The 71,172-nt window shown below is 43.9% G+C and overlaps 4 protein-coding genes across 5 annotated transcripts; 3 read left to right on the top strand and 1 right to left on the bottom strand.

Annotated features, from left to right (window-relative positions):
* Nucleotides 1-24,362: 24,362 nt before the first annotated feature.
* LOC100196527 (SH2 domain-containing adapter protein D) lies at nt 24,363-52,139 on the bottom strand. 2 transcript variants are annotated; one of them, XM_014216411.2, is made up of 7 exons: nt 51,917-52,139; nt 50,621-51,002; nt 47,719-47,869; nt 45,414-45,644; nt 33,084-33,255; nt 28,299-28,418; nt 24,363-25,362 (listed from the first exon to the last, which is right to left on the bottom strand). In XM_014216411.2, the coding sequence occupies exons 2-7, from the start codon at nt 50,954-50,956 to the stop codon at nt 25,176-25,178; spliced, it is 1,197 nt and encodes a 398-aa protein (XP_014071886.1). In that variant the 5' UTR covers nt 50,957-51,002; nt 51,917-52,139; the 3' UTR covers nt 24,363-25,175. The 2 variants fall into 2 exon arrangements, with proteins under 2 accessions (XP_014071886.1, XP_045543474.1); XM_045687518.1 differs by lacking the exon at nt 28,299-28,418.
* A 2,300-nt stretch (nt 52,140-54,439) lies between these two features.
* Nucleotides 54,440-62,233, top strand: LOC106613472 (ankyrin repeat domain-containing protein 24). Its single transcript, XM_045687517.1, has 10 exons — nt 54,440-54,830; nt 55,179-55,250; nt 57,750-57,880; nt 59,653-59,741; nt 59,914-59,978; nt 60,082-60,139; nt 60,266-60,336; nt 60,491-60,597; nt 60,785-60,954; nt 61,833-62,233. Exons 2-10 carry the CDS (start codon nt 55,215-55,217, stop codon nt 61,916-61,918), a joined length of 813 nt encoding a protein of 270 aa, XP_045543473.1. The 5' UTR covers nt 54,440-54,830; nt 55,179-55,214; the 3' UTR covers nt 61,919-62,233.
* A 151-nt stretch (nt 62,234-62,384) lies between these two features.
* LOC123724529 (ankyrin repeat domain-containing protein 24) lies at nt 62,385-65,195 on the top strand. The gene is made up of 5 exons (XM_045688606.1): nt 62,385-62,516; nt 63,389-63,508; nt 63,626-63,758; nt 63,969-64,147; nt 64,678-65,195. Exons 1-5 carry the CDS (start codon nt 62,385-62,387, stop codon nt 64,846-64,848), a joined length of 735 nt encoding a protein of 244 aa, XP_045544562.1. The 3' UTR covers nt 64,849-65,195.
* A 62-nt stretch (nt 65,196-65,257) lies between these two features.
* Nucleotides 65,258-70,641, top strand: LOC123724390 (ankyrin repeat domain-containing protein 24-like). Its single transcript, XM_045687516.1, has 7 exons — nt 65,258-66,088; nt 66,403-66,713; nt 67,805-68,038; nt 68,470-68,646; nt 69,245-69,427; nt 70,019-70,084; nt 70,197-70,641. The coding sequence occupies exons 1-7, from the start codon at nt 65,314-65,316 to the stop codon at nt 70,269-70,271; spliced, it is 1,821 nt and encodes a 606-aa protein (XP_045543472.1). The 5' UTR covers nt 65,258-65,313; the 3' UTR covers nt 70,272-70,641.
* The last annotated feature ends 531 nt before the right edge of the window (nt 70,642-71,172 follow it).

Raw genomic sequence — 71,172 nt, 5'->3', positions numbered from 1 at the left:
TATGTCCAAATACCTCCTTGTTGTTTGCGTGTTCAGTAAGCTACTCCAAATGTAGGAAGCGGACGAAAATTTCACGACGAAAAGTCAAAGAAAGTTCTATTGTGTTCATAGAAACATGTCAAACGTTGCATAGCATCAATCTTTAGGGCCTTTTTTAACATAAAACTTCAATAATATTCCAACCGGACGATTCCAATGTCTTGAAAAATGTTATGGAACACAGCTACCTCATCACGTGAATACCTGCCACTGAACTCATGTCATTTTCTGAGTCACCAACTTCAAGGCCTTCTTGTTCGCTCTCTGTTCACTGCAAAAGCCTGAAACAAGGTTCTAAAGACTGTTACATCTAGTGGAAGCCTTAGAAAGTGCAAAATGAACCCTAAGTCACTGTGTGTTAGATAGGCAATGACTTGAAAAGACTACAAGCATCAGATTTCCCACTTCCTGGTTGGATTTTTCTCAGGTTTTTGCCTGCCATATGAGTTCTGTTATACTCACAGACATCATTCAAACAGTTTTAGAAACTTCAGAGTGTTTTCTATCCAAATCTACTAATAATATGCAAATATTTGACTCTGGGCCCGAGTATTAGGCAGTTTACTCTGGGCATGCTTTTCATCTGAAAAGGAAAATACTGGCCCCTATACCTTAAAAAGTTAAACTGGTTAGGCTTCCCAGTTAACTGGCAAGTACGGCAAAGTCTGATAAATGCCGAGATCTCTCTTTTCAGCCGAGGCCAAAAGAAATGACACATAATTTCGTCATAGGTCTTCCGAACACCCAAATGACCAGCAATATCCCCATGAGAGGACTGCAAAACCAAATCACGGAAGGTATATGGTACTAAAATTTGAATGACAGGGTCACCCAAAAAATGGTCACCATGAGGCAGCCATTTCCTCACCAACAATTGATCCTGTAAGTAGTATCCCTGTACTACACTTGAAACATCAGCCGGGAGGACCTGCTCAAACAACCCTTTCAGAGTAGGGTCAGACTGCTGTTCTGCTACCAGGTCACTACGGGAAGCAGACAAAGGAAGGTTAGGCACACAAGTTACAGAATAGTCCGCCACCTCGCTGGTCCTTACACGCAACTCATCACACGAGTCACGGCACAAGCAGTAAACACTTTTGGGAAACTGAGTACTTTCATCCGACACCTCTGAGATGGGCCGAAGGCATGGAAACCACGGGAGGTGGTGATACATCTCACCGGACCCGCCCACCGGCAAGGTCGTTTCCTAGAATCACCGCCACTCCTTCGACAGGCAATGAGGGACGCATTCCTATGATGACCTTGTAACAGATCTGTTGAGAGCACAAGTTTGTGTAAAGGGACAGACAATATGCAAACCTATCCTTCGGACCAAGACACTGTCCTGTATCCGACTCTGGAGGAAAAGTGAGCACTGACTGCAGAATGAAAGACTGAAGCACCAGTGTCTCGCAGGACTTTAACTGGGACCCTCTCTTGGTTATCTATCAGGGATACATAACCCCCCGTAATGAACGGTGAATAGATGGATGCACTGTCAACCATATCCAATGGTTCTTTTAACTGGTCCTGAGGAGGAACAATTTAATTCCTTAACTTAAAAGCAGGTGCGCTAATGCCGTAGGCTTTACGGGCACATTAACCCTAGAAGGCCCAGCTTTAACTCTGAGGACAAGGTATTCATTTTTCCAATGACCTTTACCACAGCAGTAATTACACATTTTGCCATAATCCGATTTCACATGGGAACCACAGTCAATCCTTGAGACAAGATCAGGCCCAGTAGGAAAGAATTTAGTCCCAAAGCATGCCGTGCGACCATCACTGCGAAGACGGGGTTCCCCAAAGTGACCTTCATGCGTCAGCACATATTCATCAGGCAACACAGCAGCCTCCGAGGCGGTCTGGACCTTATGCTCATTTATGTATGTGGCAAGGTGGTCAGAGAGAATCTTTGAACTGCTCCAGCACAACTAAACAGCACAACTGCTCATAGGTTGTAACATCCAACGAAGTGCACCATCGGTTAAACTGGGTGTGCAAATCCCGTACAAACTCAACACAAGTCTGTCAGCTTTTTTCCAGGTTCTAAACCGCTGGCGATACGCTTCAGGAACTAATTCAAAGGCGTGCAACACAGCAGCTTTAACTTTTTGGCTTTTGGCTGTCAGCAAAGTTAAGAGTCGAGTAGACTTCTTGTGCTTTCCCAGTTAGCACACATTGCAACATCAACATACGGTCGGTGTCAGGCCAATACCTGGAATCTGCTACCCTTTCAAACAGTGAAAAACAAAATCTCAGGTTCCTTTCCACTGAATTTCAGCAGGAGCCTCAAGTTTCAAGCTACTTCGAAGGAAAGCTGAGCACGACCTCTGGAGAAATCACCGTAACTGTCATTAAGAGACATGTCAGAGAGCTTACCATCGCTGACCAAATCTAAAACGGACTTGTTGCAGCATCAGTTTCTTGTTTAAGCCTTTCTACCTCCATCACCTTTTCCAAGGCTTGTAGCTGTTTCAGTCTATCATGATCTAGTTGTAGCAACAGCTCATTTTGCTGTTCAAAAGATAAGACAGGAATAGGGGCGTTTGTAGTGGACCGAAATGTAGCCGAACTAGGAGAAAACGACTCCATTAGAATGTCGGATTTGATCAAGTTGGCCTTTAGTATGGACTTAACCGTATCTTTCAGACGTTTATCATCAACCTCAATGTTATAACATGTCACAATTCGTAACAATTGGTCTTTACTATAGCAATCTAGAAGATCCTCCCTCGGGACTTGGAAGAATTCCTCCATGTTAACCATAGTCAACTAACTATGGACGAACATCCTGCTCTCGCCCCAATTGAATACACCAAACCAGGCAAAACAAAAGCAGTGTCAACCACAAGAGAATAAAAAAATGGAGCTTCCCTAAGACCTATTACTAGCTCATTCCCAAGTCTTCATGCAGTTACTGACGGTGAGCATGTATGCGCTTTAGCCCGCTGTCACAGAAAAAGCTCCCAGCAAGCTGGTTACCCCTCTGAGCCACGAATGTGCTCCCGAGACAACTGCTCCAGCCACGGTCACCACACAAAAATAACAAAGAGCTAACACTGCCCAACATGTGTCGTAAGGGACACACATCGCTAAACCTACCAGGGGAGAAGACAAGAGTTCAGGTAGCCAATCGACACTACCCCAACAATCTCTCACTGCTAACACCGCACAAACACTAACCTGATGTCCCAACAATGAGCCAAGCAGGATCTCCAACCGGAACATGGGATGGAGATAAACTGTGAGTCTCTCTCTCCACTGCAGCACAAACCAACACTACTTCCACACCAACACCAACCACAGGCATGCAACCAAAGAAAGTAGTAACATGCAGTATCCAAATGTCACAAATACTTTGGGAGTTACATACTGAGGTACATGTACAATCAAAGTAGTGCCCACAACATAACCCCATTGACAGAAGGGTTAGCCAAACAATAATCACAAAGCACTTTACTTTGAAATACCACTTTAACCATTTAGTAAATGCTACCAAACAAACGCAATTCCAGGGAGTAACTCCACAGAGATTCCAGATGAGCCCCCACTTGTTACAACCTGGCTAAACATTGTAACAATGGGAAACCACACACTGAGTAAAGGAAAAACAAAATTAATTTATTCCATAAATAAAGTAAACACTCACAACAATAATTAGATGAGGCATGAAGGACAGTAAATTAGGTGTCAACTGCCAAAGCCACAACAAAACAACCAAAGGTATGCATGGAGAGAGGAATCTCTTGCTGAATGGTGAAACAGTGGCTTTATGCCACAGCTGAGCTTTCACAGGTGTACCCCAACAGCAGTCACGACCCCCCCCCCAGCTCTGACAACCTCTCCTACTACGCCCACCTATCTCCTGCAGGAAGTAAGCAAAGCAAAACCCAGTAGACAGAGCAGGGAGGGGCCATCACAGACCCATATTAAGGATTACCTCAGTAGTTGGATGAGCAAAAATGTCCCTTCTGCTCCTTGACTGAATGCATTCAAAATGTATAGTCTGTTGTTGCTATCCCTGTGAGGCAATCCAGGTGTGCATTGGTCAGTCTGTTTCTCTGTTTTTGTTTCACAATGTTCATTGTTGAAAATATTGCTTCACATGAATGTGCTGACAAAAAATGTCACCTTTTGCACACACTGCTTCAGAAGTGGATACTCTGTCTGACACAAGGCTCCATAAATGGGTAACACCTGATCATTTTTCACCTTGCAATGTGTAATTTGCCTGAAGCTCCACTATCTCACTCTCTATTCCAGCACGGTCAGGACAGAGCGCTGGGATGACTGGGGTCAGAGATGACACTAGTACATGAAAGGGGTTCTCAATGAAGTTGAAAAACTCCTTGTACTCCATGATAATCTTGACTCCAACTTCAACTCTTCCAACACACGCACAAATGCATCATGGCTAAAATGTTACAGTATGTCTGGGTTGGATGTGATGACTGCTCTGAGTTTTGTGAAATGAACAAATTGTCTGTCAGGTATGGACAGTGTGGTGATTTATTTTGAAATGACGTGACCACACGCAGCATTTTGCCTGGAGTTTTAGCTTTCCCTTGGAGCTGGAGATTCACCGTGTTCAGGTGGCAGGTGATGTCAGTTAAAACAGCCAGCTTTAATATCCACTGTGGATCATCCAGCTCTGGCTCCTCTCTCCATCTTGCTTGTGAAAAAAACACATCTTTCCAGCCATCATCTCACCTCATTGTGCAATATCAAGTCGCCGTATTCTGTCTGGTATTCCTCCAGAAACTCGCAGAATTGTCAGTGATTCAGTACCCTCGCAATAATGATGTTCTCCACGCGCATGACTTGCTGCATCACATTCTGTAAGTCACAGTCTGAGTTTAGCCACAAGTGCTTCCTGATGAATGATACAATGAAACGTAACAAATTCGGGAATATCCCCTCTTTCTCATCAGGCCTATGAGTCCCTTCTCCTTCCCTCGCATGTTTGGGGCGCCGTCAGTGCACACAGATGTCAGATTTGACCAGTCAATATTATTATAAGCAAAAATTGTAACAAGGGCTTTCAGAATATTCTCTCCTCGTGTCTGTCCCTGAAGGGGCAGTGAACATAAAAGTTCCTCTCTGAACGACTCGTTTTGAGGGAAGCGGACCCAAACACATAATTGGGCAATGTCACTTACATCAGTGCTTTCGTCAAGCGCAATACTAAAACACGGCGGCACGGATATGTCAGTAATCAGTTGCTTACTGATGTCCTCGCCATTGTCTTCTATGCGTCTTGTTATGGTTGAGTCAGAGTTGCAGTCGCCTAATGTTCTTTAAAATAGCTTCCTTTATTGTGAAATCAGCATACAATATTTCGGCTGAGGCCAAAAAACATTCTTTGACAATCTCCGCGTCTGTGAAGGCCTTCTTGTTTCTCGGGTGTATTCAAGCAATCTCATATGTTGCCTCTGTTTTTTTCTCTACAACAGTGCTAGATCTATCCATCATTTGTTGTTGTCCTTTGAGCTGTCCTTTGAGTTGCGCTATTTTGTTGTTTCTGAGGTTACTTTGTGGCGGATATGTTTTGTCAAAGTGCGTGGTGTGACTGGAAATGTTGCTCTAAATTTGCTTGTTTAAAACGATTGACTGCCTTCTGGCAAATAAAACAAAGTGAGCTAGTCCCATCATGCAGTACAAAAAAATACTTGTCTGTCCATTTCTCTTGGAACTTTCTGTGTTCTTTTTGAATCGACTGTATCCTTCTCTTAGCCACCAGAGCCGCGTTAGACACATTAGCTAACTGCATTTCCCTGCCGCCATCTTCCTGATTTTCCTGGTTCTCCGGTGGTTGTTCATTCATAGCTGTCACGCTATATAGCTTTTATTTACACATAGTATGCTATTATAGGCAATAAGATAGACAATACTGTTTTTATTCCATTATTTACCCTAATACATTATACTCACCCCCTTAGCCCAAATAACCTACACACCTTTCTTTGTAATTAACCTGTGTGGTTCCAATAGGTCAGGGGTATGGAACCCTGGTCATGGAGTGCCATAGTCACTTTGTGTTTTTGATTTAACCAACCTGAAGACCACACAGTAAAAATGACAGTGAATTGAACTCTATTTAGAGAAATCTTTACTCTGCCAAAGATAACATTTGGTCCCAGTCCAAAAAATAGTTATTTTTTCAGGGTTGTATTTGTTCAATGTAGTTTTGAAATTGAACTGTGTCATTGCATTTCACTCTGTACAGTATTCATTTAAAATAACTGTCACTTGTTTTACTCTGCAGTGTTGTTCAGTATTCTAGAGTTAATTGTTGAGTAATGTTTACTCCTACCAGTGTCATTACAAATTTACTCTGACTCATAATGCTAAATAAATTGACTGATAAGGGTAAACACAGAACAATTATTACTACCATAAATCAGTCAACACAAAATATTGCATAACAGCATTTGTTTATTACATAAGATGCCCACAACAGCCCAAACACTACTTGCATGGTGTACAATCTTTGAAATAAAATGAAGCAATAGGGACAGTACAAATTAAAAACCACACCCTGTGCCTCCGTGGAGGAATTTCTCAATTGTTCTGATACTGTGTATAAGCGTGGAAATAATATCACATGAAGCAGTACAGGACAACAAACAAACTTGAATCATCACCACCATATGACATTGGTATGTCGAATGCTTTGTGATACAAAAGATCTTCAACAACACGGGATCCCTTTATCCATACAACTTTAAAATGCATTAACATTTTCTCAAAGACACAGTGTGTCTAAAGCAAAGCTAACCAGCAATACATTGTCATATTTTGCAAGAACAGACTGGATTTTGTGAAATATTGGCATCACAATGAACAGTATACATTACCTTGATGTTTGGCACCCAGAGTGGCACCCAGAGTGCTTTTGCTATCTCATTAGCTCCTTCCATTACATTCAAGGACACCATTTTCCCTGGACCAATATCCAATCTCTCTCGGTCCAATGTTTGCCAGTTGTATGCCATGTTTCTAGGCCAATGTTTGAGTTATGTTAAAGCTTTTCTCTTGTTTAAAAAAATAAGTGTTTTGCTTCATAGCGCCTACACCAGCTATGGAGAATTGGCCCGATTCTCTGAATACATCACGGATGATGCACCATAAAATGCTTTGGTAACAACCTTTTCCCAGGAAACAAATGCTTAAACAATATGTGGTGTTCTGCAATGAAGTGCTTCAAATATACTGTAATACCATCTGATAACACTGAAAATACAAAAGCCAGTGTTGATCATTTGGAGACGGCAAGTCAACAAAGATAAGTGTTAGATTGCGTAGTAGACACCAAGGTAGGGGCGAGGAGAGGGACGGAAGCTGTACTGTTACATTTACATATAACCATAATTGAAGCCCTGAATTCTCATGTCAATTTCTTTTGATGTTAACCTGTTGGGGGTAGGGGGCAGTATTGACACGGCCGGATAAAAAACGTACCCGATTTAATCTGGTTACTACTCCTGCCCAGTAACTAGAATATTCATATAATTATTTGCTTTGGATAGAAAACACCCTAAAGTTTCTAAAACTGTTTGAATGGTGTCTGTGAGTATAACAGAACTCATATGGCAGGCAAAAACCTGAGAGGATTCTATATGGGAAGTGGCCTGTCTGACAAGTTGTTGTTCATCTGGGCTCTTTTTATTGAAGACTGAGGTTCTTTGCTCTAACGTGACACTTCCTACGGCTCCCATAGGCTCTCAGACCCCGGGAAAAAGCTGAACGATATCGAGGCAGCCTCTGGCTGAAACACATTATCGCTTTTGGCAAGTGGCCGATCAGAGTACTATGGGCTTAGGCGCGTGCCCGAGTCGACCCCATGCTTTATTTTCTTTCGTCTGTTTACCTAAATGCAGATTCCCGGTCGGAATATTATCGCTTTTTTACGAGAAAAATGGCATAAAAATGGATTTTAAACAGCGGTTGACATGCTTCGAAGTACGGTAATGGAATATTTAGACATTTTTTGTCACGAAATGCGCCATGCTCATAACCCTTATTTACCCTTTCGGATAGTGTCTTGAACGCACGAACAAAACGCCGCTATTTGGATATAACTATGGATTATTTGGGACCAAACCAACATTTGTTATTGAAGTAGAAGTCCTGGGAGTGCATTCTGACGAAGAACACCAAAGGTAATAACATTTTTCTTATAGTAAATCTGACTTTGGTGAGTGCTAAACTTGCTGGGTGTCTAAATAGCTAGCCCTGTGATGCCGGGCTATCTACTGAGAATATTGCAAAATGTGCTTTCACCGAAAAGCTATTTTAAAATCGGACATATCGAGTGCATAGAGGAGTTCTGTATCTATAATTCTTAAAATAATTGTTATGCTTTTTGTGAACGTTTATCGTGAGTAATTTAGTAAATTCACCGGAAGTAATCCCGTATGCTAGTTCTGAACGTCACATGCTAATGTAAAAAGCTGTTTTTTGATATAAATATGAACTTGATTGAACAAAACATGCATGTATTGTATAACATAATGTCCTAGGTGTGTCATCTGATGAAGATCATCAAAGGTTAGTGCTGCATTTAGCTGTCTTCTGGGTTTTTGTGACATTATATGCTAGCTTGAAAAATGGGTGTCTGATTATTTCTGGCTGGGTACTCTGCTGACATAATCTAATGTTTTGCTTTCGTTGTAAAGCCTTTTTGAAATCGGACAGTGTGGTTAGATTAACGAGAGTCTTGTCTTTAAAATGGTGTAAAATAGTCATATGTTTGAGAAATTGAAGTTATAGCATTTCTAAGGTATTTGAATAACGCGCCACAGGATTCCACTGGCTGTTACGTAGGTGGGACGATTTCGTCCCGCCGGCCCTAGATAAGTTAAATGCTCGTTTTGCAAGTACTGTAGTAGTAATTTCACCTCATGTTGCCCAACACCCTCCAAGATGTCATGCATGATATCAACTGAACAATTCTCACTTGCATGAAAATACTGTAATGAATTTAACAGGCAGGATTTCTTTAACACCCATCACATAGGGCAGAGTGGGAATTCTCCCCATTGTTTGGCAGTGTTCCACATGCATCTCTTTAGTTCGCAATACTATCTTGGGATTGTCTTCACTAAATTCTGTCTAAAAGTAGTCTTTCTCAGCACCCCTTCTCAAAAAACCTACACTCGATCCCTCCAATGTCAACAACTACAGACCAGTATCCCTTCTTTCTTTTCTCTCCAAAACTCTTGAACGTGCCGTCCTTGGCCAGCTCTCCTGCCATCTCTCTCAGAATGACCTTCTCGATCCAAATCAGTCAGGTTTCAAGGCTGGTCATTCAACTGAGACTGCTCTTCTCTGTGTCACGGAGGCTCTCCGCACTGCTAAAGCTAACTCTCTCTCCTCTACTCTCATCCTTCTAGACCTATCTGCTGCCTTTGATACTGTGAACCATCAGATCCTCCTCTCCACCCTCTCCGAGTTGGGTATCTCCGGAGCGGCTCATTCTTGGATTGCGTCCTACCTGACAGGTCGCTCCTACCAGGTGGCGTGGCGAGAATCCGTCTCCGCACCACGTGCTCTAACCACTGGTGTCCCCCAGGGCTCAGTTCTAGGCCCTCTCCTATTCTCGCTATACACCAAGTCACTTGGCTCTGTCATATCCTCACATGGTCTCTCCTATCATTGCTACGCAGACGACACACAATTAATCTTCTCCTTTCCCCCTTCTGATAACCAGGTGGCGAATCGCATCTCTGCATGTCTGGCAGACATATCAGTGTGGATGACGGATCACCACCTCAAGCTGAACCTCGGCAAGACGGAGCTGCTCTTCCTCCCGGGGAAGGACTGCCCGTTCCATGATCTCGCCATCACGGTTGACAACTCCCTTGTGTCCTCCTCCCAGAGTGCTAAGATCCTCGGCGTGACCCTGGACAACACCCTGTCGTTCTCCGCTAACATCAAGGCGGTGACCCGATCCTGTAGGTTCATGCTATACAACATTCGCAGAGTACGACCCTGCCTTACACGGGAAGCGGCACAGGTCCTAATCCAGGCACTTGTCATCTCCCGTCTGGATTACTGCAACTCCCTGTTGGCGGGGCTCCCTGCCTGTGCCATTAAACCCCTACAACTCATCCAGAACGCCACAGCCCGTCTGGTGTTCAACCTTCCCAAGTTCTCTCACGTCACCCCGCTCCTCCGCACACTCCACTGGCTTCCAGTTGAAGCTCGCATCTGCTACAAGACCATGGTGCTTGCCTACGGAGCTGTGAGGGGAATGGCACCTCCGTACCTTCAGGCTCTGATCAGGCCCTACACCCAAACAAGGGCACTGCGTTCATCCATCTCTGGCCTGCTGGCCCCCCTACCTCTGCGGAAGCACAGTTCCCGCTCAGCCCAGTCAAAACTGTTCGCTGCTCTGGCACCCCAATGGTGGAACAAGCTCCCTCACGATGCCAGGACAGCGGAGTCAATCACCACCTTCCATAGACACCTGAAACCCCACCTCTTTAAGGAATACCTGGGATAGGATATAGTAATCCCTCTAACCCCCCCCCCCCCCAAAAAAAAATATATAGATGTATTATTGTAAAGTGGTTGTTCCACTGGATATCATAAGGTGAATGCACCAATTTGTAAGTCGCTCTGGATAAGAGCGTCTGCTAAATGACGTAAATGTAAAATGTAAATGTAAAAAGGTAGAAACAGCAGCAATAACGTGCACTAAAAGATTCCACAAAACCAAATAAACTATGAATACAAAGGTTGTCACCTGTTACTTGAACGATAGTGCCATGAATTTGGTGATTGTACAAGAGAACCTTAATTCCATCATTTTCCAAAATGTTTACATCTCACACAATTGGGTCAAGTAGTAAGTGAAATCCATAGGTTTTTATATCTTGACCATGAAATGGAGAAACCAGGTGAATATTGAGCAGAGAGGAATTCCAGTTTAGAGATTTCTTAAATTAAATGGCTCCCAAATTATGTAAGCCACGCTTGGATCCAAGAGGATTAGCGGTTTCAAAGTCGTCATAGAAGAGAAGAATTTGTATCGCATGTTTCTCTTTTGAGAAAAGAGCATGATTCTTAAAGATCCATCACACAAGTCATAAAGTAGACTTTCTGTGGGACCATCCACAGGCTGCTACATTTAGTCATAAAGTAGACTTTCTTTGGGACCATCCACAGGCTGCTACATTTAATTTTATGTGCATTTTTGTAATTAGACTAACGTCTGCAAAATGGGTATGTCAATTAATTTGATCTGCAACAGTAACCTGGTCATACTATATGTTTCAGTGGTTCTATTGTGTCACATGTCAAATCTTGTGCCAATAACATGTTCAACTGGATCTACAGTTCCCCACTTCTCTGAGAAATATTTCAACCTTTTGGTTTCAGTCCACTGAAAGGATTTTCAATTTGCCCAAAACACTGATCTATTTTACACCCAACATTTATTGTTTCCAGATTCCTGTAAAGACAGACACAAGCTTTCAAAAGCTCATTAAAACAGCCCAGTGAGCCAGATGCCTTACAAGGTACCGCATGTTTGTCAATCACAAGGAAGTAGGCGTGAATGCTCGTTCTCTGGGTCCCCATGGCAAACAGATAGGACTGTTGACTTCCGGTGATGGCATTAGAGGATGCTGGTCCCTGCCTAGAAGACAATAATGTATCGTTAGAACATCTACTATAAGTCTCACAAGCCAGACAGTAGTGATTCTAATATGTAGACTGTGACAGTTGTAGTAGTTTAACTAGTAAGTGCTATTATAGCAGTAAAGGTCACGATAGTGCTCTTTGCTGGGGTTCGTACACTTGAGGGAGAGCGTGGTGAAGGGGAAGAGCGGGAAGGATCAAGATACAGCGACACAATTTGCCTATAATTGTGTTGAATTGTAGCCTGAACTTTAGGAACTTCACAAGATGTTCAGCTGCATGTCTTGCTGACATATTTCCTGTCTTGTTGTGGCCTTGAGTGGAGGGAGGCAGAAGATGGTCAAGGAGAAGAATGGATGACATGTCACTGTCCCAGCCTAGAAACACTAATTTAACCCACTTCGCTTTCTACCACAATCCTAAAATTCTTCTCCCTCCCACATGCCCATACTAGAACTTCATATTATAGTGTAAAGTGGTATGTCTGTACCATTATCCACCTCCGCTGCGGACTCAGCATTGTGTATCAGGTCCTGAACCTCAGTTTTTAGTGGGAGTTCATGGCTCTGCAGGATGACCTTCTGTTTGAAGACAGTAGGCCATTTATTCAGGAATTTTGTGGAAGTTGCATCACCAAACATCATTCCAAAATCTTGCTCTATCTACAAACAAGACACACAAAGACAAAATTGCAGCTACCAGATTTCTAAGACATGGTCCTGTCGCCTTTGAAGGGTAATAGCTCTAGCAATGGCCACCCTGCGACATGGTCATGCTTTGGAGAAAACAATACATCAACATGTCATTTATGCGTTCTCACACGTGCATGCTATGGCGTTGACAGAGTCCGTTTCATACATACCATGCCTGGTATGTCCAGGAACCGCAGAAACACTGAGTATGTCAGAGGTGTTCTGTGGGTCATGGACCATTTTTTGGTGCTAGGCGAAGGTTAGCTTCAGGTAGTCTAGTGGTTAGAGTGTTGGGCAGTAACCCGAAAGGTTGCTGGATCAAATCCCCGAGCTGACAAGGTACAAATCTGTCATTCTGCCCCTAAACCCACTGTTCCCCGGTAGGCCGTCATTGTAAATAAACATTTGTTCATAACTGACTTGCCTACAGTAGTTAAATAAAGGTTAAATTGAAAAATATATTTTATTTTACGGTTGCTTCATCAGACGTGTGTTTCATCAGTGCGATGGCTCTCAGCACTGCCCTTCTTCACTCAGCAGTCTTCGTCCGTGAAGGGGTCTCTGTCTACAGCTGGTCCACCTTCAACCAAAAAATGAAAAAGGACAGGAACACAAAACACACACAAAACAGTCCAACCAAACCCCATTACACTGAATCGTGAGAAAAACACGTAAAAAACAAGTCTCACTCCCTTGTGAACACACCGTCACATGCCTACACCCGAGTGAGCACAAACCATACACACTCAAATAAAAGACTTATGCATGCCAACAAGCTGACCCACCCGCTAGTGAATGTATTCTTCACTCTGCAGCCTCCTTTTGCAGGTGCTTCAGTCGCCATACCAAGTAGCCACTCCAGTCTTCTGCATTATAATGGTGGGCCTAGATAAACACAGACAAGAAATAAACAAACCTTATGTTCACATGAAGCAAATGTGTCACTGGTGCATGTTAGAATCTGGAAGAAAGGTTTAACAGTAGCAGGGACTGTAATGTTTAATGCTCCTCAGTCACCTTCACATACACAAAGCCTGATTGATGTTATCTTCAATTACAAGTGACCGAGGATGAGCATATAAACAACAACAGTGCCATGTCAGACAGCTTTGCACCTTGAAAAGTGATTAGAAAAATGCTGTGTTCATCATTTGATGTGGCAGTTTCACTATCGGCAGATTGTGCCTTTAAAACAGCAAAAAAATTGTCACCACTTCCCCTTTGCCCTATAACCCTATCAGATCCATAAGGTGAAAGCTCCACAACTACACTGCTTGCATCTATCCACACCCTTCAAATCTGCAAACATCAAAGGGCTAAGGTGAAGTGAATTGGGACCCTGATTTATTTCGTACTCACAGTCTGTCTTGCTTTTGCGGTCAGCCAGATAGGGGAAAAAGGAAACTATTCCTGTTGAATATGCCTCCTCCTTCCCATGTCGTGGGGGACTTGTTCTGAACCCAAAAATATACATAATTACTAGATTGGCAATAATACATGAATGCAAAACATTGATCTTAATGCATAAAATATGTGATGGTTTACCCATGATCCTCTGTCATATTTGCAACCAAAATCTTGATCATATCACGTCTGGTGCGGTAATTCAAGCTTTTTGTCTGAGCATACTCGTTCATGATCCTTTCCCCTCCAGCTTTGCTCTGGAGAATGTCCTCAATCATCTAACAAAAAACACAACAAACACAGACCCTAGTACACCAGGGTTCTTTATCAAAATAGTTTATTGATTCCTCGCTTCCTAAAATCCCATTTGATAATGAGACCCAGTGTTCCTCTCCTAATTCATTCTTCTGTAGTTGGTTTTGAGAAGGATGAGAAGAGGACACAAGGAGCCAAGGATAGAAAAATTGAGAAAGAGCTCAGTGGTAGCCAGCCATCCTCCTGGAGAGCTACTTGGTTTCAGTCCTACTCCAACACCTGGCTATATCACTAAGCTGCACATTAGGATCTTCTAAGATGATTTAGGTCGATAAGAGCAGGACTGGAAAAAGCACACATACTAAGTAACTCTGCTGGAGTAGGCCTACCCAAGATCAAAGATGGAACCTCAGGAAGATCAATACAGTTTTTAATTATTAAAAGACAATCATAGCAAATAATGAAAGGCTTACTTTGGCTGCACCGTCTTCCTCTGCTCTCCTTTTTCTGTTAGGACTTTGTGTCAGGGTAAGAGTGTCAGTCTGACGAACCACAAACATCCATGGAGCAGTTTGCAGAAGAGTTAACAGAATCTGCCTATTAGATTAATACATTTATGCTATGTTCTCAACAATGCTACAGGGATAATACAACCAAATTGCATATGTGTCTTTACATTTGACTGTTAGTCATACACTAACCCTATTTAGCATGCTTTAAATGTCAGGCCAAAATAATATTTTAAGAAATCATTAACCTACAATTCTATATGGGATGTTGAGATAAGACACAATTAACGGGGCCTGATGTGATCTGTGACATGCCACAAAATGTGTGACTCCCTCCCTCCAAACCTTTGTCGACTGCTAGGTAATAATGACTATTTGTCTTGGAACTAGCTAATGATAAAAGATAAGATACGCCAGTCTAAATGGTTGACTTAGGCCAAATATGATTTTCAAAACCATATTACTTACCTGAGGCGAACGCGAGGAAGAAAATATCAACGGTGGCAAAATCTAAATGTAACTGCTAATCTGTGGGCGGGATCACATTGACTCTAGCAATACTTACTTATAAACACTATTCAAATTAACTCTGTGTTTTACCTCGTGGTCACAATCAGTCACTTAATTCCAAAAACTGTTAAAGATAGTAACTCTGCTGTAATTACTCGTCATTATTTTCTGTGCAGGTGTTTTGCATTTTGTCAATGCCTCAAACATGTTGATACTTGAGCGAGGGGCCCATCCAGGGGTCAGGCTCATCCTCTCAAACCCAAGAGGCAGGAGTCCTCTGACATGGGAGTCCTTATAGTAAAGTCGTTTCCCTTTTGGTTAACTTTTTTTATTGTTCTTGTTTTTTAATTATTTTTGAGGTTCATGTTACAACTGTTATGGTCTTTCTTTATTACTCTTGTACAGTGAGTATTATTTTCTAACCACTTATTGCTTTTTTTTTTCAAAGACAGTTAATTAATTGTTATTAACTTTTCATAAGAGTTACTTCTTTTGTACATATATTGCCCCACTTTTTAAAAAAGTGTTTGATTTAATTGCCACAGAAACCTCTGGCACTTATCTGTGGAGGGGATATTCCACATGATTTTAAACAAAAAATTGGACAGCAGGAATCAGAATAGGAAAAGGAGTCTGGTTGCTAAAAGATCAATAGGATATTACAGGATTTAGGACCGATTGATGTATGGCGCAACTTCCATATGTCAGAAAGGGAATATACTTTTTACTCAACCTGCCACACTGAATACTACAGGCTAGACTACCTTTTCATGTACAGCACAGATAGGCACAGGTTTAAGGATTGTAGGATCAGGCAGAGGGACTTATCAGACCATAATGGAGTTTACTTAACTTGCCATTGATAGCAAACCAAGAAATACTCTTTGAGGCTTAATACAAGCATGCTGAAGGATACAGCTTTCAAGGAATCAATAAAGACAGAATTGAACATCTATCTGGAGAATAACAATAACGGGGAAGTATCCCCTGCTACATTGTTGGATGCAGCTAAGGTGGTTATTAGAGGGAAGATCATAGCTACACCATCACTCAAGAAAATGATTACAGTACAGAAACGAATGAAATTACATTAGACATCAGGAAGCTTCAAATGATCTCATAGTGATCTCAAAGACCCTGTTATATTGTGTGAGATTCAAAAGGTAAAACAGGACATTGATCAGATCTATAGTGAAGTAAAGAAAAAGCTCAGGTTTCCTTAAACAACGATATTATGAAGCAGGCTCAAAGGCAAATAAATGACTAGCTTGGAGACTCAGAAAACAACTTGCACAGAATACATTTTAAAAAAACAGTTTACATGCAAATTGGACGAAATACAGAATGCATTTGAATCATACATACAAATCTGTTCAAGCAACCAGAGAAGGTGATGCACAGACAGTACAGCATGTTTATTATTCACTTGACCTCCCCTCAAATTGGGATAGAGCAAAATGATAGATTTACTGAAGAGATAACCACTGAAGAAATGAATACTGCAATATCTCATCTAAAAGCAAAACAAATCTCCAGGGACTGATGGCTTCCCTTCAGAATGGTTCAAAGCCTTCAGAGAACAACTAACAGCTCTACTTCCGGCCTGTTTTAACTGGACTCTGGGGTGGGGTGGGGTGGGGGGGGGGTCTACCACCTCTGTGGAGAGAAGCCTTAATATCTTTAATTCCAAAGAAGGGTAAAGATAAGGAATGTAGTTCCTATAGACCGATCACGATTCTTAACGATGTATTATAAACCGTATGCATCAATAATATCTAAAAGAATGGAGGACATAATCCCAGAATTGATTGATGGGGAGCAAACTGGTTTCACACGAAATAGACAGATACAGGACAGCATAAGGAGAACACTACGTCATGGACCACATCACTCAGGATAAGACGAGTGCTATATTAATCCATCTAGATGCAGAAAAAGCGTTTGATTCAGTGGGTTGGGATTATCTATTCGAAGTTATGGATAGATGTGGTTTCAACAAAGAAGTGATACAGTGCATCAAAACACTGTATTCATAGCCGACTGCCAGAATAATGATTAATGGACATTTGTCACAAACAATAAGTCTAGAACGAGGGGGCAAAACATGGCTGTAATCTGTTATTCCTTAAAGCCCCAGGTTCAAGTGTACCTTGATTGATGGATGTTTTACAAACATTTGGAACATATTCAGGGTATGTGCTTAATGTACACAAGACCCAAGCCCTAGTATTTAATTATTCCCCACAGCAAGAGCTGAAGAGCAGATATATCTTCCAGTGGACCTCTTCATCCATGAAGTTTCTTGGAGTAAATCTACCAAAAGATACACGCAAACTTTGACATAAATTATGTTGCTATCAACAAGAAAATCTATGAGACCTGGACAGGTGGAATTCACTTCCTTTGGATCTTAGTAGTGGAATTGAAACAATCAAAATGAATATCTTGCCGAGGTTACTGTATTTGTTCCAATCACTGCCCCCCACAGAAATCCTACTTATCCTACCTAGGGAATGGGACAAAGCGAATATCAATGTTTATCTGGAACAGTAAGAGGCCACAAATTAGATATACAACATTAAAATTACTGAAAGCCTAAAATATTATTTTACGTCAGCCCAATTGAGACCTCTGGTGTTATGGTGCAATTCAGAATTTGAATCTAAATGGAAAGACATTGAGACTACTTTGATAGAGACACCCACAGTCCATTTTGGGTAATAAGGACATGATAATAGAAATACACAATAGACACAATCAAGGGATTTATTTCTCTCAAGACATGGTTTAGGGTAGTCAAGCAACTTCATTTCGACAGAGAGGTGCCCGCATAAGACCCCAGATTCATCCATGCAACTCAGGATAACAGATTTAAACAGTGGACGCAAAGAGACATCACATCATTTTGTACAATTATAAGGAATGGGGCTCTAGATCGCTTTCAGGACCTAAGTAAAAAACATGGCTTGGATAAACAAGATTTTTACAAATACCAGCAGTTTCGACAGTACTTTTTAAAATAACTAAAAGTGATTGACCCTTCGAGCGTACCAGAATTATTCAATAACGCATACAACTTGGGTATCCTATCCTCAAAGAATGTCACGCCCTGACCTGAGAGAGCCGTTTTTCTCTGTTTGGTTAGGTCAGGGTGTGACATGGGGTGGGCATTCTATGTGTTGTATGTCTATGTTGCTTTTTTTTTCTTTGATTGGCCGAGTATGGTTTCCAATCAGAGGCAGCTGTCATTCGTTGTCTCTGATTGGGAATCATACTTAGGCAGCCTTTTTCCCCACCTTCAGTTGTGGGTAATTATATTCTTTCTGTGAGTGTTTTGTGTGCGCCTCAGTTGCGTCACGTTCGTTTCTGTTTTTCCTGTTTTGTTCGGTTTCACTAAATAAAGTATGTGGAATTACCGGCACGCTGTGCCTTGGCTGATCTATGACAGGGAGTTTGAGGTCAGGGAACGTGACAAAGAAACACTCTACAAACTATATTAAACAGAAATGGGAGGAACTTAACATTGAAATAACTGAAGAAACATATTTACAACTCAATTAAGCTCTACCAACTCAAGTTCTTGGAGAGATTTCTGTTGGAAGAATGCCACACGTTTCTTCATAACACCTAAACTGAAATCAAAACGAGACTTGCAGGAGAGAATGTGGGTTTCAATGGCAGATCACTCATATCTTTTGGTCATTCCCCGCTATTGAATCCTACTGGGGAGAAATAAGATCTTTAATTAGAAATGGGTTTTGACATTGAACAAACATTCATTATTCTCTATTTAGGGGAAATACCTGCAATACCTGTTGAAAGTCCTACTGGCAGCCAGTAAAAAGGCTATCACTAGAAAATGTTAAAGAAATACACTATATGGAGCCCATTACTTTAAGAAGACAGAAAGAGAGAGGCCAGGAATACCGGGAAAAATGGGTTTCGTACTCCGATGTTAATTCAAAGGTGGTGTTACTGTAACTAATTTGATGTACGTGGGATGAGTGCTGTACCTGCATGCCCATTTTGTGTTTGTGTGTTCTTCAATAAAAAAAAAACTGGGTCAATGGAAACCTGCTGTTGGTTTACTGTCAAAACAAATCTACTCAATGTCATCATGTAATCTCTCAACAAACTGTGTGTAGCCTGAATGAAATGGCATGCACTTCAATATTTAGTCAGTCCAGGTGAAATATGAATGTGAAAATGTATAGGCCTACATTACACTCGAATATTGAAGTGTGTTTCTACTGGCAGACACTAAAATCTGTCACCCAGAGAGACATAAAATAACATAACATTTCCAGTTATGTCACCGAAATAGTTCTGGATGACTATTCCTTAGATATAATCAGCAGTTAGGACATTTTCACATCACTTGCTGATACCAGTCAATAACTGCTAATATGCCCTGCTTCACAATAAACATCCACATCAAAAACAGTTTGGATCTCCAACTGGGTCAAAGTCATATTACACACCTTAAATTGTGCTATCATTGTAAATAAGCATCACCGGTGTGCTGTGCTGGTCTTAGACATGGTGGATTTGTATCATTCTCTGTGAATAATGGCTATTAGCACATGAGTCATGTGAACATGGTGGAGGACAAGAGAGTTCTGCTGGCATTCCACTGAGCCCACTGGGGTCTGTGTGTTAGAAGACAAAGACTCCATCTGGCCTCCACCAAAGGCTGTGCCAGTGTGGAGAATTTCTGCCATTCACAAGACCATGGGTTCCTCTTCACAAGCTCAGGGGTGGAGGGGGTCAGAGCATTGTGAGGGTGAGGGGGCTGGTTAGTGTCACTCGCACCCCAGAGTCCCAGATTATCCTCCTGTTCGCTGCTTTCTCCATCACAACTGAATCTCTCTCTCTCTCTCACACACAAACACTATCTCTCCCTTACAAACACACAAAGCTCCTCAATCCAATGTAATTGTATCTGGAACAATAAGAGCTGGTATCCAGGCAGGCTTTAGTGATAAGCTTCCCAGGATCAGGAGCTTTATCTGGGAGCAGGCTGGGGGAGGGAGTTCAAAGGTTATTCCACAGTATATTCGAGCAGTGTTGAACACCCCACTTACCCATGCCCCATTGCCTTTTAATCACCCCCTAAACATTACCCAAGCATAACCCTTCAACCAGCTATGCACTGTGGAACACTGAAATGTTGCTTACACATTAATAATGCATGGACATTGCCAGAAATATACATGACCAACTGTAGATTCTCACGTGCCTCCTCTCATCTTTAATGTAAAAATCGAATTGTGACTAGGGCTGTTACGGTGACCGTATTACCGCCACACCAGCGGTCACGAGTCACGATGGCAGTCAAATTCCATGTGACCGTTTAGTCACGGTAATTAGGCTTCTCTAAGATCTGATGCTGCTGATGGTCATTAGTAACCTACCAAACTTGCTGACTGCCTGGTACTCAGCACTCTATTGTCCCTCTAATCACTCTGACATCAATGCAAATGAAATCAAAAATCGAATCAAACACTTGATGAGAGCCCATGAGCTCATGTTGTGCAACATTTCTATAGGCTATGTAATTGCGTGAGAAAACAGAGTGATGGCCTCTATTAAAAAGAGGTGGATCCCATCAGCTTTCTATAGGCTAGGATGACTATATTTATTTCTCAACATTCCTAATATTAAGCACATTGCTTCTCTTTAAAACAGGAGTATAGCCTACCTGGCTGGCATGAACATGAACCACAGGGAAAAGCGTCTTCCATGCGCTATTTAAGTGCATAGATGACACTTATTTTTTTCCCTGCTGCCCCTGTTTCAATACAGGTGCCTGATAATGATTTAGTATATGTAAAGACAAGATTAAATCAAGAATAGTGTGATGGGTGACAATATTAGCCTATCACTTTTGAATGACATTATCACTTGTGAATGATGCCCAGCTTAAGGCAAACAGCACATGCTTTGCTTTTTGCAACTTTTTCAAAATCAGTCACACACCTCATGTAGCCTAGCCCATAGGCCTATATGTTTTGATGAGGTTTGTATCACAACTAAAGGTGGCCAAATAACTTCTTAAAATTAAGCACATTAATCCACTGTACAATGGGTGTAGAGCCTAACTGGCATACATACGCAGCACGTGAGTTTCATGTTTGGGGAAGCTAATTTTCACCATAAAAATGCACTTTTATAATAAAAGCATTACATGCATAATCGCATTTGTGGTCACTTTTGAGAATGGTGTTTTCCTGCTAATGGAACATTTACGCTTATAGCCTACTGCTGTGTGTGCATTGCTGCGCTTATAATGTGAAGAAATAAACTATTAGGCTATCAACATTTTAAGCTAAACGTTCTCATCTGTTGCGTCAGGCTCATTGCTTAAACCAGGTTTTTTGATGCTAGTGGTTTTTGATGCTAGTGATCTATCGCATCCCAAAACTGTCTCGGACTATGTTTGGAATATTTATTTCTCACACCGAATAGGTCAACTTATGCACTATGGGGGATAGTAGATTGACATAGACTAGTGCTTTTGCTGTTTGCTAGGGCTACTCATCTTGTTGGCTTGCGAAAAGTAAATGTGGACAGTTCTTCCAATATCTTCAATATGCGCCTTGGAATTGGATAAGGACGCGCATGTCTGTCTTCACTTGTAGCCTGTGAGAAAGAACCGAGCGGGGAGAAGGGAATTATAATTATTATTATATTTCAGCCCAATGGCATAATGGCCACTGGGTGCAAAAGGCACCGATTTCTTTAGGGGGATTATGGCCCCACAAAGCACATGCAGCCAGGAAATTTGAGGCATTATCAAGTGCTTGTCAAATTGTGAATGAGAGACTGATGAAGTGTGTACAGCCTGCACAAAAAACAAAGCGGAGCTCATCATTAGAGTCGCATCATGCAGCCTTAGAATGTATTAAAAATCAAAACATATAGCCCAACGTTTGTAGAACAACTAAAGTTACATAAATAACTAAATTAAGCATTTAGGAGTACCGTTTTTTGTTAACCACTCAACACAGAACAGCCGTATGTGCTCACTCCCTCAAATTGTTTGGAGAAAATATCCTTTCTATTTTATTCATCTACGCTCAATTGTATTCATCATACTATAAAACAATATAAAATAATACTAAGGAATTCTAAGCAAATCTTGTCTGCTAAATTAACTAGTGTAGACCACAGCCATAGCCATATGCCTGTGGGTCCAACAGGGCCCAACATAAGGACAATACAGAGTATGCTATTCTGTTCTTCTGAAATAGACTACATTTTCTTCATATCATGTTTCTTTAGATCCATCTAAAATAAATAAGGGATTTATTGTGATGGTGTAGGCTATATTACATGGATTTATTAGACTTTTTAAAATGTAGATGTCCCAAAGGTCTGCATCAGTGGCTTGTAGGCTATGCGAGGAAGCCACGAGATGCTAAATGTGTTTACGTTAATTTACGGTCAATTACCGTGAGACCGGCAGTTATTTGCTTGACAATCACAAGCTGCCAAAATTTCATGACTGCAACAGCCCTAATTGTGACTGATACAATTATTCTCCATAATGGGAAAGGCGGATACCTAGTCAGTTGTACAACTGAATGCCTTCAACTTAAATGTGTCTTCCGCATTTAACCCAACCCCTCTGAATCGGAGAGGTGCGGGGGGCTGCCTTAAAAAGACATCCACATGTTCGGCACCTGGGGAACAGTGGGTTAACTGCCTTGCTCAGGGGGAGAATGACAGATTTCTACCTTGTCAGCTCGGGGATTCGATCCAGCAACCTTTCAGTTACTGGCCCAATGCTCTAACCACTAGCATTATTGTCAGCTAAGTAAAGTTATACCCATTTAATAGGGATTAATGATGAATGCTGTCAGTGTTCGTAATTGTAGACCTATGAATGGTGTCCATCAATTTCCGACAGGGGCAGGCAGTGTAAAGTGGTCTAAGCAGCAGCCCCACTCCACCACTCACACCCTACCTACTCTATCCCCCTCCCCATCCAGCTGCTTTTGTGACCCATCTCAGATCGCAGGATCCGGGGCCTGACGGCACGCACACACCTGCCCAGACAGACAGCCACGCTCCCCCAGTTGGCTGCCCAGCCTCATCGCTGCAGCACAACTGCACAGATTAGTGCCTGGGGGGGCGCATGTGACAGGGGAGACTGTGTCCCTGGCTCACAATGTGTGGCCCCCACTTGAGGCAGTGCGTGCGCGCACAGCTGGGTATTTCTCTGCACCATGCAAGCCTCGAGCTTTACGCGTGTGTGTGAGAAAGGTATGTGTGGTGGTGTCACCTATGACTAGCCAGTGTCCAGACAAACAGATCATATGACAACCACAACTAAAACAATTTGATGAACTTCTATTTGTGCACCAAAAATATATGTGTGTGTGTGTTGGAAGTGTAAATCTCAAGGTTTGTGCGTCTCTGTGTGTGTAATGGGTGCGACATTTCTCTGGCTCCACAGTGATCACAGGTGTCTGTTCCTCTCAGTCTAAGAGATTACCAGCTGCTGCCATATTATAATCCACACACCTCATATTACAAACATTCTGATAAGGCAGCTGGATATTCCGTGCAATGCATGTATACGTATAGGTGTACAGTACCCACCCACATGCAACCATATTCAAACAAAACCCTTATAGAAATCCTCTAGCCCACAATAATAACATAGGATGCTTATCTGAACACACACAAAACAAAACAAGCAGTTTAGGGAGAACGCTGAAAAGATATAATCACTGTGCTTGTGGATTACTTAGTACACTTACGACATTCGTACTACTCATCGCTACACTCTTTCCCTCCCTTGCGCCTACGCTCTTTTTCCCCCTCTCAAGGGTGAGTGATCTCGCTCGTCTCTGCTCTTCGTCCCACTGGTAATCAGCCGCTGCATTTGGCTCAGTAATGAAAGCAATCCCAGTGCCTTTCACTCCAGCAAACCCTAAATAATGACCTGCCTTCCTCTCCTTCTCGCCACACTCGCCTCTCCCCCTGCTGCCTAATGGCTGGGGAAGAGCCTGCGTCTGCTGGAGTAGAGGAAACATGGACACTCGCATGCTTTTGTAGTCCACCTCTCCGTGTTCCACTCAGAGTTCTGCAAATCAATGTCTAATCTCAAGGTAGGTACAGTACTGGCTATTCCCAAAATGCAAAGATCATGAGTGTTAATCCATGCGAGTTCGTTTTTTTCTGAGAATTAACATGTAAAAAAAATGACACCACATCAGATAAGACCGAGGACTAATCTACATAATCAGACACTGTGATGCTCGTCGTTCCACATGATTCACAAAGCACACACGGCTCTTTAAGAAACTGTTTATTGTTTTACCACATGAAACGGTTGAACACAGCAGGTAAATGACAAAACGTCTTATCCATAATTACAATCAGAGACGACAACAATGCCATTGATTATGACGACCCAGGTAATAAGAATAATCATTAAACCATAACACTCATTACCACTGATATGGCCATTTATATGGCAGTTTAAACCTTTGTCTCGCCATTGAAAATTGTTCTGGTCAACTACAGAGCACTGCAACCAGTCAGTGAGTGTCCAGACAAACAGATCATATGACAACCACAAGGCAACAGTAGTACAATCAGACACAGCTGCTGCTACAACAGCCATACAGTAAGGGACACGGGTTGACACCAGTTCGTCAACATAAATCATTGACAAATAGGTTTACTTAATAGTACAGAGAGAATCAAATCAACAAAGGTTTGTGTGAGTAGAACCAAGTTTCCCTTCAGACTGTCAACCAGTGGAGCAGTACAGGCAGCAGCACTAGCTCAGTGAGAGGCTCATTCTGCAACAGTCAGTCCAGATAGCATCCCAGGTAGGCTACAGAGAGAAGGCGTTGGTACAGTCCAGGTATTGCGTTTCATACGAATCTGTTCCCAGATCAGAGTGATTTGGCACAACAGAAACGAGAAGGTCTGTGAAGGTACTGACAAGCCAGCGGATGCTGAATCCTCTACAAAATAGTCTAGTTCAATGAGAGCACAGATGGCCCGATTGACTTGAATATTAAAGGAATTTACACAATCTAAAGTCAATGTCCAATCACAATGTGACCCAGGATTCCAGGACCATTGTCCCAGCAAATCAGAGGGTCTGTACGAGCACAGGGAAGAGCAGAGACAGGTGTTCGGCTCCTCTGATTGGTAGCTTGTGTGTGGTGTAGAAGTGGATGACCTCTGGGATGGTGTTGAATGGAAGGCTGTTCTGCCCCAGGACGTACTTCCCATCCTTACACTGGCTGAACTTTATGTGCATGAAGCCTTGGCAGCTCCTGAGAGAGAAGGCCGAAGGGCAGAGTCATGGACCACATGATGACACACTGGAAGTGACATATACAGCCTACTTATTTCTGGCATTTTATGAGGTATTTCTTACCAAGATTTAACAACATATCATAATGTAGGACTAGTAAGGAGAGAGGGAAGGGGGGAATTATACAGTATAAATTAGTAATGTAATGGCTTGTGAGAGACAAGACAAAGATGATGAGAGAGAGAGCAACGGAGAGGAAGCAAGCAATACAGAACTAGCAGTAGAGCAGCGCTGCACCTCCCCTTTAAGAGCTAGCTGCCATCATGATGTATGTCTAATTATAGAAGCAGAGGGAAAGACAATCGGCTCTAATTGGTCATCATTAGTTTGCAAAATCAACAATGGAAGACTAGGGAAATCTGTTGTTCTACACAATGCAATAACAACAAACAGAACCAGCATTACTACATTTCTAATTAGCTATGGCTTATTTTTTGTATTCTTTGGAGCACATCAACCATCAGGATTGAAAGGTACACTACATGACCCAAAATATGTGGACACCTGTTTGTTGAACATCTCATTCCAAAATCATGGGCATCAATATTGAGTTGGTCCCCTATTTGCTGCTATAGCAGCCTCCACTCTTCTGGGAAGGCTTTCAACTAGAAGTTGGAACACTGCTGCAGGGACTTGCTTCCATTCAGCCACAAGAGCATTAGTGAAGAAGGACACTGATGTTGGGCGATTAGGCCTGGCTCGCAGTCGGTGTTCCAATTCATCCCAAAGGTGTTCGATGGGGATGAGGTCAGGGCTCCGTGCAGGCCAGTCATGTTCTTCCACACTAATCTCGACAAACCATTTCCGTATGGACCTCGCTTTGTGCACGGGGGCATTGTCATGCTGAAACAGGAAAAGGCCTTCCCCAAACTGTTGCCACAAAGTTGGAAGCACAGAATCGTCTAGAATGTCATTGTATAATGTAGCATTAAGATTTCCCTTCACTGGAACTAAGGGGCCTAGTCCGAACCATGAAAAACAGCCCCAGACCATTATTCCTCCTCCACAAACATTACAGTTGGCACTATGCATTCGGGCAGGTAGCATTCTCCTAGCATCCGCCAAACCCAGATTCGTCCGTTGGACTGCCAGATAGTGGAGCGTGATTCATTACTCCAGAGAACGCGTTTCCACTGCTCCAGAGTCCAATGGCGCCAAGCTTTACACCACTCATGTCGACGCTTGGTATTGCGCATAGTGAACTTAGACTTGTGTTCGGCTGCTCGGCCAAGGAAACCCATTTCATGAAGCTCCCGGCAAACAGTTCGTGTGCTGACGTTTCTTCCAGAGTCAGTTTGGAACTCGGTGGTGTTGCAACCAAGAACAGACGATTTTTACGCGCTACAGCACTGTGGTCCCATTCTGTGAGCTTGTGTGGCCAACCACTTCGTGGCTGAGCGGTTGTTGCTCCTAGACGTTTCCACTTCACAATGACAGCACTTACAGTTCACCGGGGCAGCACTAGCAGGGCAGAAATTTGACGAACTGACTTGTTGGAAAGGTGGTATCCTATGACGGTGCTACATTGAAAGTCACTGAACTCTTCAGTAAGGCCATTCTACTGCCAATTTCTGTCTATGTAGATTGCATGGCTTTGAGCACCTGTCAGCAACGGGTGAGGCCGAAATAGCCAAATCCACTAATTTGAAGGGGTGTCCACACACTTTAGTATATGTAGTCTATGTTTCATATTAAATCACAGATCCCTGACAAGCTGTTAGAGAAAAATCTCTCTTGAAGAGACATGATTTGTCTGTGTATTTGCCTCATCCATATTGGTGTGATGCTGGGCTGTGTGTCAGTCTGTTTCCATGCCGACTCACTCTACTGGTTCTCTATCGCTTTGATTCCATCTCCAACTACTTCTGGCATGTCTCCCTCACAACCGTTTAGAGACACAAAGCACCTGCCAGTCTAAAGATCAAACCACTGCTTCTTTCAGACCCCTGGACCTCCTATTGTGAGACGAGGGCCACATACTGTAGCTTTGTCGCTTCACACAATGTCAGCCTGTCTATTTGAGCTGTTAACATCGGCGGGTGTGTGTTTGTGTGTGTGTTTGAGTGACAATGTGTCTGAAAATGAGAACCTCTAATGTAGTGTGCGTGCGTGCGTGCACTCAGGCGGGCCTGTGTGTGGCCCACAGAAGGTGATTCATATTCATTAGTGATTGGAAAGCGGCTGATGTGAGAGCTGCAGTGTGCTGTATCTGCCTGATTACCACTCAGAGAGAGAAGATGTGCTGGGGGAGAGAGGGGGAATGAGAATGAGGGAGGGAGAAAAAAGGGGGAAAGTGATGGAGAAGGGGATTTAAGGATCAAGCTAGTAATTAGAGAGAAGAGATGTGACCATATAAGCACTATTACGCGGCGTGAAGGACTATTGAGAAGAAAATCAGTGTGCCAATGATCTTCAACGGGTTGAGGGAGGAGAGAGAAAGCAGAGGAGGTTAAGACAGACAGATGGAGGCCTGCATACAGTGAGATAGAAGCTCAGTAGGGAAGGTGGCTGCAAGTATACTGTACACAGTATACTTGCCTTTATTTAACTACGCAAGTCAGTTAAGAACAAATTCCTATTTTACAATGACGGCCTACCCCTGCCAAACCTTCCCCTAACCCGGACGACGCTGGGCCAATTGTGCGACGCCCTATGGGACTCCCGATCGTGGCCGGTTGTGAAACTGCCCGGGATCAAACCAGGGTCTGTAGTGATGCCTCTAGACCGCTGCGCCACTCGGGAGACAATCAAAAATCGGAGGATGATTCAATAAATATTCTAACCTACTGTACTTATTGGACTATTTGACTCATACCAAACTGTATTTAAGTGCATTAGCAATGATTTGATGTTGCTGTTCAGATGTAAATGGTGTGATTATGTTGAGCTTTATACCGTAGTGAGAGGGAGTAGTCGTTGAGGCTGGTCTGGCTGTTCCTCACCAGGTAGCTACACTCCTTACACAGGGTCAACAGAGACTCTGCCTCTGACCGCGACAGTGCCCCGTGGTACCACCTGACAGATACACAACACAGGGACATGAATGGAGGGAAGGAAAAAGACATGGGGTCTCATTTACCAAAAGGCTGATATTTATTTACATTTACATTTAAGTCATTTAGCAGACGCTCTTATCCAGAGCGACTTACAAAATGGTGCATTCACCTTATGATATCCAGTGGAACAACCACTTTACAATAGTGCATCTAAATATTTTAAGGGGGGGGTTAGAAGGATTACTTTATCCTATCCTAGGTATTCCTTAAAGAGGTGGGGTTTCAGGTGTCTCTGGAAGGTGGTGATTGACTCCGCTGTCCTGGCGTCGTGAGGGAGCTTGTTCCACCATTGGGGTGCCAGAGCAGCGAACAGTTTTGACTGGGCTGAGCGGGAACTGTGCTTCCTCAGAGGTAGGGGGGCCAGCAGGCCAGTGGTGGATGAACGCAGTGCCCTTGTTTGGGTGTAGGGCCTGATCAGAGCCTGAAGGTATGGAGGTGCCGTTCCCTTCACAGCTCCGTAGGCAATCACCATGGTCTTGTAGCGGATGCGAGCTTCAACTGGAAGCCAGTGGAGAGAGCGGAGGAGCGGGGTGACGTGAGATTACTTGGGAAGGTTGAACACCAGACGGGCTGCGGCATTCTGGATGAGTTGTAGGGGTTTAATGGCACAGGCAGGGAGCCCAGCCAACAGCGAGTTGCAGTAATCCAGACGGGAGATGACAAGTGCCTGGATTAGGACCTGCGCCGCTTCCTGTGTGAGGCAGGGTCGTACTCTGCGAATGTTGTAGAGCATGAACCTACAGGATCGGGTCACCGCCTTGATGTTAGTGGAGAACGACAGGGTGTTGTCCAGGATCACGCCAAGGTTCTTAGCACTCTGGGAGGAGGACACAAGGGAGTTGTCAACCGTGATGGCGAGATCATGGAACGGGCAGTCCTTCCCCGGGAGGAAGAGCAGCTCCGTCTTGCCGAGGTTCAGCTTGAGCTGGTGATCCGTCATCCACACTGATATGTCTGACAGACATGCAGAGATGCGATTCGCCGCCTGGTTATCAGAAGGGGGAAAGGAGAAGATTAATTGTGTGTCGTCTGCATAGCAATGATAGGAGAGACCATGTGAGGATATGACAGAGCCAAGTGACTTGGTGTATAGCGAGAATAGGAGAGGGCCTAGAACAGAGCCCTGGGGGACACCAGTGGTGAGAGCGCATGGTGCGGAGACAGATTCTCGCCACGCCACCTGGTAGGAGCGACCTGTCAGGTAGGACGCAATCCAAGCGTGGGCCGCGCCGGAGATGCCCAACTCGGAGAGGGTGGAGAGGAGGATCTGATGGTTCACAGTATCAAAGGCAGCAGATAGGTCTAGAAGTATGAGAGCAGAGGAGAGAGAGTTAGCTTTAGCAGTGCGGAGAGCCTCCGTGACACAGAGAAGAGCAGTCTCAGTTGAATGCCCAGTCTTGAAACCTGACTGATTAGGATCAAGAAGGTCATTCTGAGAGAGATAGCAGGAGAGCTGGCCAAGGACGGCACGTTCAAGAGTTTTGGAGAGAAAAGAAAGAAGGGATACTGGTCTGTAATTGTTGACATCGGAGGGATCAAGTGTAGGTTTTTTTCAGAAGGGGTGCAACTCTCGCTCTCTTGAAGACGGAAGGGACGTAGCCAGCGGTCAAGGATGAGTTGATGAGCGAGGTGAGGAAGGGGAGAAGGTCTCCGGAAATGGTCTGGAGAAGAGAGGAGGGGATAGGGTCAAGTGGGCAGGTTGTTGGGCGGCCGGCCGTCACAAGACGCGAGATTTCATCTGGAGAGAGAGGGGAGAAAGAGGTCAAAGCACAGGGTAGGGCAGTGTGAGCAGGACCAGCGGTGTCGTTTGACTTAGCAAACGAGGATCGGATATCGTCAACCTTCTTTTCAAAATGGTTGACGAAGTCATCCGCAGAGAGGGAGGAGGGGGGGAGGGGGAGGAGGATTCAGGAGGGAGGAGAAGGTAGCAAAGAGCTTTCTAGGGTTAGAGGCAGATGCTTGGAATTTAGAGTGGTAAAAGTGGCTTTAGCAGCAGAGACAGAAGAGGAGAATGTAGAGAGGAGTGAGTGAAAGGATGCCAGGTCCGCAGGGGAGGCGAGTTTTCCTCCATTTCCGCTCGGCTGCCCGGAGCCCTGTTCTGTGAGCTCGTAGTGAGTCGTCGAGCCACGGAGCAGGAGGGGAGGACCGAGCCGGCCTGGAGGATAGGGGACAGAGAAAATCAAAGGATGCAGAAAGGGAGGAGAGGAGGGTTGAGGAGGCAGAATCAGGAGATAGGTTGGAGAAGGTTTGAGCAGAGGGAAGAGATGATAGGATGGAAGAGGAGAGAGTAGCGGGAGAGAGAGAGCGAAGGTTGGGACGGCGCAATACCATCCGAGTAGGGGCAGAGTGAGAAGTGTTGGATGAGCGCAAGAGGGAAAAGGATACAAGGTAGTGGTCGGAGATTTGGAGGGGAGTTGCAATGAGATTAGTGGAAGAACAGCATCTAGTAAAGATGAGGTCAAGCGTATTGCCTTCCTTGTGAGTAGGGGGGGAAGGTGAGAGGGTGAGGTCAAAAGAGGAGAGGAGTGGAAAGAAGGAGGCAGAGAGGAATGAGTCAAAGGTAGACGTGGGGAGGTTAAAGTCACCCAGAACTGTGAGAGGTGAGCCATCCTCACGAAAGGAACTTATCAAGGCGTCAAGCTCATTGATGAACTCTCCAAGGGAACCTGGAGGGCGATAAATGATAAGGATGTTAAGCTTGAAAGGGCTGGTAACTGTGACAGCATGGAATTCAAATGAGGAGATAGACAGATGGGTCAGGGGAGAAAGAGAGAATGTCCACTTGGGAGAGATGAGGATTCCAGTGCCACCACCCCGCTGGCTCGATGCTCTCGGGGTATGCGAGAACACGTGGGCAGACGAAGAGAGAGCAGTAGGAGTAGCAGTGTTATCTGTGGTAATCCATGTTTCCGTCAGCGCCAGGAAGTCTAGGGACTGGAGGGTAGCATAGGCTGAGATGAACTCAGCCTTGTTGGCTGCAGACCGGCAGTTCCAGAGGCTGCCGGAGACCTGGAACTCCACGTGGGTCGTGCGCGCTGGGACCACCAGGTTGGAGTGGCAGCGGCCACGCGGTGTGAAGCGTTTGTATGGCCTGTGCAGAGAGGAGAGAACAGGGATAGACAGACACATAGTTGACAAGCTATTTATTTATTTATTTATCAAATTTGAACTTGACAGGAAAGTGTGCGTATCTCCATGCAAATCTCAGACCATGCGTACGCACAACTTCGGGTTTAAAGAATTGTATTACAAGCAAACATTGTTATTTTGGGGGAAATGGAGGTGTTTGACGCACAGAATTTGATATTTATTGAAGGCTAATAAAAGCACTAAAACGTAGGCTAATTATATAACAGATGCATTTGCCGTCGGTAAGGAGATCGCAAAGCAGCATGTAGCCTAATATGTTTCTTTGAGTCTTATAATATGGTCGGAAATCATAATCATATTTACTGACATGACCGGTTTATTCCACACTACACAACAAATATTAGGCTACTATTTATCCATCGCTCATTCAATAGCCAAGGAGCACGACATCATAGCCCACTTAATCTCAGAGCCTATACCAAGACAGGAGATAGAAACACAGTCAATTGACACACAAAATACTGAACAACAATTTGTATTTTGCATAGTGTGGGTTATAGTATTTATTTCTACATTTTTTTTATAAACTACGCAGCAAGTGTTGGTATTCACTATAAGCGACACGCATTTTTTGTTTGAAAAAGTAACAGCAAAAGATGAAAACATTTAGCTCACACCTCTACAGAAATATGATCCAATTTGCCATTGTGCTTTCTTTTAGAAACTGACATGGCCCAGTTGCAATATTTCCAAATCATACAGCAAATGAGGGTGTTTACGTTACCATAAAGGTGAATGGAGGGCATTTTCCATTTCCATATGGCTCTGATTTATCAATAAAAAAAATGATATGTTACGTAAGACCGTTTAATACATCCCAGAATCCTAGAATCTCCACCTACGTCAGAATTTAGTAAGAAATGTACACACGGTTGATAAATTAGGCCCCTGGAGTACTGTGCAATGTCAAATATTAGTGGTAAATTAAGGGATTTTCTTTTGTGACATACAGTACACAGATGTGAAAATAAAGTGACGTGCAAATATTTGATTGTCACTATTGTTGAAATGGGTTTCTGTATGTGCAAATGTGTCATGTAGTGTGTTATAACCATGTTTCTTCTCACTTTAAACAAGCATTGTCTCCTTTAGTCACTGTTTACTAACTCTGGCAGGTGGCACATGGGTCGGACTGAGACCAGACCACACTCACTCAAACATGAGTAGGGCTCTCCAGTGGATCCTATAACAACCCTTAAAAGACCACCTGGGAGAGTAATGACCCTCTCACTTCATGTACCATGGCCTGGTGTACAAATATATGATTGATTAGTAGAGTTGTTAATTCATATACTGTACATCGAAACATACTTTATTCTAATGATATATATGTATAAAACAAAACCACACTTACATTCTACTGTGATGCTTTCAGTATTACTGTGTAGACAAAGCAATAAAACCCAACCCAAACAAGAGATATCAAAGTAAACAATAAAAATTTAATTACAAAAGAAAAGAGTGCGGTACGTACACTTGTTTCTCCAGGGGCAGGGTGGGGTCTACTCTCTCCCCCATCATGTTGTGAGGGTCAGGGCAGGGCATCCGGAACTTCCTGCTCCCTCCTGCCAGGGGACTGGACCTGGGTGGACGCAGGCGCTCCGTGGGGGACGAGGACCGTTCCCACTCAGCACCATCAAACTGCACTGAAAAAAACAAAGAGTGAGTAAGACAGAGTATCTCATTAAAAAGGGAAAACTCAAGCCAGGCTTGGGAAAACAGTGTAGATACTGTTGTTGGTGCAGATGGAAAAAGGGTTCGGCATGCCATAGCATAGAGAACAGACTGTTTCTGCTGAAGGGGTACACAGTGGAGAGGAGAGCTGGTAGCACAGATCTGACTGGGTGCAACATCATCATCCAATGGTGGGACTAGGAGCTGCTTCAGGGCAGATCTGCAGGGTGACCTAATGAAAGGAGGCACGAGAGGACCACATAGCACAGGGGGCTTCTGGGTAGTGGCAGAAGCGGGCCCTGAGGGGCTGCAATGCAGTGTAGAGGGAGAGTCAGTGCTGTGTGGCGACAGGAAAAATATCATCATGACCCAATGTAGTGTTATGAGACCCATTTCTGTGTGCTATCACCAGTATCTGGCTTACTAAACCCATTACGGTGCGTTACAAAAAAGGGCTTCAATAGCCACTTGTTGCCAAACCTATTGTTGGGTTATGTGACCCATTGATGTACAGTACCAGTCAAGGGTTTTTCTTTATTTTTACTATTTTCTACATTGTAGAATAATAGTGAAGATATCAAAACTATGAACACATATGGAATCATGTAGTAACCAAAAAAGTGTTAAACAAATGAAAATAGATTTTAGATTCTTCAAAGTAGCCACCCTTTGCTTTGATGACAGCTTTGCACACTCTTGGCATTCTCTCAACCAGCTTCACCTGGAATGCTTTTCCAACAGTCTTGAAGGAGTTCCCACATATGGCTGCTTGTCCTTCACTCTGCGGTCCAACTCATCCCAAACCATCTCAATTGGGTTGAGGTCGGGTGATTGTGGAGGCCAGGTCATCTGACTCCATCCCCCTCCTTCTTGGTCAAATAGCCCTTACACAGCCTGGCGGTGTGTTGGGTCATTGTCCTGTTGAAAAACAAATGATAGTCCCACTAAGCACAAACCAGATGGGATGGCGTATCGCTACAGAATGCTGTAGTAGCCATGCTGCTTAAGTGTGCCTTGAATTCTAAATAAATCACTGAGTGTCACCAGCAAAGCACCCCCACATCATCACACCTCCTCCTCCTCCATGCTTCACGGTGGGAACCAGACATGCGGAGATCATCCGTTCACCTACGCTGTCTCTCACAAAGACATAACGGTTGGAACCAAAAATCTCAAATATTTGGACTCATCAGACCAAAGGACAGATTTCCACCGGTCTAATGTCCATTGCTTGTGTTTCTTGGCACAAGCAAGTCTCTACTTCTTATTGGTGTCCCTTAGTAGTGTTTTCTTTGCAGCAATTCGACCATGAAGGCCTGATTCACACAGTCTCCTCTGAACAGTTGATGTTGACATGTGTCTGTTACTTGAACTCTGTGAAGTATTTATTTGGGCTGCAATCTGAGGTGCAGTTAACTCTAATGAATTTATCCTCTGCAGCAGAGGTAACACTGGGTCTTCCTTTCCTGTGGCGGCCCTCATGAGAGCCAGTTTCATCATAGCGCTTGATCGTTTTTGTGACTGCACTTGAAGAAAAGTTTTCCGCATTGACTGACCTTCATGTCTTAAAGTAATGATGGACAGTTGTTTCTCTTTGCTTATTTGAGCTGTTCTTGCCATAATATGGACTTGGCCTTTTACCAAATAGGGCTATCTTCTGTATACCACCCCTACCTTGTCACAACACAACTGATTGGCACAAACACATTAAGAAGGAAAGAAATTCCACAAATGAATTTAACAAGGCACACCTCTTAATCGAAATGCATTCCAGGTGACTACCTTATGAAGCAGGTTGAGAGAATGCCAAGAGTGTGCCAAGCTGTCATTAAGGCAATGGGTGGCTACTTTGAAGAATTTGTTTAACACTTCATTGGTTACTACATGATTTCATGTGTGTTATTTCATAGTTTTGACATCTTCACTATTATTCTACAATGTAGAAAAATAGTAAAAATAAACAAAAACCCTGGAATGAGTAGGTGTGTCCAAACTTTTGACTGGTACTGTATGTTAACATCATACACAAAGCAGGCAGGGCAGATGCAGGACACTGGGGGTTCAGGCTGGTGGGTCCTAGGGGGGGGTCAAGGAACAGGTTGGGGAGTGAGAAGGTGTTGTCCTGGGTAGGTGTTGTTGTCCTAGCAGGAGCTCCTCCTCCAGCTGCTGCCCCACTGGAGGGGGCCAGGGTAGCTCAGGCAGCTCTGATATCTCTACAGGGAGCCAGGTGCAGAGGAGAGACAGAAAAATAATCGATGGATATGGATGTGAGAGTGGCTAGGAAGATATTGTAGTATAGAGAATGTGAAAGTCTTGGTGAAAATGGATGGAATATGGAGGAGAGGTAAGAATTCTGACAGGAGAAAGAGTGAAGGTAGCCAAGCAGATGCTGTGTGTCAGATTGACAATGATGTGGACTGTGTGTCTAGGATGGTGAGGACAGGGCGCACAGATGAGGCAGGATCGGACCAAAATAGCTCATTACAATCCGTGGCAAGCAACCACGTAACCCATTACTGCAGTCTCAATGGCGCACACACACACAGAATCCGCCACAGCTGTGCTACACACCACACAGTGAAGCAGAATTACTAAACAAATGAAGGGGGGGCTGACATCTTGATGATCTGACAAAACCAAAGACCCCCTGGGTGTGTGACATAAAAGGGCAGCTGAACAGGGCATTAGGAGAGACCCCAGTGATGCTGTACATACATCCCTCGCTCTCATCCCTCCCTCTCTCTCTCTCACTGGTTCATTATTGAGCAGGGAAACACACTCCGCCACTTTCTCTGGCTCTCTGTGAACTATTGACGCATGGTACAGTACAATGGCCCCATCTGGAGAGCCCTCCCAGCCCTGCAGAAGCCATCATTAAAGTGTGAACAGCTCAGAGAGAACAACAGTGAGGGAGGGCTAGAATGAAAGGAAGGAGGGAATGAACTCAGTGAAGAGAATCATACATTTTTTCAAAAAGGGTTTGCAGTTAGAGTTAAGCTTTGCTTGTCACAGTTAAATGAGAAAATTCCAACAGAATTCCTGCCCTGTTTAGGGGGAGTTCCAGACAGTATGCAATACCAAGGACTTACAGTACACCATGTACTTAGAAACCAGTTGCACTAGCAGTACGAGTGGGTGTGCATTCTGTTCATATTTTATGATTCCACAGTTGCTGCTATTTGTAGCACACAAGTGCCCAGTATAAATGTTTGAATGTCTGGAAGGCTGTTTGGGCCATCTGTGTTCCAGTGCGACCTCCTGCCTGCAGTGTAACATTTACCCTAAATGGCCCCTTTATAATCCCCTCATGACATCACCTTTACCTCCTCCTACACGTCAGCACTCATCACTGTGACAAAGCGCAAGACGTGACCTTTTGCTGGCCGTGTGCGCGCACGCACACAAAGCTGTCACTCAAACAGAGGGAACATCTGGGCTCTATTTACTACTAATGGGAACCCGTGGATATATCACACAGGTTGTGGAGGCCATTTGCCCGAAGGTCTTTCTTGTGATATATAGACATTCTGACAACATCATGTTCAGAGGGAGGGAGGGGAGAGAACTAGCAGGCATATTGACATTTCAGAATAGAATATTCAATAATATATTTGAAAACCTGTACAAACCACTCAGCAGACACAAAAGACAACCTCAGACTGAAGTGGGTCCACTGATTGAACCAAGAAAAAGGCATTTCAGTATAAAACAAGTTTTCAACCCATTTTACTCTTTCAGTGTGGAAGACAATGGCACTACAACATTTTACATTACATTTTAGTAATTTAGCAGACGCTCTTATCCAGAGCGACTTACAGTAGTGAATGCATACATTTCATATATTTCATAATCTGAGTAAATAAAAAGCCATTTTATTTCCCATAATCCAAATAAATATCCTGGATAAATCCTGCTGTATTTCTTCATTAAACACAATTATGAAGACATCTGCTTTGTAACAAGCCCAGCTCCCCATGTTCTCTCTGCCCACAAAGGCTTTTTGCCGAGCGCAACTTCTTCCTACTAATGACAGATAATTAACACCCCTATCCTTGAATACACACTAAGGCATATAAAATAGGAATATGACATGGCATTTGAAATCCATTTTCATGGACAGAACTGCCATTTTCTTATTCAGCTCAAACCAATGGCGTTCTACTATTCCTCCCTTTCTGATTTCTCTCTTGGCCTCAATTTTTCTGGGATTGTATATTCTGTTGGTTCCTGCACGCATGCACGCACACACACACACACACACACACACACACACACACACACACACACACACACACACACACACACACACACACACACACACACACACACACACACACACACACACACACACACACACACACACACACACCACTCTCTCCACCTCCCTCTCTCTCCCACTAAGTGGTGCACTATCTATCCCTTCACTACTTCTCTCCCCCCTCCCCATCTCACTCTGCCTCCCATCCAGCTCACTTGAGGGAACGAGTCTGGATCATGGAGGACATGTCTTTTCATTAACATCAGTAACGCTTCACATGGAGCGAGAGAGCACGAGGGTTGGGAGAATGTCGTCATGACACATCCTGTAAATTGATGGAGAAGCCAGTTGGGAACCCCAGGGCCAGCTTAGCATGAGCTAACAGACCAGGGACACACCGGCCATGGTGACGGAAATCTCATGATTGCTGCGTCGCACGCACATACACACACGCACACAAAGGTGTCTTTGTAGACTTTCCAGACACCAGTCTACAGTACATTCACACCTGGAAAACCAATCCAACATTCCGTATCTGCAAAATATTGTGTGAAAGACCTTTAAATTATATTTAAGGCCTCCTACAAGTGGAGGGAAACCAGATATCAGAGATCAGATACTAACAGCACATACTGTAGATCAAATATGCTGTGTACCTAACACCATTCATCTACTCATTAGACAGGGCATTCTGTGTGGAGTAACGAGTGTCCATTTCATTAGCTCACTAATTGGTGTTGCATGGCTATCTATGCAACCCTCACTGTTGAATGTAAAAACATTCACAGGAATTAATGATAGTTGTAATAGGGGGGAGCTAGGTGCTAGTGACAGATTTGTAGTGTTCTAATTAAAACCTACTGGACTGAGGCATGTCTGTCTGCCAGCAGCAGGCTCTCTCACACTGCTGGTGTCACGCAATTGACTACCAACTCACACCCAGACACTGATCTCCACCTGAGCTGGACTGGACTCCACAGTGAATACTGTACATCCCACTCTAAAAGTTGATATGCACAGCATTTTACTTCCCGATTATCATAATTGTGCACGTAATAATATGCAACTATCCAAAAAGCCACCTCTAAATGTGCTTTTCTTTTATTAATGAGCATCCTGTTCTCACTCCTGACCAATGTTCCCTCTAAGCTGCTCGTGTTCGCAGGAGTGGAGCTCCCCAGGACTGCCATGCAGAAGAAATATCAGCACGCGCAGAGAAACACAAGATTGAACTTAACTTTCTACAGTTTTTCCCCTTAGTTAACACTATCAACATTTCCCTTTACTTTGGAAATTGTGATCGAATCAACGCAATATTAGCCACTTTCAATGCAACATACCAAAACATAACTAACTATGCAAGACTGAGTATGCAGAAATAACTACGCAAGAGATGTTGTTGTAGGCAGAACGCAGTGCAGCATAACCAATCAGAGCTGCAGTAGACCTATGTGCAAATAGACCATTGCCATATATGGATCTGTGCTATTCACTTTAAACTGGACTGTGTTTACAGCAGTGAGTAAATGCGCTTGTTTTGAGATCAAAGCGAGAGCTGCATGTAGCCAAGTGTGCACATGTGTTCATATTAGCCCACTTATAGATCATTTGTAGTCAGCAATGGGAGAGTGATTTCTTCCTATAAGAGCACAAAACGTGTACATTTCTTTCTTTCAAAAGTGAGTCAGATATACAGCTTTTTTTTGTCTTAAAGGGGCAGTGTTGAATTTTGAGAGAGGCTTGAATAAGCTAAGTAGCCAATGGGCAGAGGGTAACATAATTTGTCTGATTCTCTGTAATCATGTTATGGGAATAATAATGCATCTTCATTTGGTAAAGTGGTTTCTTGCATCAAACAACAACATTTTCATTCACCTTGTTTGAAGGACTAGTGGATAAACAGGTTAATGTCAAGCCCTGCATGTTCTTTTCAAAAGTCTCATGGAATGTAGGTCTACATTGAACAACACATTGGCTGCTACTGTAGGCTGAATGATAGAACATCCATTTCCATGTTAAAATGTAATGGGATGCATTTTCTCCATTGATTTTGATGGTAGGCCACTCTGGTAGGCCTACATTATGATCAAATAGCCACAATAGCCTCCTTGACTATTGTCTGAAACTAACTTAAAGCAGGTGCAGCCTCAGTGTTCACAGTAAACGCTTGCTGGAAGTTGCACTGAATTTTCACAACATTCAAGTTTGTGCTCAGCAGACTTGAAATTTGCTCAGTGCTGAAAAAATGTGACTGTGGTAACTGTTGATAATCAGTGCGTGTGGTGATGAGGTGAGAGCTGAGGCACTGCTGGCAGATCGTAGGTTATCAGGCGGTGTGTCACCTCGGCAGGGAGGGAGGACTGCAGGGACAGTCCTGTCACCGCTGTGAGAGGAGAGGCCGCAGTGAAGGCGAAGGTGTCAGCGCCGCGCGTGACTGATTGCTCCCTGCCACAATGGCCTCGACCCCACCTCACCCCCTCCATGCTCCTCCACAGACAATGTCATTCATTATCTTCTGTCCCCTTCCCTTGGAGTCGCTGGGCTCCACAAACATCCGCACTGAGCTCACATCAAATCTGCCATAACCTTGGACGTCCCCCCTCTCTCTCTCTCTACAGCTCTTCAACTAACCCTCAGTGCTGCCATACCAACCCTGCCTAGTAATGCCCACCATCTGACTGGGAATATGGATTAAACATGAGAATGGAACATACTGTAGTGTTTCTGTTTTTCACTCCAACCAATCTGTTCACACAGGCCGGGGTGCTGGCAGCTAACTGACTGCAGGTAGAAAAACAGTGCTAGAAAATCATGAGTGAAGGTCCCCCCCCCCTCCTCCCCTCCCATCTGGTACCATTTCTTATCGGTGTTGTAATAGATCCTGTCCAAGAGATCTGGGTTTTATCCCTTAAATCTTCTGAGAGGGTCGCTCACCCGATGAAAGTAATCCTCTCCGTCAACGCTACGTTGTCTATTTAATGGCTGCGAGGTAATGTGATTTGAACATGTTCTCTCTGTGTGTGTGTGTGTGTGTGTGGCTGTAGCAGTTCTGCTGACCACCTGCTTATTAGCACTGGATCAGTCATGCACACGCGAGCATGTAATTAACTGAGAAGAGGGGGAGGAAGGGAGAGCGAAAGCATGAAAAAGAGGGGAGTGAAAGTTGATTTATTCTCCTGTCACCTTGACCTCCTGACTGAGATGCAGCTCAATTAAGTAGGCTTGCCCTGCCGTATCGTAACTGATCTACTGCCCATCGTCCAGTCTGTCAATCACACACACACACCAGAAACGGAGACGGGGCCACACAATATAAAAAAACCCTCGTATTGTTTATGATGTACACTGAGCATTCCACAGGGATGGTGGCCCATGTTGACTCCAATGCTTCTCGTCGTTGTGTCAAGTTGGCTGGATGTCCGTTTGGTGGTGGGCAGTCTTGATACACACAGGAAACTGTTGAGTGTGAAAAAACCCAGCAACAATGTAGTTCTTGACACCTACTACCACTACCATACCCCACTCAAAGGCACTTAACGGTAAGTATTTTGTCTTGCTCATTCACCCTCTGAATGGTACACATACACAATCCATGTCTCAATTGTCTCAAGGCTTAAAAATTATTCTTTAAAACCCCCTAGAGTCGATTTCCGCAGCCCAGCGAAATTCAATTAGCATTAAAAAAAATCCACATAGAAATCTGTTAGTTTAAGCTAGAGATGAGAGATATTTTTTGGCATTGGATGCGTCTCAATACATCACATCTGCCTGTCGCACTTCCGCATCTGCGCTGAATGGTGACAGATATAGAGTAGTGTTTGTCAGATCATGAGACATCCCGAAAAATCAGTCTTCTCTCAAAATCATCTATAGCGTCCAAATGGTTTGGCCTACAAACTATGACTCCCTCAATGGCAAGATGAGACTCATGAAAACGATGGTGTTCCCTGTTTCTCTGCGACCCCCACAAGCACCTTGACTCGCCTGAAGTCGGTACAGCCAATCTGCAAACTTCTGTGTGTAGCATCCGAACAGTTTGGCTACACACTAATTTTGCTCTAGGATGCCCACAGGCCTCGTCTAAAGGTCCCCCGGTAACAGTTGAAAAAAAATAAGTACAGTGCATTCAGAAATTACTCAGACCCTTTCCCCACTTTGTTACGTTACAGCCTTATTCTTAAATGTATTAAATCTTTTTTTACTCACACAATACCCCATAATGACAATGCGAAAAACAGGATTTTAGAAATGTTAGCAAATGAATTGCCTTATTTATTTACATAAGTATTCAGACCCTTTGCTATTGAGCTCAGGTGCATCCTGTTTCCACAGATCATCCTTGAGATGTTTCTACAACTTGGAGTCCACCTGTGGCATATTCAATTGATTGGACATGATTTGGAAAGGCACACACCTGTCTATATAAGGTCCCTCAGTTGACAGTGAATGTCAGAGCAAAAACCAAGCCTGAGGTCAAAGGAATTGTCCGTAGAGCTCTGAGACAAGATTGTGTTGAGGCAGCATTGAAGGTCCCCAAGAACACAGTGGTCTCCATCATTCTTAAAATGGAAGACATTTGGAACCACCAAAACTCTTCCTAAAACTGTCCGCCAGGCCAAAACGGAGCAATTGTGGAAGAAGGGCCTTGGTCAAGGACGTGACCAAGAGCCCGATTGTCACTTGGAAGAGCTCCAAAGTTCTTCTGTGGAGATGGGAGAACCTTCCACAAGGACAACCATCTCTGCAGCACTCCACCAATCAGGCCTTTATGGTAAAGTGGCCAGATGGAAGCTCCTCAGTAAAAGGCACGACAGCCTGCTTGAAGTTTGCAAAAAGGCACCTAAAGGACTCAGACCATGAGAAACAAGATTCTCTGGTCTGATGAAACCAAGACTGAACTCTTTGGCCTGAATGCCAAACGTCACGTCTAGGGGAAACCTGGCACCATCCCTACAGTGAAGAATGGTGGTGACAGCATCATGCTGTGGGGATGTTTTTCAGCAGCAGGGACTGGGAGACTAGTCAGGATTGAAAGATGAACGGAGCAAAGTACAGAGAGATCCTTGATGAAAATCTGCTCCAGAGCACTCAGGACCTGACTGGACAATAGGACAACGGCCCTAAGCACACAGCCAAGACAATGCAGGAATGGCTTCAGGACAAATCTCTGAATGTCCTTGAGTGGCCTAACCAAAACCCGATCGAACATCTTTGGAGAGACCTGAAAATAGCTGTGCAGCAATGCTCCCCTTCCAACCTGACAGAGCTTGAGAGAATGGGAGAGAAGAATGGGAGAAACTCCCAAAATACAGGTGTGCCAAGCTTGTAGCGTCATACCCAGGAAGAATCGAGGTTGTAATTGCTTCCAAAGGTGCTTCAACAAAGTACTGAGTAAAGGGTCTGAAGACTTACGTAAATGTGATATTTTTTCAAATTATACAAAAAAATAAGACTGTCTAAAAACCTGTTTTTGCTTTGTCATTATGGAGTTAAATACATGTAAAAAAAAAAGAAAAGAAATGTATATATAAAATATCACATTTGCATATTAGATGTGTGTGTGTTTCCTGATCCCTCTTCTATCTCTCAGATACAGGACATACACTTCATAACAAACTTCCTTTAGATTTTTTTGGGGGGGCTGTCTGTTGTTCTATATAGTGAATATGCTATTCAATGTGTTTGTATGGGCTAATAGCAGGAAGGCCAAATTTTCTATATCTTTTTATTAAGTATATTTTTTGATACTTCAAGGGGTCTTAAAATTCCAAATCAAATAGCTAAATTATCCTTGGTATGACTTTCTTAAAACAATTCCATATAGCTTAGTAGAACCCCTCTACAGTCTAAGGGCTGTAGAACTCAGCAGTGTTGTAGTTCAAAACGCCTGGCACCTACTACCATACCCCTTTCAAGGCACACACACATAATCCATGTCTCAAATGTCTCAAGGCTTGAAAATCCTTCTTTAACCTTTCTCCTCCCCTTCATCTACACTGATTAAAGTGGATTTAACAATTGACATCAATAAGGGATCATAGCTTTCACCTGGTCAGTCTGTATCATGGAAAACGCAGGTGTTCTTAATGTTTTTTATACTCAGCGTAAGTGTCGGATACAGATAGAAAATTCATTAACGCACACAGCAGTCACCCTTATCATCCAGTCTTGTGTTCCATTGGCAAGTAGTCATGAATGTGATTCAAAGTGTGTGTGTGTGTGTGTGTGTGTGCAATGGACAGTGTGTGGAAGTGGTCATTCAAGGTGTGTGTGTGTGCAATGGACAGTGTGTGGAAGTGGTCACTCCAGGTGTATGTTTAGTAGGGTGAGAGTAAAAAGTGAAAGGTTATTCATTGAGTGTAAAAGGGTGGTTGTGAGTGTTAGGGATTAGTACTCGAACAGACGTCAAAACTAGCTTTAACCAGAGATTTAAAAAAATAAATGAAATACTCAAACTATTTGGTGGAATGTGCTTTGTGGCTTGTCCTGGGGGGGAATACATTTTGTCTTGAAGACAACGTCAATTTGCTTTGACTCGATCTAGTATTCCATTTGTCCATGTGTATTTGAGGGGCAAAAACAAAACAAGGCAAGCATCACTCAGTTCTTCTCCCCAAATTCCCTTTCCCTCACTCAATTGCATTCCAACTGCTCCCTCTACACACGCATGCTGAGTTGGCACACAAGCTCCCGTTAGGCCTAGAGAAATAAATGCCTATAAAAACGGAGGAACGGTGGGCATAAAAAAAAGGTCTCTAACTGATAGGATACACAAGATACATTCCTTGCCAAATGACGACAGTTTTAATCATAAATAAAACATTGACTGGTTGATTGAAGTAGGGAAATATGTGTTCCAACAATGAGCTGCAGTTTGGGAATAAGTGTGTCCAGTCTATTTTCTGCTTAGGCTACTTTGTGAACTGCTGGTGCCATTTAGAATTGGTTAGCCTAAGCCATAACCCCCCTAAACATAGACAGGTTCCACACTGAAAATATGCAAAAACATTAGGTTAATAAAGACAAAGAGCATATTTTCATCAGAATCATTAAGCCTAGGCCTACTCACCAAACAGATGTCGTGGCCGTAAATCATCACCATGCAGCGTACAATGTGGAATTGTTCATCCATTTAAAAATTCCAAAGAACAGGCAGAATAAACTAAATCGAACGTCTGTCGGCCTATATCGAAAAGGAGACAGATTTTGGTTTGTAACCCTGCAAAAATGGTCTTTCAACACACCAAACTAAGCCCCGTTTCAAATTATCACTCTTTGAAAATAACAGTTCCAGACACACAAGATGCGCGCGCATCACTTTCGCACTGGCAACTTTTTTCATTTGGAAAAATATTCCGTCACATTTAATAATGTTTTTTTTTTGCAATAAAATAGGTGCGTCTTGACTGTGATAAGGGCTCGGGAAATAAGATTGTAGAAAAAATGTGAGGAAAAAAATCCAGTGCCGGCCTTGCTCTTGTGTTCTAAAAATAGAACTTGAAAAAAAAATAATACATGTAGTGAACAGTGGAACCCTAATGAGTGTAATAGTGACAGTGTGAGATAGCTACTCAGGTTGCTGAGGATGGGACTGAGGTCAGTCAGCGCTCCCGAGTGGTGCAGCGTTTTAAGGCACTGCATCTCTGTGCTAGAGGCATCACTACAGACCCTGGTTCGATCCAGGGCTGTATCACAACCGGCCGTGATTGGGAGTACCATAGGGCGGCACACAATTAGTCCAGCATCATCTGGGTTAAGGGAGGGTTTGGCCGGGGTAGGCCGTCATTATAAATAAACATTTGTTCTGACTTGCCTAGTTAAATAAAGGTTAAATAAAAAAATATATATAAAAATGTTTAAGTAGGTCAGTACCTGCGAAGGCTTTAGAGATGTTCTCTTTTTTCCACTCCCAGGGCTGGTCGTACTCGTCTGCTGGCCGCTCGTCATCCTGCGGCAACCGGCTCTCCCTGCCTTCCTCCAGGGGGTCGCCGTACCCAAGCCCCACCCATAGCGGCCGCCCCCGCCCCCGCTCATTCTCATAGGGGGTGTCGTAGAGCTGCACCTCGCCTCGTGTCCGACCCACCCCGGGACCGTGCTGCAACTCTGTTAGAGAGAACACAAACATTTGACTAATTTCAATGAACAGTGTGCGACTATTCCATTTGTTTTTCAAAGAGAGAACACACACATTTCAAAGTCAGACTCTGACATGAAGGATTTATGAACCAGCAGTTAATAATTTAGAACAAAACACAGAAACAGAAAACAAACTGTTATTATGGTTAGAAAACACAAGATTCCTACAACAGGAGGTCAATTGCATCTGTCACAGCAAATTATATGAAAAGCCTGTTGAGCAAAAACAACATGAGTTGAATTTGAGGATGGGAAACAAATTATGTTTGCACAGCTTGTTAAAGGCTCAACGCGTCATATGGAGAGGCTTAACTAAACTCTGGGCTAGACCCGGAGCCGTGTAGCAGAAGAACAGCACTTCTCTTCACAGTTACAGCAGCAATCTAGTTGCTGTATCTCACAACAGCCAGTCTCATTTGCATTTTCATCAGAATTCTCAGCATGTAGCATGTTCTATAAAAATCTTTCCCAACACCGTCAACCTTCAGAGAGTTACGCGTGACTTTGAGCTGAGAAGCCATAGATGATTGAAATAACAAGACACCTGAAGACAGACTTCTGAAACAACTGCCATGTCAAATTGATGTGGGCTGTGAATCCCAAAGCTTCAAAAACCAGGCAATATTGGGTGGAAGGAAAGTGGAAGAATCTTTTGTCACCACCATCAGCCTATCTATGGAGGTGCAGTGATGTGAGAGGGAAAGAGTGCTGGATCTTAAATGGAAGGGTTGGCTGGTGAAAAGCAGAACAGGCTAACTTTAACCTTCAGACTGAAGACTGCTATTGGGCGCCCCTGCCGTCTCCATGGCGACAGAGGCGGCCCTGGGGACAGACCCTGAGGTGGGAGGCGGTGAGGAAGAGAGGGGAGGGCTGGGTTGGTTTGATGTTAAATCATTGAGACAGAGGCAGGCTTGGTGTTGTGGCATGCTGCTGTACCTGTGCAGGGAGCATGGAATGTCAGGGAACAGAGAGGAGATGGAGGAGATTAGGGGAGGGAGATGAAAATAGGCAGGGTAGGAATGAGAAATGGATGGGAACATGAAGGGAGAGAGAATTGAGAGAATGTATCTTGAAGGGAATGAGGAATCTATTACGGTATGCAAATGTATGTCAGACCAGCGGGTGACAGAGAATAGAAACTGAGTTCTGCCTATAATCTCTCCAACTGAACTTTCAAAAACGTGACAGAACCACATTTAAGATACCTTGGGGACGACATCTGCCAAAAACACATATCAGTTGATAATCTGTCTCTGGGGGGGGGGGTATAATAGCTGTTCTACTTGAGAATCAGAGCGATATTCAGTGTCACAGCTGGCTTTCCCTCTTCCATCATGTTTTTAATGGAGCACCCACTGACATACCACAGCAACTCAGTCCTGGGTTGACTGTCTCAGGCTCCATTGTGTATTTCCCAAGCTGAAAGACTAAGAGCCCCTTTGTCCTAACCCTGTGACTATGAACTGCTTCTGACTTGAATGAAGCCAGCAAAGACAACAGTCAAAGACACACACTCTCAGATGGATTAAAAAGCTACTCAGAGTCCCGAGGGCAACTAGGGGAGAATCCCTCCACCACTCTAGTGAGAGATGCTTCACTGCATGGGTCTGACAGTGGCTGAGGAAACAGAGCTGTTACTACAGAAAGGCAACATGAGAAATGATAGATCTGAACCAAGGGATGGAGGATGTGCACGAGGGAAAGGGCATAGTAGGATAGAGACATTTGTAAGGCTGTGAGTCAGACAGAGGACAATCTGACGGGGGAAAAGTCTCGCTCCTGCAGTGGAGGGTGTAGTGGCCTCGTCGGCAGATCTGTTTTCACTCTAGGCTCTAGCCAACTATCCTATCTAAGGCATGATAACCAAAGTCAGAGGAGTTGGCTAAACCACAAACAGATCTGGTAACAGGCTAGAAGACAGAGATATATGAACAAAAACGCCATGGAGAGAACATATTCCGTCAATTGTGATTAGCCTACCTGTCCTGTGACAAAGAAATAGTTGGTTCATCCAAAAACCATAGCCTACTAACAGACTCACCTGTGATGACGCGTTGGGCCTCGTAAGGCTCCATGTAGCCGTTGTTCTCGCATTGCACAGGTCCCAGATCAGGCTCTGGCCGGGGGTTTGGGTGAGCATCAAACGGATCAGAGTAATCTGCATCTCTTACTGCTGGGGCTGACGGAACCACCTGGGGTATAACAGACACTCATTAAGACACAGTACATTACAATGTGTCACTCATACATAGTATTCAGACACCTTGACTTTTTCAAAATTTTGTTACGTTATTCTAAAATGGATTTAATAAATTGTTTTCCTCATCAATCTGCACACAATGATGAATCCATAATGACAAATCCTTATATACATAAGTATTTAGACCTAGAGCAAAAATCTCTGAAACTGGAAACACTCATCTCCCTCACTAGCTTTAAGCACCAGCTGTCAGAGCAGCTCACAGATCACTGCACCTGTACATAGCCCATCTATAATTTAGCCCAAATAACTACCCCTTCCCCTACTGTATTTATTTATTTTATTTTGCTCCTTTGCACCCCATTATCTCTATTTCTACTTTGCACTTTCTTCTACTACAAATCTACCATTTCAGTGTTTTACTTGCTATATTGTATTTACTTTGCCACCATGGACTTCTTTTGCCTTTACCTCCCTTATCTCACCTCATTTGCTCACATTGTACATAGACTTATTTTTCTACTGTATTATTGACTGTATATTTGTTTTACTCCATGTGTAACTCTGTGTTGTTGTATGTTGTCAAACTGCTTTGCTTTATCTTGGCCAGGTCGCAATTGTAAATGAGAACTTGTTCTCAACTTGCCTACCTGGTTAAATAAAGGTGAAATAAAAAAATAAAAAAATAGAGCAAAAACCAAGCCATGAGGTCAAAGGAATTGTCTGTAGAGCTCAGAGACAGGATTGTGTCAAGGAACAGATCTGGGAAGGTTACAAAACAAATCTGCAACATTTAAGGTCCACAAGAACACAGTGGCCTCGGTCAGGGAGGTGATCAAGAACCCGACGGTCACTCTGACAGAGCTCCAGAGTTTCTCTGTGGAGATGGGAGAACCTTCCAGAAGGACCACCATCTCCGCAGCACTCCACCTGTCAGGCCTTTATGGTAGAGTGGCCAGACGGAAGCCATTCCCTCAGTAAAAGGCACATGACAGCCCGCTTGGAGTTTGCCAAAAGCCACCTACAGTAAAGACTCTTAAACCATGAGAAACAAGATTGTCTGGTCTGATGAAACCAAGACTGAACTCATTGGCCTGAATGCCAAGTGTTGCGTCTGGAGGAAACCTGGCACCACCAGTTTTTCAGCGGCAGGGACTGGGAGACTAGTCAGGATGAACGGAGCAAAGTACAGCGAGATCATTGATGATAATCTGCTCTAGAGTGCTCAGGACCTGACTGGACAACAGGACAATGACCCTAAGCACATAGCCAAGATAATGCAGGAAGGACTTCGGGACAAGTCTCTGAATGTCCTTGAGAGGTCCAACCAGAGCCCGGACCTGAACATCTCTGGAGAGACCTGAAAATTGCTATGCAGCAACGCTCCCCTTCCAACCTGACAGAGCTTGAGAGGATCTGCAGAGAAGAAATGGGAGAAACTCCCCAAATACAGGTGTGCCAAGCTTGTAGCGTCATACCCAAGAAGACTCAAGGCTGTAATCGCTGCCGAAGGTGCTTCAACAAAATACTGAGTAAAGGGTCTGAATACTTATGCAAATGTGATATTTCAGTTTAAGTACATTTGAAAAATTGTATAAAAAAAAACGTTTTTTTTGCTTTGTCATTATGTTTTATTGTGTGTAGATTGATAAGGAAAACGTAACAAAATGTTTAAAAACTCAAGGGGTCTGAACACTTTCCACTTTCCAAGTTTGTGCTGTTCGTGTATATGTACAGTGCATGTACATATACACGAACAGCACAAACTGTCATTCTGTTACCAAACTTTGCATCTGCACTGTTCTTCAAGTAAATGTGTTTTTGTAAAGTTTTCTACAGAAATTGTTAAAAGTAGTCCTTGTACATAGAGTTGTGGTTTGTTTAACTTTGCAGTCATTGGTTTTGTTTGACATACATTTTTAGGTGAAAAGACTGCGTTTTAGCATCATTGTTACCGTGGAATTGCTCTTATCGAAAGCCCAGGAGTGAAATTGCAATTTTCATGAGGGGATGGATGTTCTCACACACCAGAATTCCACACAGACATTAATGAGGGCAGCCAGAGCACCCACGCAGAGTGTCTGTATCGACTCTACCTTCCCTTATACCTTCAACGCACTTTAGGAGCTGTGCACTTGAGGCGTTTCAAATGAGAATAAGAGATGGATTTTAATGCATTACCTTAGTGATAATGTGTGATCTGATTTGTTAACTGAATCAATGTGCATTCCCTGCCGCTATAGGCAAATACTCACACTCTCTCTCTCCCTCTCTCCCTCTCTATGAAATTCTGAGCATCCCCGACACTTGCAGCTGTTCCTGTGTGTTCTCCTGCCAGCACATACTATACTCATCCAGGGTGGGTCTATGTGCCTGATGGCAGCACAAGTGTGGCATACGGTACTATAGCAGCCTAAGGCCTGTATGGCTTTCCTCACCATGTGTTCACATGGGGATCTCTCTCTGCTTGCTAAACAAAACACCATTCATTATTTATGTCTGGACATAAACTCAGGGGACTGTGACACCCCACTCAATGAGCCATCTATCCCATCAATAACGCTTCCTTCCATTAGTCATCCAGGCCGGCCAATTTATGGGCCACTTCAAACATTGCATGATGTATTGAAACATTGCATACTTCTGACTCACATTACCAGTCACTTGCTTATGGGCTTAATAAATAAGCAGAGAGGTCTTTGTAATGGTAATGAATGTTAATGTGGAACAGGAAATTACTTACAGGCTCTTGATCTTCTAGGGAGACGGCACTCAGTAAGATCTTAGTTCGCCCCAGGTCCTGAGAGTCCATCTTGATGAGGCGATGTTTGGGAGATACAACCTTCATATCCAGGCTGGCGGACTTCAGAGGAGAACCAAAGGCAGGGTAGGAGGAGTCTGAGGACCCAGACTCGTTTCTGGCCCGGTTCTCAGAGTCCTCGTATGGGTCCTCAAAGTCTAGTTTCTTCTGAGCCCGATAGGCTTTCAGTATCTCACTCTCTGTGTAGTCTGGTTTGGGTGGCTGAGGAGGCATCCTCCTGCTCCCAAAACTCAAATAGTCTTTGAGCCACTTTGCCATTTGACCTCTGCTCCCTCAGGCACTTGATGGGTTGAAAGACAGGTTTCTGGGAAGGGAAAACATTATGATTCTGGTTAAACTACTTGCTTTCCTTTTAGTGACCTGATTCTAAACCTCAGACTCAATAGACAACAGACAGTGGATGGATTATCACCGTGTGTGTGTCCTGTTATTTTAAAGTAAAACACTTTAAAATAATGTCATCATTCATTCAAAATGTACGACTACTAGAATAACCTGAAATCCTACAATAAGCATCTCTGTGTGCACATGGACACTTCTCCCACTGGTCCAGGTGCCACTGTGCAACAGCCAGTACAGATTTAAGAAAAAACGAACCCTAGTCTCGGGTGACAGCTGGACTTTAATTAGTAATTACTAGTGATTAGTAGTAATTACTACTGATGCTCAGAGAAACAATAAAGCAGTCTTTATAGCAGAATTTGCCCGAGAACAGCAATTAAATTGTAAACCCAGTAATAAAGTCTGATTTAATTAACAGATACTGAATCCACTAGGAACAACTGCATGTCATGGATAAGAACAAGCAAAACTGTTTTTCTGACCTGTGTCAAACTTCAAAACAGAAGGCAATCAACAAAGATAAGTAATATGTTACATCATACTTATATTTTACAACAAAATACCACTTACATAAAAGCAACAATGCAGGTAACTGTTTAACACGCATTAAGTACAATTATACCTAATCAAATAGTCTTTATATGCTAAAAATATATTGGTCCATAACATCCCATTGTAATCATGTTTTCCTTTCGTTCTTGTCCTCTTTGATATGTTCATCATTTCACCATCGACAACGATGATAACATTGAAACAAACTACAATTTAAGCACTTCAATCTGTAATTCTACTTCCACGTAAATTCTGCAACTTTTAAAATAAGCTTTTCACTAAATTCCAGTTTTTATACTGAAAGTGCATTGCGCTGAGACACACCTTCAGTCCTACCACTCAGTATGCGAGCGTTTTATTCCACTTTTCTTCATTTTGATTGTAGAAAGTAGTCCAATGTTAATAGCTGTTGTCCATGAACGTAAATATGGAAAGAACAGTCATTTCGCTCCAGTGTGACAGCCTGCGTGCGAGGGTGAAGAATAACAGCAAAGTTCCGCTAGGAAACGACTGATCGCAAGTGGGAGCAACTAAGAGGGAAACCTATAGAAACCAGGGAGAAACCACGCAATTAAAGGGGAGGGGTTCATTCCATGATTCACAATGCATTATCTCTTTTACAGTCAGCCGATTTTTCATTGAATAATTCTGCATAGACCAGTCCCATATCATAAGAGTAATTGCTTATGGAAAATTAAGTAGGCTGCATCTAAAAAATGATATGTAGTAGCCCTACAAATTAAACGAAAATCAGGTTTAAAATACTCAGGAATTCAGATACTTGACCAGATCAGTGAAATGCTTGTTCTCATTGAACAACAAAACGATTCCAAACACATGAAAAGAGAATACAAGTTTTGTATAATTGCAATGTTTCCTCCCCCCCTCTCAATTTGTCCTCATGCCAGCACTCTCTTGCTGATTTGCCTGCCTTAATAGCAAATTAGGCTATGCCATTCAAAATTCTGTAAATGAGTTTGGTAAATTGGTAAGAGAGAAAAAAGAATTTCCTCTGCACAATAATGAACACTTACACCCACAAACTGTTATCAGTCTGACAAACACATTTTGAGCAAGCAAATAGATGTGTGGTGCCTGCCTGCCATACCCTCAAGGAAAAGCATGGTGAAGCAAAATCTGCAAATAAACACATAATAGAAAATATCCTTTCTGTTCAAAAGATAGCACATTGTCATATAGGGAAGTGGGCTTCATACGTCCACAGATGTCCTTTTTTGTCTGGACCACAGAGTTGTTAAGAAGCTAATTGAATTTCTAGTCCTGTGGGTGATACTGTTATCTGGGTTATCTGGGCCAGTTAAGACACCATAAATGCCTCATGACAGCCATGATCTCACTATCTCCCCGGGAGAAAGAGAGGATGATGTCATAGCTGAGCAGCAGCCTTCACTGCCATTGCCACAACTCCCCCCACACCCCACTGCTCCCACACTCTCCAAATTCCTTCTTCCAGACTGGTATGCCTGGCAGGAGGGACAGTGGGGAACAAAAGACTGAAGTAGAGCAAGAAAAGAAGGAAAGGCAGTATCCTCTGGCCCCTGCAGAGAGGAGGACACAACATCACATTTACTCATACAATGTTGTGTTTGAGTAAACAACATGCCTGGGTTTTCCACCAAGGACTCAAATTAAATCAAATGTAATGAAAACCCATTTGTGTGGAAATACTTTTACACAATCATTAATGAAGGCCAGTAACAGCATAGTAAATGTAATGCTTGGCATGTATCGCCATCTCTTGGTGATTTGAAAGAACTGCATAAAGTACAGCCTCATTCTCATGACAGACACCGGTTTAAATGATCTGATTAAATACGATGTGACACCTGTTGCAGGGGGCTGACCTGACTTGGCTGGTATGGTTTGTCTGTGCTGAACCTGGGGTTGAGTCTCTCCTGCTCAGCGACACCAGAGTTCCCAGAGACAGGCTAAAGTGCTCTGCTCTCCACCATTCGGGTCTCTGTTATGGGGCAATCCACATATGCTGTGTTCACACCGGCAGCCCAATTCTGATCTTTTTTTCACTAATTGGTCTTATTGACCAAAATTTTTTGTGGAAGGTACTGCGCTGGGTACATACCCCCGTGCACTCAATGTTGTTGAGATACAGTATATCGTTAGTGGAGAAACTGTGAAGCAAGTTGTAGCCCATTGCCTGTTTCTGTTTATACGTTTTTTATTAAAGAAGGTGAAACAATGTTGTGTTTATTTGCTGGAGTTGCTTCTGCTGCTGCAGCCTTCGCTGTAAAATATAGCACGTTGCCATGGTGCTTCGGATGTGACTGGTCAAAATACCATTTTGTGGAAAAATGATCCGATTTGGACTGCCTGTGTAAACGTAGCCATTGTCTCATCCATCCCGCTGTAAAGAACAGATTTCCGGGATAATTCCGTTTGCTTTGGAGGGTTATACACAGAATGTCCAGTAGCTTCATTTAGATAGATATGTATTTTATTTGTAAGTAAATTAGTGTAGGGTATGTATAGTGTTATAATTGCCTGAGCCACGTTCAGTTAAAATGTGATGTTTTACAAGAAAACATGAATATTTACTATTATGTAAGCTAATAACCTACCCAGCTCTCTGTACAAGCCAAATTTCGTTTAAAGTGCTTTGTACCTTTTCAACTTTTTTAGGCGACACTGTTTACTTTCTTTTCCATCTCTTGTCCTGGTGCACTACTGTACTTCCGGGCTGATCTTAAATCCCACCCCCCAATTATCATCATTGGCTACGTCTTTTTGCTTTGGTCTTAGTGATTGGCTATAATGTATCAAATAATGTATCCAAGTCCCAAAGTCATACAAACTGCAACATTTGACCTAATACGTTACAGTGTTACAATTTGGGATATGCGGCAATACACTCTGTGACGACAAACTGCAATGCAGCGAAACATGGTTTATCGCAATAAACCAGATTATTTCTAATGAGAAATTACTTTTATTTGATATGAAAGTTGAATCGTTATCCTCAAGTGACAAATATGAGTTATCCCAATATTTACATAAAAAATGCACACCACACGAAATCTGTCATGTACGCCTGCCAATCAAAATCCGATCAGGCTGTTGATGCGTAGGTGATTGGAGGATCTGGAAGAAAGGGCAGGTGCATTTGAAAGTCCAAAAGGGATGGATCAATTGTGTACGTTGCGGCAGCAGGCAACTCACGGGACAGAAGAAACCCCCTCCAAAAAACACAACTCTACCTCAGGTATTTCTTTCTATACCAATTGAATGTTGAGGATTTAGCCTAATGTGTGTTGGTCTACTACATGCTTATCACATATGTACTACCACTGTATTATTACCTGTAAATGTATTGGTTTCCCAAAAGGCAAAATGCTTCTTTAATAAAACTGAGAATAGCCCTGTGTCTCAATGGATTCCATTCTAAAAATATATGGTGGTTTATCACACAAGACTCCATCAAACCTGGTTATTGTTGTATTGTATGCTATGCAAAGGGAAACCTGTTTGAATGCATGTTAAAAGCTAGCAACCCACATGTGTTTGGCAGATTGAAATACTATGGTGAGTAAATTGGTGTATTTCTTTTCAGTTTCCCTTTCCTGGATGCAAAGTGCTATAAACCAAAATGAAGAGCCTCAAGGCAAAGTTTAAGAAGAATGAGGTAAGAGGCAAGAGTAGGAGACGGTCTCTTACAAAACCATCCACCTCATGCACTGATATCTACATACACTGAGTCAGGTTACGTTTAGAGTTCGTAGGTGTATTTAGGTGCAGTAAAAAGTATTATTCAAACTTTTTTGGGACCTGATATTGACTGCTATTGGTGGTGATAGGGTGTTCTTTGTCTGATGGCTATCTGTATGTAGGTCCCAGTGCTCACATGCAGTATGTGTGTGGGGGGCACTGGTCTGGGTGTCAGTATCACTGAGCAGCAGGGGAGCAGGCCAGTCTATAGACTGATGCTGTAACCAGAGCTCTCAGGTAGCCTTCAATTATTCAGCCCCCCCCTCCACAAACACACACGTATTGTGCTGCACACACACATTCAAATAATCCTTCATTTCCTGCTATCGTCCCCATCCCATTATGCAGGTGGTTGTAATGTCAGGGTGAAAATAAAGTAATCAATCCCAAGACAAGAACCAGTCTGTACTAATTTTGTATAGCCTAATGTAAATGTCCAAGCAACTGGAGCCTTGTGTTTGGTAGCTAGCAGCTGGTAGCTATAGCGTTGTGTGGCTATGCTATACAGAAAGCTCTGAGTAGAAATTCAACTCCTGTGTGCCTTGGCCTGTTTTAGTGAGAGATCCCCAGAGCCTGAGTGATATGGCTGCTCTGCTGGGTTGAAGCTGAGAGAGAACAGAGTAAGTTATTAATCAGTCGATGACTTACCCTCTCACTGGGAGGGATGCTCAGATTTTCATTTAGAGAGATAGAGCGAGAGGGTGGGAGAGATATGGAGGGGGAGCGAGAGGGAATCACACTATATGGACTAGATGGAGCACAACTCAGGTAGCTTATCATCCATTTTAATTTGTCTCACGATGTTGGTCACACCCAGACCACACATAAGCAGACTATAGAGAATAGAAACAGCCCACATAACTGGTTATTAATGTTCGTATACACTTCCCTCATTTCTAGAGTTAATCAATTGATAGAACAATGCATAATGCAAACAGAAAAGGATATAGTTACTTTATGATCTCAGTTTAGATTAGATTATTTCACTTATTGTGACGGTTACTTCTAATGCTGTAAGTGGCTGCGTCCAGGTCAGACGAGAGTCGAGCAAGGATGTTATTATTCTAGAATTTATATAGGGTTGAGGGTAGCCTAGCGATTAGAGCGTTGGGCCAGTAACCGAAAGGTTGCTGGTTTGAATACCCAAGCCGACAAGGTGAAAAATCTGTCGGTGCCCTTGAGTAAGGCACTTAACCTTAATTTGCTCCAGGGATGACGTATTATAACAAATTTCACTGCATCTATCCGGTATATGTGACAATAACTCGTTCTTTTTTTTAATCAGCATGTCCCCTCTGCCCTACCTTGGCATTACCAGCCAGCTATTTTCTCCTCTTTCTGCTGAGCATTCATCTTCTCCTGATGCACACAGGCCCAGAGAAAGAGTGTGGCTAGGCTGCCTAGTCCAAGTAGGACAGCACAGGGAGGGAGAGAGCTGACTGAAATAAATGGACAGACTGTGAGAGGAGCGAGAGGAGGTAGAGAAGACAGGACTAGGCTGGGGTGAAAAATAAGAAGGGCACCAAAAGAGGAAGGTGTGTGTGTGTGTGTGTGTGTGTGTGTGTGTGTGGAGATAGAGAGAGTGTGTGTGCCAGGTTGAGACTGCAGACTGAGTCCGTAGGTCCCTGAGAGCAGCAGCACAGGAAGAGTGGAAGGTGTTTTGGCTGAGAGAGCAGAGCACTGCGTATGGAGAGCGACGTTATCGTGAGACTCAGAGGGCTGAAGCAGTGTGTGTGTTTGTGCAAGGAAGTATAGCCTAATGTTTATCTTTAGGATGTGCATCATCATGGTTCTGTTTTGATACATGCATGGGGTTGTCGATTGTTTTCAGCGAGGTTTATGCTGTGCATTTCTGCTTTGTCATTAAGTCAGTGCTAAGTTAGTGTTAAACTCTGATGCTGTATTTAAGGCCTAGTGGCAATTGAGTAGTGTGTATGTTTGTGTGTGTCAGAATTCTGATCAGGCAGTGCACCGCTCTATGGGTCTATGGATCCTTCCTAGCTCTATCGATCGTCAGCTCTGAGCCTGATGAAGCGTTATTTCTGTCCCTGTTTCAGCTTACTGGTGGTAGGTACACTCTCTTTTACATCTGTTTGACCTCAGCTGTCTTTTCATTGTACTTTCTCTCTACTTTTTCTGGCAAAAACTGTTCAAAATGAATGTTGTGTACTGTGTGTAATGTCCCATAGAAGCAATCAGCTTGTGCCGTATGTCCATCGTCATTTCACTTTGACGAGTATTAGATTTGGCAGTCTCATCTAGACCTATGGTTAGTCATCACTCAGATCTTTGTATAGTATGTAATCAGATAGGGGTCCATGTCTATTCTGTACTGTATGTACTGTAATTTGGTTAGCTCTGATCATGAGCCCCAGGTTGCGACTGAGTCGTGACCCATCTGTCCCTGTCTCCTCAGAGTCAGGACTGGAGTAAGAGCGATGAGAGACTGCTGCAGGCTGTAGAGCAGAACGAGCCTGACAAAGTAGCTGCCCTGATTGTGAAGAAGGGACTTTGTCCCACCAAACTGGACATGGAGGGAAAGTCAGCGTAAGTACCAGCACTTAGGGCCAGTTTCCCGGACACAGACTAAGCCTAGTCTTAGACTAAGAAGCACTTTCAATGGAGAATCGTTATTGAACTTGCTGATTAGTCTTGGGCTAGGTTTAAATGCACCACGAAATGGCCCTTACTGTTCAAGCTGTGTCACTGCGGGTAAATAGTTTAAATTCTCCTTTCTACTTTCTTTGTTGCATTACTAAACTCAGCAAAAAAAGAAACGTCCCTTTTTCAGGACCCTGCCTTTCAAAGATAATTCATAAAAATCCAAATAACTTCACAGATCTTCATTGTAAAGGGTTTAAACACTGTTTCCCATGCTTGTTCAATGAACCATAAACAATTAATGAACATGCACCTGTGGAACGGTCATTAAGACACTAACAGCTTACAGACAGTAGGTAATTAAGGTCACAGTTATGAAAACTTAGGACACTAAAGAGGCCTTTCTACTGACTCTGAAGAACACAGAAAGAAAGATGCCCAGGGTCCCTGCTCATCTGTGTGAATGTGCCTGAGGCATGCTGCAAGGAGGCATGAGAACTGCAGATGTGGCCTGGGCAATAAATTGCAATGTCCGTACTGTGAGACTCCTAAGACAGCGCTACAGGGAGACAGGATGGACAGCGGATCATCCTCGCAGTGGGAGACCACGTGTAACACCTGCACAGGATCGGTACATCCGAACATCACACCTGCGGGACAGGTACAGGATGCAACAACAACTGCCTGAGTTACACCGGGAACGCATAATCCCTCCATCAGTGCTCAGACTATCCGCAATAGGCTGAGAGAGGCTGGACAGAGGGCTTGTAGGCCTGTTGTAAGGCAGGTCTTCACCAGACATCACTGGCAAAAATGTCGCCTATGGGCACAAACCCACCGTCGCTGGGCCAGACAGGACTGGCAAAAAGTGCTCTTCACTGACGAGTCGCAGTTTTGTCTCACCGGGGGTGATGGTCGGATGAAGGAATGTTTATCGATGAAGGAATGAGCGTCTGTACTCTGGAGCGGGATCGATTTGGAGGTGGAGGGTCCGTCATGGTCTAGGGCGGTGTGTCACAGCATCATCGAACTGAGCTTGTTGTCATTGCAGGCAATCTCAACGCTGTGCGTTACAGGGAAGACATCCTCCTCCCTCATGTGGTACCCTTCCTGCAGGCTCATCCTGACATGACCCTCCAGCATGACAATGCTACCAGCCATACTGCACGTTCTGTGTGTGATTTCCTGCAAGACAGGAATGTCAGTGTTGACATGGCCAGCGAAGAGCCCGGATCTCTATCCCATTGAGCATGTCTGGGACCTGTTGGATCGAAGGGTTAGGGCTAGGGCCATTCCCCCCAGAAATGTCCGGGAACTTGCAGGTGCCTTGGTGGAAGATTGGGGTAACATCTCACAGCAGCAAGAACTGGCAAATCTGGTGCAGTCCATGAGGAGGAGATGTACTGCAGTACTTAATGCAGCTGGTGGCCACACCAGATACTGACTGTTACTTTTCATTTTGACCCCCTCTTTGTTCAGGGACACATTATTCCATGTCTGTTAGTCACATGTCTGTGGAACTTGTTCAGGTTATGTCTCAGTTGTTGAATCTTATGTTCATACCAATATTTACATATGTTAAGTTTGCTGAAAATAAACACAGTTGACAGTGAGAGGACATTTCTTTTTTTGCTGAGTTTACTAGTATTGATGATCTTGTTGATTATCTTCTTGTTGATTATCTTCATCACCATAAGGACATGATCTCTTCCTGGTAGGTTCCATCTCTGTGCGTCTCGGGGTCGTCTGGACTGCTTGGAGGTCATCCTGGCTCACGGGCCAGACATTAACGTGACAGATGGTACAGGTGAGACGACAGTCTCATTACCTGAACATGTTGTTAACACATTTAGTGTCACGGACCGCCAAGGTAACGCTTTGTGGCTATAACTGGTCAAAACAATTACAACATGCTCTCTTGCTACTCTCATTCTTTCCTTCTTTCTCTTGGTGATTGAAATGGCCTCATCAACTCCAAGGCTTCAGTGCCCTTCACCTTGCAGCCAAGAACTGCCAGCCTGAGTGCCTGAAGAGACTATTACAGGTACAATAGACAGTCAGACACAGTTAATATTACTACGATACATGGAAAATAAGGTATGCCGTTATCATGCATTTTTGGTGAAATGCGTCTCATACTCCCACAGGAGAGATTGTCTGTAGACTCCACAGACAGCTTTGGCCGGACAGCTTTGCATCACGCAGGTCTGCAATGCACTAGCTACTGTATAATACAATTGATTACAGCACTGTTTGTGTAACACTGTAAACAACTCAACCATTTTGTACTTTCCATTTGTTTCACTATGGTGTCTGTCCGTCTTCCTGCAGCTGTGAGCGGCTGCTTGTCCTGCACTGAGACTCTGTGGGACTTCAAAGCCAGTCTGGATACCCAGGATGGGGTAAGTGGCATCGGCCTTAGACTGTCTCTGTACAGCAGCAGCCACCAAGCTAGGTCCAGGAGAGCTAAAGGGTGTGCAGGGTTTTGTTACAGCCCATCACTAACACACATGATTCAATCAACCATGTTAAGTCATTGTGGCCTCGCTATCTCAGGATGGGGTGACCGCGCTGATCCTAGGAGCCCAGATGAGCAGAGTGGAGCTGTGTGCTTTCCTGTTGGACCGAGGGGCCAATCCCAACATACAGGACAGCCAGGGCAGGTACTTCAACAAGACTCAACAAACAAGGCTTTGTATTAGATTGACTTATGCAAAACAAACTGTGAACATAAGACAAAGGTGACGGCTGGCTATGTAGTCAGATAGACCTGCAGTGTTTCATGAGGGGCTAAATGTATGTTATGTGTCCTGCTCTTATGTTCTTGATCTTGTGTTTTTTATGTTGTAGGTCAGCCCTGATGCTGGCCTGTGAGAGTGACAGTGCAGAGACTGTGGAGGCGTTGCTAAGGGGAGGGGCTAACCCACATCTGGCCGACGCTCTCGGACACCACGCAGCCCACTACGGCGCAACCGCCGGCAACCAGCGCATCGCACAGCTGCTGCAAAACAGAGCTCCAGGTAACCAACGGTAACCTTTGGTTGTCTCCCCTGCCGACTGCAGCAGGATTGGGCTCAATTCCATTTCAATTAGGATTTTTACAATGGTTGAATTGGAATTTCCATCCACCCTCTGAATTGAAATGGAATCGACCCCGACTATGCACTGCAGCCCTACTCTGGGCTCTGGCAGTGGCAGTCTGGTGCATAGAATTATAATCGATAGAATAGACTAATTCAACTCAACATTTCCTGCTGGGTGTATGGAGGCCATATTTGGTGTACCATTTCAAATGTTTAATCAATTGACATGGTAACTGCCACAAAGCGATGTCTGCTGTTGGGTGTACTGTACCAAAATCCATGGTGCTTTATCCTTTCTATCAGCTGTAATTCTATGGTCTGGGTTATGGCCTCAATCTGATCCCCCAGGAAATGGCTGTAATGTGAGGAAGTCGATGAAGGAGACAGCTGGGGGTAATTGTAACAGGCTGAAACAGAGAGGGAAGGCTTGCTGCACTTTTATCTTTAAACAAAGGCTTGCTGATTTACAAAAAACAGATGTGTGTATCGTTTGAAATGGAGGTGAATGAAAATAGAGCAGTCCCTAAAATGTCTCTGGTGTATCTGATATATGAGGAGTCTTGTAGCTTACAGCTTACAGTAGGGCTGTTGTGTGGTGGTATAATGTGTGCGACAGGATATAGGAGGATTTTTTTCATTTAGCTTTTTGGGGAATGCTTTTGTGGGTAATGGGTATGCTTTTTAGCTTTAACTGCAGTGTAAATCATTGTGTGTGTGTGTGTGTGTGTGTGTGTGTGTGTTTGTGTGAGTGTGTTGAATCTCAATGGACCAGAGGTTTAAAGGCCTTGCTGTTTGTCTCTCCCATGCATATGTAGCCACTGAGGGCAATGGAGAAGAGGTAACTTACCACTCATCATTTCATTTTCATTTTCACTCACTACACATTCATGTAAAAACATAGCCAGTATTACTGAATTGTACATAATAGACTTTACGACATAGGAACAAACACCAACTTCTTATCACATGTTCAATCTACAACAACAACATTTGAACAACAACAGCTGAAGTAACATCTCACAAGGAAAACATGTAAAAATCTCATTACAAGACATTTTAGGCTACAGTACTGCTTGCTTTGTTTTGGACCTTGCTGCTCCTCTCCTCCTGCTTTCCCCTGTTCCCCTGTTCCTTCTGTTTGTTTGTGCCTCCAGCGACAGCCCCCTCCTCCCCCTCCCCTACCAGGGGGTACAACCCCCCGCAAGAGGAAAGCCCCCCCTCCTCCGCACTCCCCTCCCCAGGTACGACTGCAGCTCTAGAGATGGATGACATAGTTGTTACTTTGACATATCAAAATGCTTTTTGTATGATTCTTACTAACTCTTACTTATGCTGTGATAATCATGCTCATAATAACTTTGATAACCATGTTCCAGGGCTCCCCGCCATCTCCTGCCTCCCAGAGCCCTCCTCCCCCTGCCTCTCCTGAGCCTCAGACCCAGAGACCCGCTCCCCCTCCTCAGTCCCCAGAGACGCAACGCTCTGCTCAGGCTAACCTTGTGAGTTACGTCCCTGCCACTGCATAGTGTATGCATAGCACCTAGGGTTGCAAAACTACCGGTAATTTACCAAAGTTACCGAAATGTTCTGCAATTTTGGTAATTAATAGGTCATCTATTTTATATCTTTGTCTATATTTTCCATGAGTTTCTAGTAGATGGTTCAAGAGATAATAGCCTAATTTATGAAAAAAGTATCTAATCAACAATGGCATTATTTTCAATGAACTCTGCAACTCTTCCAACTATTTCCTTTTTTCGCAACTACCACCAGTTTGGCGGCAAAAAATGAACAACAAAGACCTACTGACATAGCTAGTAAAATATATAAAAGTGTGAAAAATATAAAGGATATTTAATGCTGTAACCCTCATTTTAAACATCAATGTTATTCAATAAATTGATGGTTTATATTTAGGTTAATGTTTTACAGTTTTGTCATGTTTTTTTACATTTTAAAATGATTGTATTATTGTATATATTTTACAAGTGATAAGGCCACACAGAAGGCCAGAGATAATTACAGACACCTGTGATAATCTGAATTAACCAAAAAGGCAACTCACGTCTGTTAGTTTACTGATAAATGTTACCAGAAATATACCCTCCATTTGCAACGCTAATAGCACCTAAGCATACAGGAGATAAAATATGCTTATACATATGGTATACAACCTTAACACATCTCAATTCAAGGTACTCATCTTTAGATATACATTTTTAGGATCAGTATTTATGACTGTAGCAGACAGTAACAGACAATACATAGCGAATGACTATCTACTGTATTCAATTTGAGACTGCTAATGAGTACGGTGCTGCTGTGCGACTGTGATATTACTGATAGGTATTGCTATGTGTGTGTCTGTGAGATGGAGGATGAGGAGGTGTTTGAGGAGATCCGCAGACTGCGTCTGGAAAGGGGACGTCTGCTCCAGAAGATCAAAGGTCTGGAGCAGCAGCAGAACAGCGCCCACACTGCCCTGGAGGAGGTACTGCATGCAATTGTCACTTCCGAGCTTGAGCTCAAGCTCAAACGCCTGTTCCCTAGAAACCTCTCATATATCTGAAAAGAAATCCGCTGTGAACTCACTCTCTCCCTGTGCTAGCTGACTCAGCTGAGAGAGCGTCTGCAGCAAGCGGAGGCAGAGCGGGACAGGCTGCAGACTGAGCTGGAGGAGCTGAAGGCAGGTCAGGTGATCGGTGCCAGTGACTCAGATGACGACATGCTGGACTTCCCAGGTGTGTGTGGGTAGAGAGGGAATACTGCTGGCAGTTTGTTAAATTTGTTAAACTGACCAGTTGTTGGATAGATGGACTTAGGATATAGCAGCCTAATGAGAGTCATACCAAGATGATGAATCATCACTCAAATTCTAGCTACTGACATGGCAATGGCTGATGTTTTGTTAGTCAAAATATGGCATTGATTTACCTCTGTCTATCTTGAAGGTGCTGAGAAGCTGCTCTCCAGGCGGTCGAGAGAGTCTCCCTCTGCTCTGGACGAGGGGGAGGCAGACTCCCTCAACCCCACCTCTCCTGGTCCTGCAGACCCAGACACTGTGACTGAGCTACGCAGACAGCTGAAGGAGCTGGCCTTACAGAATCAGGAGCTGGTCCTGAAAGTGCAGGTACCAAACACACACACAGCATCGGCTAATGAATTGATAGAGAGGGAGTTATTAAAAGGCCCTTCAGAGTCCAGAGTAGTACTGATGATGCTGCTGGTTCAAGGCTGGCTGAGCAGCATCAGATTGGACCATTAGTCATAATCACGTTATAGGCCTATGATGTAGCATCCAGCTAGAAATAGAATAATAGCATCACAGAGAGGCACAGAGACTGGTTGCAGGCATTCTTCACTAACTGGGTCATGGTCTGTACAAGTAGACAGAATCGGGACAAAGGGTTACAGCCTGGCTACCATGGGAGGGTGTGTCTGAGGCTGTGTACTGCATGAGGGCTAGTACAAGGGCTGGTATAAAGTCTGAACCTGTCACCAAGGAGGAGTAGAGGAGTTCTGTGACTGGCGACCTGAGTTTATAAAGTTTTGACAATAGGAAAATAGGATGCTTAACCTATGATATACATATCACAACTGCTAGAGAACAAACAAACCCTCACTGATCATTTCTGTGCTGTGATCTTGTGTGGTTTGCAGATGCTGGAGATGTTTGAGAAAGATGACACTGACATGCAGACATCCGGCCCAGACTTTGTCCCCACGGCTCTGTATGACTCCCTGAGGAGGGAGTTTGAAGCTCTGCAGGAGCACTACTCCCAGGCCCGGGCTTCAGCTGAGGCCTCCAGCATGGCAGGGGAACAGGGGTAAGGATTACCACCCACACCATCTTACACCAGCCACCTTATACCTTCTGGATAAGAGCATCTACTAAATGACTAAAATGTCACATTCACACCACCCACTAGGGTTCGAGTTCCATTTGTAGAGGTGCCCTGGGGTGCTGAGCACTACCATGAGGGCACCCCGGTAAGGACTAAAGTATTAAATCAACATGGACACCCCCATAATGGTTCAACATATTAACACTGGTCCAGCCCACTATTTTTAGCATCTTTAAGCCAACTATTTAAGAGTCAGTGTGTAATTTGAACCCTGCCAGCCACAGTATTGTAATTAGAAGATTCTAGCTAGCATAATGTGCCTCTACAACCATAGTTAAAACTCTCACTTCACTTCAGTTCTGATATTTGTTGTCTTTTCTGCAGGTGTGAGGAAGTGGAAGGGGGAGGAGAGGGGGAGTCAGGGGCAGAGGGGAAGGAGAGAACAGAGGAGATGGAGGGGGAGAGCAGTAAGGAGCTGAAGGAGAGGCTGTGTGGGCTGGAGGAGCAGCTGGCCCACTCCCAGTCTGAACTGGAGGAGCTGAGAGAACAGGTGCACCTTGGGGTCTACTCCATGGAACAGGCGGGGGACCATGGGGGCACGGTGGGTGAGACGGAGGGGGCGAGCCAGGAGACGCAGCAGCTGAGAGAGAGGGTGAGGGACCTGGAGGCGGCGCTGAAAGAGCGAGAGAGACAGGGGGAGGGACAGAGTGAGGGTGAGAGCACAGGGGACAATGACACGGTCAAACAGCTGAGAAAGAAAGTTAAGGAACTACAGGCAGCCCTGGAAGATAAAGGAACAGAAAAAGAGGGCGAAAAGGAGGACGGAGGAGGGGAGAGTGAGACAGTGAGGAGCCTCAGGGAGAGGGTGAGCGAGCTTGAAGCCGACCTGGCAGAGAGCAAGGAGTCAGGGAGAGCGGGGGAAAGGAGAGAGGGTGTGGTAAAGCAAGAAGGGGAGGTGGTGCGGAGGCTGCAGGGGCGTGTGGGGGAGCTGGAGGAGGAGCTGAGGCAGTGTGTTCCCCGTTTGGAGCTGGACGAGGTGCAGGTGACCCTGGGTCTGCAGTGTGAGCAGCTGGCCAGGGAGAGGGCTGAGGCCAGCCTGAGACTGAACGAGGCTTTACTGGAGCTGGAGAGACTACGTCCCCCCAGCCCCACACACCACCAAGGAGACGAGGAGGAGGAAGAGGAGGAAGATAGGTCTGAGGGGTCAGAGCCCTCTATCACATCAGGTGTGTTTCCCTGGTGTCTAACTGGTGCCCTGTTACTGTTATACTCCGGTATTATAATATCCTCTACCTTATCTGTCATCTTTGCTCTCTTTGTGGCACAAGGACAAATTATTTCACTGTAGTCAATCACAGTGGTAAGCTTTAAATAACTTGTTTATAACCATTCATTTACTGTCATGTAATGACTTTCATGTCTCTCCGAGTTTGTGACGGCAGTTCTGTCCAATCAGAACTCTTTCTGAGGCTTTGCGTGATGACACTTCTCACCAATCAGAGCACTCTCTAAGTCTGTGATATTTCTTCTCTCCAATTAGAGCCTTCCCTGAGACAGGTGAGAGAGGAACTGGAGGTGGCTAGGCAGGAAGCAGCTCAGGCTCTGGACTGTTTGTGCGCGGAACGCGAGGGCCGGGCTCAGGACACCCTCCACATGAGAGACGCAGTATCCCTGTCCCAACACACAGAGGCGCTGTCGGCCCTGTCGGAGCAGCTGGCCCAGACAGCCCAGGAGCTGCAGGCAGAAAGGGCCCTGCGATGCCATGCCCAGACTGAGACGGCTAGGCTAGAGGCCCAGCTACAGGACACACAACAGGACCTTATACCCAGGGAGGAGCACAACAAAGTTAAGGTTAGCTTGAAGAGAAATGCATGCAAGCGACGAGGGAGTTAGCCTCAGATCATATATATATATATATATTGAGGTTTAAAGTAAATGGATATTAGGCTATCATAAATACAACATAAGTTTTAGCACAAATGACTAAGCACCAGAATTGTGTATGACCCACATTTGGCCATGTATGGCACCACTTCTGTCAATCATATACAGCCAGTCCCTCCAGGATTCCGCGATTCTGCAATCGCAATTTCTTTTGCAAAATCAACAATTCCATGCATATTATCTGCGGGCTTGCAAATTTGACCAATCACTGTACTATTTCCACATAAAACAGTAAATCATTGCAATTTTATCGCAAAAAAAACGGACCTATCACCACAGTACAAAAAAAGGGCGCGCAATTTCAACTGCACATTTACTGCATAATATAGTTCAATCAAGCCACATGTCAACAAACTCTTTACCTCGTCCGCACATTTTCGTGACAAATTGGACAAAATCATTGCATATTGCTATGCAAAATATCAGAATTGCCCCAGCAAAAACAAGCATTTTTCCCCGGAAATATCACAAAAAATCCTGGTGAAATCTTGGAGGAACTGAGTAGCCTACACTACAGTACCACAGATAGATCAATGAGACCGATATTTCACCGGATGTATAAATGTGAAGCATCCAGTGATGAGAGGAAGCCCAGTGGCCGGCAGTGGGAGAAGAGGGAGCAAGATGGATTTTGGCAACCTTCTGCTAATTTTCTCATCGATGAAACATTTGATCTCCATATAGTTTTCTGTTTCCAAAACTAAAATCTGAAAAAAACTGAGTGGACTGCGTTTTGTGGACTTTACCATTTGCCAAAGTTTCAAAAAATTGCCTTGTTAGGAGTGCAAAGGGCAAATTGAGTTATTGTGCACGTCACAGAGTAGCCGTTCCCTAATGGAAATGTTCCAATAAATTCTAAAACGCCCACTGTGATTAATTTTCTCCCATTGAAAACGACATGCTCTGGTCTATCCTGGGTTAGTTGTAAAAAATCTTTGACAGTACTATGAAAGTAGTACTTCCTGACTTCATGCTGTCTACTGTTCCTGTTGTATCAGTTGGAGCTGCAGCGCGCTCTGCAGGCCAGTGAGAGCAGTGCGGCGGAGGCCAAGGATGCTCTGAGTGTGAAGGAGACAGAGCTGAGAGACATGAGGTCCCAAAAGGCTGTGGAACAGGGCCTGGTGTCCAAGGAGGACCACGAGTCCCAGCGCCTCTCACTGCAGGCCGATATCAACACACTCACCGCCCGATTCAATGACCTCACGCGCAAACATGAGAAGACCTGCACCGAGGTGTGTGTGTGTGTGTGTGTGTGTGTGTGTGTGTGTGTGTGTGTGTGTGTGTGTGTGTGTGTGTGTGTGTGTGTGTGTGTGTGTGTGTGTGTGTTGTTCTTGTTTACCAAAATACTGTGAATTTGAAGAAAGTTAGAGACGGAAACATTAACTCAAGAGTGGACTAAAAGCCACATGCTACAGACTACAGGTTGGACTGTTGCCACAATAGCGGACAAACTGATGTGCACCAGGGTTTCCTTTCTCCTTTTGCGTTATTTATGTGTGTGTTCTATATCTCCTTACATCCTTTTCCCTTATGTCATCTATCTCCCCCCTTTCTAGGGGCGCTGTACTACTATGGCTGACCCTGTAAAACAACACATTTCACTGCATCTATCCGGTGTGTGACAATAAAACATCTTTCTTTCTCCCTGTCTCCCTCCCAACAGGTGTTCCAGGTGCAGCGGGAGGCTCTGTTTAATAAGAGTGAACGTCAGGTGGCCGAGGCTCAGCTGGCCACGGCGCAGCAGCAGCTGGCTGACCTGCAGGCCCAGTCCAGCCACATCCAGGAGCTCCACAAAGACATCAAGGACTCCCAGGGCCTGGTCAAGGAGAAGGACCGCAAGGTGAGACAGAGACACAGATGGTAGAAGTTAAATTGAGCGACACTGTACTTTATTTGGAAATCGACCCCTAGCCCCTACCCATCCACATCGCTTAGACCAAACGCCACATCAACTAATGTTTCTTTTCCATGATGAGTCTGGATTTCATCTCCTCCCTCATGACTTCTCGAATGCGAACAAATTCAAACCGTTTTGATTGGTCAAAGTAACCGATGGGTTGGGCCAGAGCCTGAACACATGTGGGTAAAATCATTGGCTTTGATACTCTGATTGGTTAGAGACGATCCAATCGCTGATGACTTGTTTTGTACAATGCCCCACTCATTAACATCAGCAGAAACAACTTTTACGATGGCGGTCTCAGACTGAAAGTACGTAGCGGTAAATAAAAAGAGCAGTGGAATTAAATTCAGTATAAGTCATCAGGCAACCTACCCCTTGCTGGTAAGCTGGGTGGTCATGTTGCTGTCCATTCCTTTTAGATCAACACATAGTGCTGAACGGTGAGGGCATGAGTGTGATTTGGAACTGAGAAAAAAACTATGGGAAATGAAGGGATCTGTGATCTCCCTCCCTCTCTCTCTCTTGTTGTGTGTAGATAATGGAGCTCTCTAAGGAGGTTTTCCGTCTGAAGGAGGCTCTGGGGGCCCTGAGTCCTCCTCTGGGACTCTCCTCCTCCCACTCCTCCTCTCACTCCCACTCTGAGAGAGTCCCCCCTGTGAACCCTGGCCAGCAGGTGGCGCTGCAGAACAGAGTGGCTGTACTCTCCAAGGAGCTCCAGGTGAGGGCATCACTGAGCCAAAACAAATACCAAATACCTGTCACGTCCTGACCAGTAAGGGGTCTATTTGTTATTTTAGTTTGGTCAGGACGTGGCAGAGGGTATTTGTTTTCATGGTTTTGTGTATGTGTTTAGATAGAGGGATATTTTTGTGTAGAGTGTTTCTGGGGTTTATTGGTGTAAGTGTCGATGTAGAGGGGGTAGTTGATTTAGGTGGTTCGGGGTGTGTGTGTATTGTAGAGGGGTATTTGATGTATGTGTTCCGGGGTGTTGGGTATGTTCTTGTGTTTGTATTTCTAAGGGGTTGTTCTAGTTTTGTATTTCTGTGTTGGCCTGGTATGACTCTCAATCAGGAACAGCTGTACATCGTTGTTGCTGATTGAGAGTCATACTTAGGTCGCCTGTTTTCACCTGTTAGTTTGTGGGAGATTGTGGTGGTCTGTTTTTCCTTCTTTGTCCCAATAAAAGAAGATGAGTGTACATATTCCCCGCTGCGTTTTGGTCTCAATCCTACGACTACCGTGACAATACCTAGGTTCATGGTTTAAAGAACGCTGGAGCATACTGTCTGTATTGTATATCTTATTACAGGATTGGGAACGGAAGCACAGACAAGTTGTAGCTGTATACCGATCCCATCTACTGGCTGCTGTACAGGTAAGTCCAACTCTATGCACCCTTGTAGAAGACATGTCATTATCAGGTCAGTGCAATATGAAGTGTTGTTGTGTAGTTGATGGGATGTGAATGAGACTTGTATCTTCCTCAGGGCCGGATGGATGAGGAGGTCCAAGATCTCTTACTGCAGATCCTGAGGATGTCACACAAGGACCAGGGTTACTGACCCCCCCCCCCCCCCACACACAGGCAGTGTACTCCCTGTGCAATGGAAGACACAACGGGCTATGGGACCCATCACTGTACTATACCATCTACTAACTACAGTATATGTACACACTTACTGAAAGCAACTGGTCTGTTCTGCATACAGTACGTGTAGCCTTGGAAAGACATAGAGGCTAGCCCCTTCATGACTAGCGTTGAACTGGATAGACATGGACAGGTATGGTTGTCTGGTATCAGAAAGAGAAATGTCTGTATAGATAATTACTTGTATTGAGTAACAAGAATGTATGTCTTGTCTCAATCGTGTGATGAGCCTAGTGATTGAATATATTTTGTATGATATTCTTACAATAAAGATGTAGAAAGAAACCAAAATCCTGCCTCTACCTCCTTGTTTAGATGTTTATTTATTGGATACTTTTATTTATTGGATAAATAAAAGCTCAAAGGTGATAGGACTAACATGCAGGAGCTTTTCAGCGATTTTCCTCTATCTGTTTTAGTCCAGGGATATCAGTGGGTGCTGACATGTGCTCCCATAAAGCCTGACATCCTACATTCCTAATAAATCCAGATGAAGCGCCTTGGTCATGTGATCTACTGACCTCAAACAAGGTTTAGAATGTCCACTGTCTACACTTCTATATTGCACATCCTTTAGTTTGTCCATTTTCATCTCGCATGTTTTAACACTACATTTTTTTAACTTTCTAATTTCAATAGCTCCTTGGTCATTTGACCTACTGGGCTCAAACAAGGTTCAGAATGTACAATCAGTGGGCCTACACATTGCACACCCTTTAGTTTGTCCATTTTCATCTCACACAATTTTACATGAATTTTGTAAACATTCTAATTTCAATAGCTCTTTGGTCATGTGATCTATTGGACTCAAACAA

The sequence above is a fragment of the Salmo salar genome, chromosome ssa10 (assembly GCF_905237065.1).
Source record: "Salmo salar chromosome ssa10, Ssal_v3.1, whole genome shotgun sequence".
NCBI lineage: Eukaryota > Metazoa > Chordata > Actinopteri > Salmoniformes > Salmonidae > Salmo > Salmo salar.
The sequence above is the reverse complement of the archived record's forward strand: the minus strand, read 5'-3'. Positions and strand labels throughout refer to the sequence as shown.

Coding starts and splice junctions, on each gene's coding strand:
- LOC100196527 (XM_014216411.2), bottom strand. CDS start 50,956: ATGGCAAAGTGGCTCAAAGACTATTTGAGTTTTGGGAGCAGGAGGATG. Junction 33,256..45,413: donor CATCTCTAAAGCCTTCGCAG/GTACTGACCTAC, acceptor TGTTTTTTTCAG/TGCAGTTTGATGGTGCTGAG. Junction 25,363..28,298: donor GACTACTCCCTCTCACTACG/GTATAAAGCTCA, acceptor CTTCTCTCTCAG/GAGCTGCCAAGGCTTCATGC.
- LOC106613472 (XM_045687517.1), top strand. CDS start 55,215: ATGAAGAGCCTCAAGGCAAAGTTTAAGAAGAATGAG. Junction 55,251..57,749: donor CAAAGTTTAAGAAGAATGAG/GTAAGAGGCAAG, acceptor CTGTCTCCTCAG/AGTCAGGACTGGAGTAAGAG. Junction 59,742..59,913: donor TAACGTGACAGATGGTACAG/GTGAGACGACAG, acceptor ATCAACTCCAAG/GCTTCAGTGCCCTTCACCTT.
- LOC123724529 (XM_045688606.1), top strand. CDS start 62,385: ATGTTCCAGGGCTCCCCGCCATCTCCTGCCTCCCAGAGCCCTCCTCCC. Junction 63,759..63,968: donor CGACATGCTGGACTTCCCAG/GTGTGTGTGGGT, acceptor TCTATCTTGAAG/GTGCTGAGAAGCTGCTCTCC. Junction 64,148..64,677: donor AGCTGGTCCTGAAAGTGCAG/GTACCAAACACA, acceptor TGTGGTTTGCAG/ATGCTGGAGATGTTTGAGAA.
- LOC123724390 (XM_045687516.1), top strand. CDS start 65,314: ATGGAGGGGGAGAGCAGTAAGGAGCTGAAGGAGAGGCTGTGTGGGCTG. Junction 69,428..70,018: donor TACTCTCCAAGGAGCTCCAG/GTGAGGGCATCA, acceptor ATCTTATTACAG/GATTGGGAACGGAAGCACAG. Junction 70,085..70,196: donor ATCTACTGGCTGCTGTACAG/GTAAGTCCAACT, acceptor TATCTTCCTCAG/GGCCGGATGGATGAGGAGGT.